At 46.7% G+C, this 72,089-nt stretch overlaps 1 pseudogene; it reads right to left on the bottom strand.

Moving 5' to 3' along the window:
• Positions 1 to 27,581: 27,581 nt before the first annotated feature.
• LOC115329806 lies at positions 27,582 to 66,423 on the bottom strand (annotated as a pseudogene).
• Between the last annotated feature and the right edge of the window lie 5,666 nt (positions 66,424 to 72,089).

Below are 72,089 nucleotides of genomic sequence, written 5' to 3'. Positions count from 1 at the left end.
GTTAATGCCATCTAGACGATTTCAAATGATTGCTCCTTCAAAAAAAGTGGAGCAGTTCGGTATCTGAAAAAAAAACTTAAATCGTCTTCAATATGGACTCCAGAATAAAGGGCATCAAATATATATTACAGATAGATGCGCCAAGTAGCCACAACAGCACCTTAAAAACAAAAAAAAACGCTTAAGCCTTTCTTTCCCTGTGCGTTTGGTGGTAGGAGTGATTCGTAACGTAATATGCAAAGATCTGAGACCAGATACATAAAAAACCGTCTTACCTACTACAACTTAGCTACAAAGTTTGTAAGATTACGATCACCTTAAGAATGAGGCGAGAACGGTGTTCACAAACGCGTTCTTAAGTGAGAGGAGGAAAGTTACGACCTCTTACGGGAGAAACGACGACTTCTGGGGTGACGGTGTCTTCAGCAACACAAACAACCAATTGGAGAGCTCGGCATAGTTCGGAGCACGTGGATTTTTAATAACAAACACAGGCTAACTACTCGTTGATAGTCAGCTCTGTGTGTGGTCCTGTCCTGTCTGTGTGTAAATGTTGAGTGTTCATGCTGTTTCTCATAAACGCAGGCGGCCTTTCCACCACCGCTTGTCTGCGATTTGTGTCCGTGCAGTGATATATCGACACTAACACGACAAACACTACGTTGACTGCTACGAACTCGATCGCTACGAAGTCAACACAATTGTCATCGTTGGTAAATGCCCCGTGCCAGATGTTTGCAAAGCGGCATAGAATAATCAAACCGCCGCGGTGTTTTTCGCGGCCTCGGAAATGCAGGAGCGAGGCGACGTAAAAACGATACGTTTGAACTACGAGATTGTCAGCAAGAGTCACGCAAATACCTGTTCACACTCGGAGCGGACGCGCGCATTTAATCGAAGTGCTGGATTCGCTTTCTTAGACCGCGTCTTGGTAAGCACTTTGGGACCGATCTTTTACGATTGCAACTCGATACTGACCTGGCACTCGGCAGAGAAATCTTGGACCGTCATCGCGTAGCTTCCACGAACTGTTATAACTCGACAGTGACGTAGCTTCGTGTTAAAATGAAAATGACATACTTATAACAAACTGTACATACCGTGTTGCAAAGGTAATCAGTACGGCGTTTATTTGACCTCTATTTCACACGGAACACAGAGATAGAATCAATGAGTGTCCCTTTTCAACAACGGCGTTCGTCACCGCTGCCTCGAAAAACAAGGGGATCGAGATGACAAGGGGAATAGATTGACCTCTGTAATTTAGTTCAGCGATCAAACTATTTAAACGGGAAGGGTCTGCAAGGGTCGCGCGGGCCTGTTCCACTCAGAAAGCCAGCCGGTCGTAGGCAGACGGTTTTGGACAAGGATCGTCAAAGCTATGCTGCGCCGGAACTGTTCCGGCGTTCCGACGACGGAGGACGAGGACCGATGGATTGTGGACGCTGTAGCCGATGACCCGACACTGACCGCCCAAGAAATAAAAAAAAAAACTAGCTCAACCTCAACTTGACACTGCGCGAACGCTTTTCCGCGAAGCTAGTTTGCGTAGCCGTGTCCCAACAAGAAAGCCACCGCTTTCAACAGTCAAGAAGAAAAAAAAAACGCAGTAGAAAAATCCAGAGACGAGGAGCTAAAAAGGATAAAAACAACACCGTCACAAGACCAGCACAACAATGATTTAATTTGAGATAGACTTCCCCCTTATCTCCACATAGCATGAGCACAACCACTGGTCATTCGCAGGCACCACATTAGAAGGTCTCGAACAAAAAGTGCACGCACGGCTGCAGTCTTAAGCGTCCGGTGAATACACAAACACTAGATCTACAAAAATGGCGGTGCCTCATCGTCCCAAACAAACCTTAGCTCCCAAACAACGGTTTGGAACAATTTAGTGATAAATCAAAACAAAGAAGAAAATTATAAGAAATTATTCCTCTGGACAAAGAAAAAGAATAGACTAGAAAAACAAAAACTTATAGTGTTTACTCTCATTACTTTAAGAAAAAACGGTTTTTCATTGCTCAATAATGATGAATCTACGTTCACTACTAGCTTCGATCAACTTCAGCGAATCTGGAGAGCCGACAACACCAGGTAAGAGCTCTGGATAGCCATGTGAGAGCTTTATAATTTTCGTGCGACTGCAGGGCCAGAGATCATTCGACTTACGCTCTGTATTAGTTCACTAGCAGAGAAGTCAGAACGTAATTTCAGGTCCTTGAATAGCACGCGCGAACTGGCACAGTGTCAGTTTTCCCACAAGTGTTTACACTCGTTGAGCTACTTCACGATATCCTCGTGAGATGAGGCATTCAACTCCGACAAAAGCTGACACGAGAATTTATTAATTTTTCTTAGTTTTAAGTCATGCAATCTTCAGCGCATTGCCAGCAGCGGCCGTTGAGCTGTAAGCGCATGGGGCGCGCTCTCAAAGGACGGACGGGGTCCTCTGCTTTTCATTGAGGGTCGCTTCAACTCCGCGGCGTACGTAGAGCTTGTGGAGTTGGTGATCTCGCCGTACTCTTTGGATGGCCCCGTCAGAGACGGTTACATTGATCTACAGCAAGACCGCAGCTCAATCCCCCCAGCACGGACCGTGACCAAACTGTTGCAAGACAGAGGGATCATGACTCTCGACATAAGGCCCTCTTCCACCGAACTTTGCAGAGAAGATCGGCGGACGCCTTATGGTCGGTGGTCGAGGCTGAGAGCGAGCGACTGCGAGCTTCAGATCTGGTACCCCCCCCTGATGGAAAGTATACCTTGTCGTATGGCTGCCGTTGGAGACGTTGAAGGCGACTTCACAAAGTAGTAATTGGCTCCACATCAAAATCAGCTGAGTGGAATAAAACACCGAAAGCCAGCCTGACCAGACAGCCACTGCCACGGCTTTGCCAGAGGCGTCACCCTTTGCCGATTGCAGTGTTCTTCAGCGAAACCGCCGCCATCTCGTGCCTTTCGGTGGAGAGGCACAACCACAAGATCAGCCCGAATCAGGGCAACACGTCTTGGTTCCTAAACAACCACGACCTGCAAGCCCGGCAGGGCCGCCCCTGCCACTGAGCCGGTCCCGGTCCCAACTGACAGCGACGGTGTTGTGCGAACTCGTAGTGGCCGACGTGTTGTTCGGCCGGCTCGTTTAAATTTGTGAAGTTTTATGTAGTGGGCTTCCTCCATCTTTCATCATTCATAAACGGAGGAGATGTAGAGGTCACCACCTAATGACTTTGTAAATAGTCTGCCGCATTCCTGTGGCGACCCCTCTCGCTGTACTTACTTACTTGTCGCTTGATTAAATGCATTCCTCTGTTGTGTTCTAGAACGTGTCGGTCGCATCCTGGCTCGCTACTCTGTCCTCACGGTACAGGCCCTCGATCCATCAAACATCTTCCAACCCAGCTACTTTCTTTCCTTCCACGAATCCTCATATGCCCAGAAATCTAAGGACGACTACATCAATCAATGAACTTCCACAAAGAGACCTACAGTTACAACAAAGGAACAGGATACCAGACCACGGACACCCTTGTATCCCGAACATTTGTCACTTAAAAGATACACAAAATTAACCTTTATTTATTCTCCGTTTGCCGCTCCCCCCCCCCCCCCCCCCTTTCAAACTGAACAACGAATCCAGCCTTCAGAAAGAAGGACTTTTAGTCTTCAAAACTGACCTTCCAAAAGCCCTACCCTGTTCTTCGCTTGCTCGTATTTCGGACACCAACATCGACAAGCAACTGTTGTTAAGTTCGAACAAGGGCCTTTGATACATTGAACTATGTGAGGTTGTAAAGCTGTCGTGCAGTGTGGGGTAAGAGTACATTTGACTCGTCTGAATCGCTCACCACGAACATGAATATGGTTAAACGTTGAGATTTTTAAAGGTGAATATATCGACAAACGAAACCCTGCTTCCTCTGTTTTTCTTCTCCTGGTGCCCTTCCATCATGGCATTCAAATTCGTAAGCTCCCATTTGATAAGATAGATAAAAAGAAAAACTTTCCTCAATCTAATTTAATCAGCAAAACACAAATGTAACGTATATGTAACGATACGTTTCATTCTTTCCACTGTAAAGGGAACGAGTTCCTTTTTCACGTATGGAACTTGTAGCGGGAACGTGTTTCAGAAATCAGAAGGAACGAGGAATTAACTTTCGTTCATATTCTTGGGGAACGTGTACAACACTTTGCAGGAGCCATGCGCTTCACGAGGACGTCTGCGTGGTTCTCCAAACCTGAGGTCAACCAGGCTCCACAGGTCTTCCGTGCGCAAACAAACTACTTTAACTTGTGCCAAGACTTCTGACACACGGGGGGATCATTTAATGTGTGCGCTGAACGAGATTCTAGCTGCCTACTAAATGGCAATGATAAAGTTACTAAATTTCGTAAAAATGTTTGGCGAATACGGGAGCTGGCGGACCTACATTTTGGCAATCTGAGCGCAACACACGAGACACAAGAACTAGGGGGGAGACTGGGCGAGCGCTAGGAGCTGATACATAAAAGTTTGGCGAGAGAGAGAGAGAGAGAGAGACGTGTTTTTATTTGATGAGGGGTTCACCCGTTACGGAGTTGTGCTCCTAAGACGGGAGAGGAAGAGTTATGAGGGGTGAGGGTGAGGGGGGTGAGGGGGATTTCATGATGATGGTAGTGACGTCTTAGATGAGGCTGTGTACACTCGACTTCGTGATATACTGTATCAAGGAGTCGAGGATGGCTTTCCTGTGCTGAGGAGTGCCCGTTGGATTGGTCCACTCCTCAAGCGTCGTAGGCTTGTCTACGCCCTGGATCTTGTCCAGAGCATCGTTTCTATGATGGTCGAGGCCCATACTGGCCCAGAGCAGGTGCTGAAATTTTGCCTCGGCTCCTTCCGAGCAGCTCGTGCAGGTTGGGTCCATATCTTCTTTCAGGCCAAGGAATACTAGTTTGGATGGCGTAAGTGCAGTATTCGTCCTTTGAATTGAATTGAATTGAATTTGAATTTATTTATCTCTCAACATTACACTGTGAGATGGAACGCAAGGGAAAAAGCTGCGTGGTGCAGCTTGAGGGCCCCCTACGCCCCTACCACGACAGCAGTGGGCAGGAACAGAAGAACATTTCCAATAAAAGTACACTGACACATTCAACGTAATGGGGCACTTTGCATATTTCAGTGAAAGGAACAGTTACACAATTCTTACACAAAATGTAGACCTAACACATGAAGGACATCGATAAATTTTTTCTTGGGGGTTGTTTCCATAGAAATATTATTATGCAAAAGAATGTCGAGGTCAAGCGGTAAGTTATAACATAATGATTGGGCGCGATAAGATGTGCGGCAAAATGGCAATGACCAAGCAATGTTGTGATTATGTTATATGCGGGTGTGTGGCGATTGAGTTTAAACATACTTAACAGGACATCATTGTTAGTCGCGACAGCACTCTTTTTACATACACAACAATTTTAAAGCATAAAGAGAGGTTGACTTAATAATACTGAACTTGAAAAAATATTGTTCGGTATGCGTGCACCACGAGACATTCGCAATCAGCCTTACTGCCATTTTTTGCGCAAGAAGTAATTTGAGTTTGTTTTGTTTTGTGGTTGTTCCCCAGATGATATGACAGTAAGTAATAATAGGTAGTAAAAAGGCATTAGAAATGAGGATTTTAACACTTGTCGGAAGCAAATATCTATGGCGACACAGTACACCAATTATTTTGTTCATTTTCATGCGTGTATGTTGAATCTGTGCATCCCAGTAAAGCGTCTCGGAAAACACAACGCCTTAGCATTTCATCGTTGGCACGATATTGATCCTGCTTTGTCCTAGTAGATGTTGAATATCTTCAGATATTACTTCATTCTTCGTTCGAAATATTATAGCTTTAGTTTTGTTAGTATTAACCTTCGAGTGATTTTTTTCGGACCATTGGTGCAAGTATGAAAGGAACTGATTGCCACATGCAGACAACTCGGCAACCGTTTTTCTTGTTACAAGCATTCTATGATCATCAGCATGGGCAATAATATTTACTGAAAGGGGAGCATAAAAAATATCATTAACATATATCAAAAATAACAGAGGGCCTTAAATACTACCTTGCGGTACACCAGAGGACAGTTTCTTTAGCTCTGATGAGAAGTAATTATGTGATACCATCTGATTACGGTGCATTAGGTAGGAGTGAAGAAGTGGTAAACTTACGCCCCTGATCCCATAATGATTAAGCTTATATATTAGCACGTTATGGTTGAGTAAGTCAAATGCTTTAGAGAAATCTACATATATTCCAAGCACTAAATGTTTTTGTTCAAATGCGTTGATTCTTATTTCTTATTTGCTGACCGATTGCCATTTCCGCGGGAGCGATTTCGTCGGAAACCAAACGGGTTGTCTGACAAGACAGCATGTTTGGTTAAAAAAGAGTTAATTCTATGATATATGATTTTTCCTAATCCTTTTGACAACACTGGAAGAATGCAAATTGGCCTATAATTTGACAAATCAGTAGGACCGCCTTTATGTATAACGACAACGTTTGCGACTTGCATTTGTTCTGGTAATACGCCAGTGGAAAATGAAAGGTTGTATATATGAGTTAACACTGGGGCCAATAGATCGATGACGTCTATGAATGGCTTGATTTGAAACCCATCTTTATCTTTTGCTTTGTTGTACCTGAGACTTGTAAATGCGGCAATTACTTCGTTTTTTGACGTTGGGAATAGATATAGGGACTCTCGGACACCTGGTGCCTGGCATGTGTAGTCGCCAGGTGAGTCAGGTGGGCTACATAGGTTCTTCGTGACGACAATAAAAAACTGATTGAACTCATTACATAGCTCTTTTCCGGTAATTTCATAACCATCCTTTACTATTGACGTAACCGGTACCCTGGAGCTTAAGTTCAAGACTTGGTTTAATTGGCTCCACTCATCACATGCACTTTTACCTGAGGTAAAAGAAAATAGATAGCAAAAGTATTCACGTTTTGCATTCTTCAGCTCTCAATTCAGCCGATTGCGGTATTATTTATATGTACATAATTTCGCACAACCTCGAAATTTGATAAATTTCGCATATAGTTTATCCTTTGCTTTTATTTTTCTGACGAGCTCGGGGCGTGATCCACGGTTTTTTATTTTTGCGTTTACGATAGCATATGATGGGAAAGCATTTTGCATAAGCTGATTCCACTTCTAGCATTACAGCATCATATGCGCTGTCAGCGTCTTGTAGAGAGGGCACGTCATCCCAACTGATGGGACGTATCGCGGTTCGAAAGTGCTCGAGGTTATTAATATTACCACTCTGATAAAACGTGGGACCTAATTCAGAACTATGATAAAATGGCGATACGGTGATGAAGGAAAACACGGGGAGGTGATCACTTACGTCGGATAGAACCGTGCCTGCGTTTCAGCCATCTTTCGTCGCGTTAGTTATGACAAGATCTAGAGTTGTCGCTGTTGAAGGCGTGATACGAGTTGGTACTTCGATAAGAATCCAGCAAAGTCATGAATTTTATTTGCACTGCACTCACGCATTGCATGTCGATGTTCATGTCTCCGGACAAGTATAGGATTTGTTGATTGATTGACACATGATCCAAGAGAGCCTCAAGGGCGCCAAAAAAACTGTCAAAGTTTCCATCTGGAGGCCTGTACAATACAGTGAAGAAATCGTTGATACCCTCTACAGTCAACATTTCATAATCTGAAGAGATACAAGTAAGACTGTCATTAACCGTGACAGTGCGTGAATTAAGGATTTGAATTGAAACACCTCCCCCTCTTCGGTTGGTTCTGTTAATGTAAAAATGTGAGTAGTCATTGAAAACCAAATAGTTCGATTCATCATTCTACCAGGTTTCACTGAACATGATAAATTCAAAGCGAGTTTCGAAAGAATAAAAGAGTAATTGTGTTTCGTCCACCTTGTTGTTTACCGAACGACAGTTTATGTGCAAAATGCTAAGGGCATTTTTATTAGCGAAGTCGCTAACGGCCGTTGGGGACAGAAGTTCGTGACAGTTTATAGTAATAAAAAAATAAAAAAATAAATGAATGTTATGCCTTCAGGTCATTTTAGATAGGTCAGCGGCACTTGACATCTTCAATACTGCATTGTTTTCAGATTTTTTAGCGGAAATTTGTCCACCGCGAACCCACACAAATCTCCAGTTAACCTCGCGCTTTTTGCTGATGGTCTGTGCGAGAAGACGTTTCGTTTCTGGGCAGAGGTGTTCATTGACATAAATAGGCGCCGATGTCGTGAAACCGAGTTCATCACGCGACAATCTTTTTTTCCTAGATTTTGCAAGCACGGCGTCTCGTTTATGGCGATGAACAAACTGCACAATATTGTTTTTGATCGTTGGACTACCTGGGACAGGTGTTCTGTGACACATCAGAGGCTGAAATAGGTTCACCAACACAGTCCCCAAGCTCTTCCATGATCCCCAGCAAGTTCTCCCCAGCGTTCACAGGAATCCCTTTGATCTCCAGGTTGACATTCCGTGAATAGTGTTCACAATCTACAAGTCGTGACTCATGCCCTTTCACCTGAGTGGACAAGGTATTGCACATTTCAGTCAAGTTCGCATTTTCTGTTCGAAGATGCTTATTTTCGTATTGCACAGCCTTCAGATCAACCTTCATTTCGTCATACTTCTTGTTAGTGAAGGCGAGACTAGACTGAATCTCTCCAAGTTCGCTTCGAATGTCACGTTCAAACGACTCGCTGAAACCTTTTAGTTCCGATTTAATTTCGTTTTTTAGCTCATCAAGAGCAACGGCCAACTCTTTGCCTATTTTCGCCATTGAAGAGTGAAGCACTGAACAAACAAAGTCCACCTATGACAACATGTATGGCAGCAGTGGCGAGGCAGACTTTCAAATGATTGCAAATAAGTGACAAAAAAAAACAATCGAGCACCAACCTGCACAAAAGAAGTGAACTGGTCAGTTGATGATCCAAAAGTGCTGCTCACGCCACTGCCGCCGTATGAACAGAGTCGGCCGCAGTCTTGCTGTATTTGTAGCCAAGGCAGAAGTGAAGTAAATGACGCTCAGCGAACCACAGGGCAGTAGATGGCGTGGGACCACGATGAGAACAGCGCAGTCGCACCCTGTCGGCGGTCTTGTCTGCACGTGGCTGATTGTAGCAGGATGACGGTGCGAAGATCTGACGCAAAGCCTGCACCAAAGAAGTGAACTGGTCAGTTGACGATCCAAAAGTGCTGCTCACGCCACTGCCGTCGTATCTTCTTCGAATCCTTCTTCTTCGAATCCTGATGGTTTCCCTCCGACTTTATCCTGCCAGTATGTTGTTGTCTGTCGGCGGAAGCTGGCCGCGGAGGTAGGCATTTCTCTGCAGCTTGGCGAGCTCGGCCCGTTTCCCCGGGTCCATTGCTTCCGCCTTCGTCTTCTACCGAGACGCGTAGTAAGTCCTACAGGCTGTCTCCGCTGCGGCTCGTTACTTTAACGTTTACAATTACTAAGTGAGTGAGTGAGTGGGTGAGTGAATGAGTGGGTGAGTGAGTGGGTGGGTGAGTGAGTGAGTGGGTGGGTGAGTGGGTTGTTGGGTGAGTGAGTGAGTGAGTGAGTGAGTGAGTGAGTGAGTGCGTGGAGTGGGTGAGTGAGTGAGTGGGTGGAGTGAGTGAGTGGAGTGAGTGAGTGAGTGGAGTGAGTGAGTGAGTGGGTGGAGTGAGTGGGTGGAGTGAGTGAGTGGAGTGAGTGAAGTGAAGAGGCCTCAGAAGCCGTCCTAGGAGCCCTCTTTTTGTTTGTTCTCAAATTTCGCTCAGTTTTTTCTATGCAGTTCACAACAAAATGACAACGCGCGTTAAGAGAAAAAAAAGGTGCCAAAGGTAGGAGGGAGCATGATGCTGCGGTAATGATTTACGGACGCTGCGCGCAAGCTGCCTGCTCCAGTAGCGAGGGACGAGCTTCCTTACATGGCTCATGCCGAGCCAGCGAAACTGGCTGTGACGGAACATCCAGCGCCCCACCGGCGCAGCTTCGAAGCTTGGGTTGTGCTGCACGAGGGTCAAACACATCGGAGTAGTGGACACACCTTCGCAGCGCCCTACTCTCCGACCCACGATTTTATCAGTTTCAGGAGGCCTCTAGGAGGCGCAATGTGCCAACGGCCACGCGCTCCGCTGTTCGCATTTCACGTGAAGCCGATAGTACATCAATCTTGCACATCTTGTGCGTCTGCTCTCCCGCAGTGCACTAGGAAGAGCCAATCGCAGCAATCCGGAGGTGACTTGGCGAATGACGGGACTGGTATAATTTGCCTAAACATAGAAAAGTAACCGTCCGTGGGTTCCTTTGTCTTTTCTGAGGGAGTACATGACATTTAGTACAAGTTGTAAGTGCGCAGCAAAGGCGAAGTCGAAGGGAGGACGGGAAGCAAACGCGGCGCAACTTCAAACTGATTTTTATTGAAACGTGTTCCGTTATTTGCAGTCAAACTTCGTCACAAAACAAAACAAAACAACCATCACAGAGCATGCTCAGGGTACAGCCTTATCTTGCTCTCAGAAAAGCAGAGTTCCTTTTCAGATAGCGCTATCGAAGGCATAGCGATACACGTATCGCCCTAGTAACCCTAGTAATCAATGCGTTCAACTTCTACGATTTCGCGAGTTATCGCAGCCTTGCTTATCTTAAAATTCTAACGCATCTGTAAAATGGGGGAACACAACCGTATGCCCTGCAGTGTTTGTCAAGAAAGCTACCGTTGTGTTTTTTTACGTGGCTACAGTGTTCGCGAAGCCGATCATTTAGGCATCGCCCCGTCTGCCCGACGTACTCCCCGGCACAGAACGGTGGAATGCTATACATGACAAAATCTGCGCAGTCGACAAATTTTGTTCTCTGCTTCTTTTTGCATCCGCGTTTGGTAGGCACGTCAGGCTTTGTTAGTTCGCACAAGTTCATGAGCTTATTGGGCGCGGAAAACACTGCCTTTACGCTTGACCGTGTGATTTTCTTCAAATTGTGCGATACTCGGGGAAAATACGGTATCGCTACAACTTTTTCTTTCTGTATCGCCTGCTGGCTCCCACTGTTTCCTTCGAGAAAGTAATTTCCTAGACGGCCTTTAACAGCCGCAACGGGAATGTGCTTGAGGTACCGAGCTGCGGCCAACCGTATTGCCTACTGCTCAAAACCAGCAGATGTCAAATGCTCAGTGGAATTTTTAATGCACTGTTAAGACAGAGGTTAAAAATACATCTTTTGATCAGCTTGGAGTGGACTGAATGAAAAGGAAGCAGCGGCTTATTCACACGTGGCTCGTAACACCAACAGATGTGATCGTCGAGAGAAAAAAAAAAAAAAACATGTCAAGAAAACGGATAGTGTTGTCTACGGGCATCTCATGCGTGACATCCAGCGTGAAAAGGCATTCTTTAAAAGTGGTCAGGGTTTTCGCAGTCTTTGCTTGAAAAGCGTTAGTATCGGAAGGGATAAGAACTAAAAAATCGTCTACGTATCGGAAAACGTACTTTACTTTTGATCCTTGAATCCGGCTGTTAAAAGTGCTATCAAGTTGTGCTAAAAATAAATCTCTGAGAACCGGCGCAATGTATTAGCCGATTCATATGCCCTGTTTTTGCAAGTAAGGCTTGTCATCCCACTGAATAAAAGTTTCTGAAGATAAAACTGAGGAATTCTAAAAAAAAACTTATAGAAATCCCAGACCTTTTTTGAAAGAACCTTTTAAAATAGGTCATAGATTTCTAAAGTGGTTTTTAAGAGTTACTGGATTATATTGTATTATTAAGTTTTACGACTCCTTATTCCCGTAAGTAACCGAAAACTGATGACCCGGACGTTATTTGAACTGCGTAAAAGTTAAGCTAGTATTTTATGCTCCATGCAGCTCTCTAGTTTATGTGAAAAAGTCAATTCATCCTCCGATAGAACCATAGGTTGTACCAAAAAGCACCGCTCCCGTTTTGTTCCATGCATTGAAGGGGTGCTTTATGCAATTCACTTCCCATGCGGAAAACAGTATGTCGGGAAGACCGGGAGGTGTCTCAATGACCGGTTACGAAAGCATCATTATAATATAAACAGAGTAATATCACTGAATCTAGGTATCCATTGCGGGGATTGCGGGTGCTCAGCGGACCTGAGTAACTGCACTTCATTGCCACAAGTGGTAATCAGCTGACACAAGAGATCATCGAAGCTGAAAAAATAGCCAGGTTGGACAAACCATGTGTTGGTGTATCATCCTTAGCTTTATCAAAGAAAGAATGGGATTATCTAGAGACGTCATTAAAGCACCAATAGTGATGAGAAATTTTTCGTTTAATTTTTATTAAATTTTTAAAATTTAATTAAATTTTAAATTTTAAATACTATTTCTTTAGTTGTCTTTTATTTATTATTTTATTAGTTATTTACTAATGTTTATTGTCTATTTGGTTTTTAGTGTGTAAAAATTTAAAATGTTCGCATTAACGGCGAATGCGAAGAAGTTGAAGATTTGAGGAAGAAGAAATTTAAGACTGAGTTGTAAGTCAGCGCTGCGAGTCTGTTTCCTTCTTGTGCGCCTGTGAGTGCGACTGTTCATCGGCGCTCTTCCATCAAGCATGAATTACCAACTGGCCCAAGCATCCACATTATCAAGCTGCACTTCGCGGCGTTTTTCATCAACCTGACACTCGCTCCAGCTGTGCCCATCTGGACATCGTGATTTAATTACAATCATCGCAGGGTTTCCAGTGCAAACTGACATGCGTAAACCGGTTTACGAGATTGCCTGAAGCGATTCCCATTGCCCAGATGACAGATGAACAGGTCGCCCATGCATTCATCACCACGTGGGTTAGCCGTTTTGGTAAATCATCTACCATCACTACTGACCGCGGTCGACAATTCGAATCGTCTCTTTTCCGTTATCTTTCACAACTCCTGGGGGTCAATGACACTCGCACCAGGGCACACCATCCGCTAGCCAACGGGTGGTGGAAAAGTTCCATCCCCAGCTTAAGGCAGCCCTGATAGCACAATCCACGAATTCATCATGCTGAACAGATATAATACCATTGGTGTTGCTCGGCATACGCTCTGCCTTTAAGACAGTCCTGCGCTGCACCACTGCTGACCTGGTATACGTGGCACTACCTTGCGTCTCCCAAGTGAATTTATTGAACCATCGACGGTGTCTGCCATCTTCGATATACAGGATTTCTCCAGCCCTCTGCGTCTACGCATGGCACGGTTACGACCCTGTCCCTCAAGAGCCACACAACCGTCTTCAATATTCGTAAGTCCAGCTTTGACGGAGTCTACCCACGCCTTCGACCAAAAGGATGAGGTAAAGAAGTTCTTTCAACCTCCCCACACCGTACCCTTCAAAGTACTACACAAAGAAGCCAAGCGCATTATTCATCTCATCAACGGTCGCACAAACACGGTATCCATAAATCGACTCAAGCAGGCCTTTCATGAGTGCCCACAACCCTCCTCATACACAAATCTCGTAACTGTACCTTCAAATAAAAGTTCACTTCCAAGACCACACACAACTTTTCATCGCACGTCACCCGACCTCCTCGCTAGGAGGGCAATTTCTGTAGGGATTGAGCTGAAGAAGAAGCACTTCCTATTCAGTCATAAGAAGCGCGAGAGACACAGCACGACACATAGTCAAGGTCCGAACCGGTCAACCGCCCAAGGAACATCCTCCAGCATTAACTTCTGTAAATATCTAAATAGATTGTATCATTCAGTTTTCCGACCCCTTACTCCCGCAAGCATCCCGCAAGGTCATGAAACGATATCGGGTTATATTGTTCATGGCTTTGCAAAGGCGTAGTGGTCGTAGTCTCTCCCAAGTATACTCGCACGTATACCGCCACTTGTTCAGAAGCTTCTTGGTCGCAATGAAATTGCAAGGATAAAAGGGGTCTTTTTTCAGTCGTCCTTCGCCAAGCTCGATGACGTAATTTTGGGATCAGAACTACCCTCCTGATGATAGTCGAGCGCGGCTCATGGATTGGACACGAGAACTGAGTCAGCACTCGACTTCGTATCGTAACAATGACTGCCTCGGCGGACATTCGGGTTGCGGCTCGTGTCCAACCACTGCGGGGATGAGAAATGCCGAACTCTAACAATGCCTGGAGGTCTGCACGCGTTTTCTACTTCACCAACCGCAGCCCGTGGGTATGATTAACGTTGGCGTCATAGGATCGGCAGCAGGCCACGTGGTCACTTGTTCTGGGTCCGTGTTGAGGGGTTGAACTATCCTCATATTTTCGGATATTTTTGACTGCTGCCTTCGCCCAGAAAGAAAAACTAAGGCAGGTTTATCCAGTTTTTAACGCTAAAGAGTCATTCTAAGTGGAATTTAGCGAAAGTAGAAAAATCGCTCCATGGCTCTTTTAGGTGCAACTAGGTATCACTTCATAATTTAGGAAAAATCAGCTTTTCTTATGAAACACCAAACAATATTTTTTTTTAAATCTGCACGGCTTTCGATTTGCACTTTGGTTGGGCTTGTGCAGTTTGGTTTAATTTAACTATATTTTTTAAACACATTTTTTTTATATTTTAACATTTTTGCTGTTTTTTTATTAAAAAAATATCTAATTCCTCCGGGGTCTTAGTCGAACATTTTACCGGCAGCCCTGCAGGTATATATTATATATAAAAAATGTTTAAACCGCTCAAATAAATATCTCGCAGTAAAAAAAAATATTGAAGTTGCCAGAAATGCGTTTTGACGCATTTTTGGCAACTTCCCACACTCCTCACCGCACAGCATGCCACCGGCGACGATAGCTGACACGATTAAGTCCATAGAAAGAACGGAGTTTACTGCCACTGCTTCCCCTTGTCCGTCTTCTCAGCTGCAAGAGAAAAAACGGCGGACATCGGTGTTGATAATCAGAGGTGCCGCCAGAGCGTAGCCCCGGTGTGCCTTTCAATCCGAAGACGGCTCCTCACACTCCGAAACGCGATGCCTAATCGCAGGGCGGCATCAGCTGACGGGGACTTCTCCGTCACGCATACTGCGATTAAAAGCGCAACTATTCAGCGACGCAAGAATTTGCCGTTTCAAAGTCGATTTAAACACAAACGAGGCGTGAGCCTCCAACAGCGCGCATTCGTTAACACCACATCGCCTCGTCGTTTGAGATTGCCTGTTCAATGGGCTTTTGTGTTGCTGTTTAAATAGTGTCCTGGCGTTTACAATAGAGAGTGATTGCGATGCGTACGTAAGGAACAGCACGCTTACTGGTGGATGCTCTGACCCGGCAGCGCAAAGCATCTGCTGATATCAAGACGGTGGAAGACCACAGGAGGACACCGCCACGCAAAACACTCGAAATAGGAAAAACCATCAAGCAACAAGAGTGTTAAAAAGCTTCTTCCCACCAAGATGTACCCGACAACTCGAAGACCTACTGTGTACCTGCGTGCGTAAACCGTGACACCGTCGCACTCTTCGCCACGCTCGACGGTGGCGTGCTGTGCAGAGAAGAGGCGCAAGAAACGACGCCAGGCTTCGGCGCGAGAGCTTAACTTCAAAATGTATTTTTTCCTCTTTAGAACAAAATTATTTTATTTAAACTTTCAAGAACAAAATGAAATAAACTCTTCGTTAAAGGTCACCATGTATTGTATTTTTCTTTGGGCCACCTCAAAGCAGAATCGACGGCTCTTGAAATGAAAAAACGCAATATCGCACAAATTTACTTGTTTTTCTACATAATATTAAGTTGTACGGCCTGAAACTTTTTTTCTTCTTTTATGCAGTATACCTACAAGGCTGTCAATAAGAAGTTTTACAGTCACCTGCAGCACTAAGATAGTTCGTAACAAAACTATACAAAATGCTACAATTCTTGCATATTCCTCTTTTTTTTAATTGCTTCAAGCCAATATTTATGATGATTATTATATAGCAATCCAAATACCGCGTCGTTTTTAGGCAAAAACGTTCCACCTTTCATTAAATCAATCTTACTTCTCATGGAGATCTAAGATACATTTATGGAGAAGTCCACGTCGCCTCGAAGAAGGCCACGTCCTCAGCTGATGCCGCCCGTCGATTAGGCATCCCGTTTCGGAGTGTGAGGAGCCGCCCTGGGATGCAAAGGGCACAACGGGTCTGCTATGGCTACGCACTGGCGGCACCTCTGATTACCAACACGATGTCCGCCGTTTCTTCCCTTGCAGCTGAAAGGACGGGCAAGGGCAGCGGCAGTAAACTCCGTTCTTTCTTTGGACCGGTGGCGTGCTGTGCGGCGAAGAGGTGTTAAGAATCGACGCCGGGTTGTGGTACGAGAGTTCAACTTCAAAAATAGTTTTCTCGCTTTGAACAAAAATTACTTTGAATAAACATTCAGAATCAAAAGACAACCAATTGTTCTTCCAAACACATTATATTTTGTATTTTTACTTGCGCCACCTCAGGGTGAAATAAACGGCTCCTTACACGTGAAAACGTACTTTTTGGCAACTTCGGGATTTTTTTTTACTGCGAGATATATTTTTGAGCGGTTTAAACATTTTTTTTTTTAGATTACATATACCTGCAGGGGCAGCCGGTAAAAAGTTCTATTAAGTCTCCGGAGCAATTAGATATTGTTTTAATAAAATAACAAACATGTAAAAATTTTCACACAAAAAAATGTGTTCTTAAAAAAATATATTTAAATGAAACAAAACTGCACAAGCCCAACCACATTGCAAGTCAAAAGCCGTGCAGATTTAGGAAAAATATTGTTGGCTGTTTCATAAAAAAAGTACATTCTTCATAAATTATAGAGTGATACCTAGTTTCACGCTATTTTTAGAATTTAAACCGCGCTCAGGCCATTAAGCGTTTTTTTCGTCAAAAGTATTTTAGGGCATGGCTGCGTACATTGCGGCAAAAGGCCATGAATTAATTTTTTTAGAAATCGAAGGTGGTCAAGCGCAACGTCTGGGTCCTTTGACATGGAATGACCCATTATCGCTCACTCGGCGCTGAGGCTCATATTCGCAAAAGTCAGAGCACTGTACAAAGTTCAAGCTTGGAAGTCACTACACAAATACACACGCGCACACCAAAAGCGCAACATTGCATGCACTCTGCGCTTGATTGGCAAAAGAGTCGACGAACACAATTCGTACTTTTTTTTGTTTGCAGCGCTGCTTGACTGCTCCTATCAGCTTTTAGACAAAAGATGCAATACAAATGCCTTCCTTTTGCACGAAAAGGCTGTCATGATATGTGACATTTTCTTAGCCTAATGCATCTTAGCCATCTGCGACCAACTGGATGAGGAACCGATATGCAAAATCTTTGGATATGTAGACGACCACTTGGTTGTTATAAGAAGGTCTGAGTGGGTTTGGGAGCTAATAACTGCTATGGCAGTCTTTGATGTTTTCCTATGGTGCTCGGAAGGGCTCATATTTACGCACGAACTTCGGGATGGTTGCTTTTTACAATATCAAAATCTCAGGTTAGAATTCACAGGCAGTCATGTCTGCTGGTAGTAAAACCCAAGATCGAAGAAGGTTCTGCTTCCTTTCGACTCTTCGCATTCTAAACTCGTAACATCATCTTGCCTACATGCGGTTTTGGAGAGATCATACCACCATGTAATGCATGCCAGTTTCGGCCAGCAGCTAGAGCATCTGGTTGCGGCTGGATTCCCCACATCGTTGTTTGTACCTGTTCCAGAGTCGCTACTTAAAAAAGTGAGTGGAGGGCTACAGTGCGAAAAAGATAGGTCTAATAAGAGAGCGATATTCATTCCTCACCTTCATCAAATATCCCACAATCTAAGAGTGGCCCGGAAATACGACACGCTTAAGGTGTTTTCTCCACCTAACAAACTCGCGCACTTGTGCCTAAGGGTTGCCAACAAAATTGTATTCAAGCGCATTTGGTCAGTCAAATATAGGAGCACAAATGTGGAATGTACGATGGGCGTCGTGTACAGGTAGGGTTCCGCTGACGTGCGGCGAGGTATTCCACGGTCAAACGGGCCGATTTATTAATGAAATATTGGGTAAGCATGCTTGGTCTCCACGGTCGACAGCTGGGGGTCATTTGGCTCTTCATTGCGCAAATCGTGGATGCCAGCCTTACTTCCGTCACGTCACGATTGCTGGGAGTGGGGAAGGGGGGGGGGATCAGGCGGCTAGCGAAAGTTTGGAGGCCTACACAATCAAGAACGGGTCTGGGCAGCGTGTAGGCCAAACATCGGTCCTTCTACATAGCGAAGAGATATGCTATCCGGACACGTGCTGAATTGGCCACGCTGGTGGTGATTTTCAATAAAAACTTCACTTGAGTATAAACGGTTGTCCTGTGCTCACCTTCTACTTTGTCTGCATTTTTTATGCTCTGTGTCGAATCTATTAAACTTGAACCAACTAGCACGCATCGCCACCCTAAATATTGGTCCAGTGCGTCCAGAAATAACAATTTACGGGATATAAAATCACCCACTTCTGCGAAGAAACTGCCAATCTTTTTCGAACTTGCTTATTTGCGCAACAACCACGACAGCGAACTGCGGCTATAGAAGTGAAGGGAAATGGGAAGGGATTTACCAAAGGCAACCCATAATTTTTGGAGATTAATAACTTGTAACTGGTTAATTAAATTGTTGAGTTTTGTATGATATCATCGTTCGCTGAAATTACGCGAAAACTTTAAACTTTTGGACACCTTGCGCTTCGCATGGCCAGTTTAAAAGCCGCTGGATCATTGTCTCAGGAACATCCTGAACCCCTCGCCGTCCCGGACAGGTTTCGGGACGGCCAGCAGATTAGCAGGAGCCAGAGGGCTACCATGTCGCAGGAAGTCAGGAACAGCATGACAGCAGCCGCCTTATTAGCGACCACCGAAATCAGCACTCCACATCACTCCGTCGTCGTCGTGGTCGACCATCATTTTTTATATAAATCAAATTTTTGGTATAAATGCCGTCGCTGCTTTCCGTGACATGATAGAAGATACGAGTTGGGATGACGTCTATAATAAAAACGACCCAAATTTGAGTTATAAAAGTTTTTTTGCAGAAGATAAAGCAGATTTACGATGAAGCATTTCCTCTACGACCGATAATAAGATACAAAAAACGTAGGAAACCGGGGGTTACATGAGAATTGTATAAAAGAATTGGGGAACGTAACAAACTATAGGAGAGGTTTATCCGTCTAAGGGACCACGCAATATTACTGGAATATAAACAAAAAAGAAACACATTAAGTAAGGACCTTAAGAAAGCAAGAGAAGAATACCATAAAAACAAGTTCACAGCTCTATCGAATGAACCTATGAAACTTTAGCGTACAGTCAGACGCCTATTTGGAAATCCAAAAAGTAACATATATTCTAATCTAACGTTTGATGGTATTCAGTACAGTTATGCCTTCTTGGCGGACAAATTTAATTCATATTTTATTAGTGCTGGTTAGTCCCTACGAGGACGTGGGTCAAAAGATAGCGGAGACAAGTATATTTTATCTGCAGTCAAAAGCTCTCTTTTCTTGGTCCTAACTGATGAACAAGAAATATACCTAATTCTTAAATCTTTAAATATAAATACAGCAGCTAGAGCAGATAATATTAAAGGCATACCAATCATAGCTGTCGCTCATTTTTTGTGTTCTCCTCTGCAGCCTATATGTAATATTGCATTATCAACTGGTACTTTTCCGGATGGCATCAAAATTTCAAGAGTTGCTGTTTTGCACAAAGAAGGTTCTTTTGACAACAATAATAACTATATGCCCATATCCGTACTTCCTTTGTTTTCAAAAGTATTAGAACACGTGATAAAAACGGTTCACTAAATTTTGATTGATGGAGATGTTTTTAGTGATGGAGCAATACGGTTTTCAAGAAAAAAAGTCAACAGAAATGGCGCTACTTAATATAAAAGAAAAACTAATCAATAATATTGAAAAAAACTATTTACCACTGGAATATTTCTAGACTTTAGAAAAGCGCTCGATTCCATTAAACATGATATTGCCACGCTCGTCGGCGAGCGACCGCGCGCGTGGCCGAGTGGTTACCGTGCTTGACTGTCGCGCAGAAAGTCTGGGTTCAATTCCAGTCAGTGGAATGCCCTTTTATTTGTTCTTTCATTGCGTTCTCGTGAGTTCGAGAACATTCTCGTCTGATCAAGTTCCAGTCACCGAACAATCTAGGCCGATTGTTCCTGAAACCAACACGCGTACATGAGGGACTCCGCGTGCTGATCTGCAGTCAGTTATCGCCCAGCGTTCGACTCTGCTGCTACGCCGACTTCGACGCCCGCGACGATCTGTTATTATCTTTGTATTTTTTTATTTTTGGCACAAGTTCGCCACATTAAACGTTTATTTATTCCCGTTTATTTCCTGTTTTTTTGGTCACCACCCGTGACATTTTGGTAGAGGTGCGGGGTACCGCATGCCCGTGCAGCGTTCCCCTCCCAGGACCCGCAATGCAAGCCCGACTCCAAGCTCGATGAGAAGACCACTCAGCGCGGAACCTGAAACTCGACCAGCCGCCGCACCAAGGGAGAGGATCCTGAGTACGGTTTGCTGCTGGACAAACCCAAGGCAAAGAAGACGACGATGGCCAACCAGTCGCAGACCCCCGCCGCTCCTGCCGTCGTCTACCTACCCGTCGCTCCTCGGACACCGGCTCCCTTCCACGGCGAAAGCCACGAAGACATCGACGACTGGGTCCAACAGTACAAACGAGTGGCCCGTCATAACGGGTGGACAACGGAACAGTGTCTTCAGAACGCGTACTTCGCCTTGGAAGCCACCACATGGAACTGGTACGAGAACCACCAAGCTTCGATCACTTCCTGGGAGCAACTCAAGGCTGAGTTGCGAAGAACGTTCACGAACCAACAACGAAGAGAAGGTGCGGAAGAGCTTCTTCAAGCGAGGATTCAAGACCCTAACCAGAGCGTCGTTAGCTTCGTGGAAGATGTCCTGCGACTGAGCAACCGCGCCGATCCCGAAGCATCCGAAACAAAGAAGCTCAGAGTCTTGATGCGCGGCGTCAAGGAAAACATTTTCGGTGGTCTTCTGCGGAGCCCGCCTACCACCGTCAAAGGCTTCATGACGGTGGCCACCAACATCGAACGTGTTCTTCAAGCACGAGCCGCCCACTATCACCCAGTTCCCGGCGTCGGTTCCTTTTCGCCTTCCGGCTGCAACACCACGGACATCCGCGAGATAATCCGGGACGTCGTCCGGGAGGAGATCAAGAAACTTCTACCTGCCGCCGCAAACCCAGCTTCGCCCTCAATTGCCGAGATTGTCAGGGAAGAAGTCTAGCAAGCGCTGCAGCCTGAGGTTCTCGTCAGCACCGCTCCGGAACCACCGACGTTGAGTTACGCCGCAGTGGCCCGACGGCCACCGCCTCCTCGTCGCACCTATGACATTCCGCCCCGACGTCAGTCTCCTGCGCCGCAGCACGACCGAAGCCACGACGACCAGGTCCAGTACGCCTGCCCGGAGCCTCGCGCACCCCGCAAGACCGACGTGTGGCGAACACCCGACCGACGCCCTCCGTGCTTCCATTGCGGGGAAGCGGACCACACCTACCGCCGATGCCCATACCGACGACTCGGGCTACGCGGGTTCCACCCGAACGACCCGCGTCCCCGTCATGGTGAACGCCCTATCGAGATCGACGAGTACCTGCGACGACCTCAGTCCCCCGAGCCTGCGTCCCGCCGAGAGTTCCGGTCGCAGTTTCGCCAATGCACCGACCACGACGTCAAAGCCTGTCCCGCCTCGCTCCTCGCCGGGGAAACTAGGCGCGGCAACCCCTGAAGGTGGAGTTGCCGAAGACGACCGACGCCAAGGTCCTCCACGAACGTCGAGGGGCCCCCAATCGAACGCAACCAGAGACCGAAACGACGCCGCTGCAGTGGTGTCCAATAACCTAAACGCCGTCATCGACGGCCACGACGCATCTGCACTCGTGGACACCGGAGCAGACTACTCAGTCTTGAGTGGGAGGCTCTCCCATCGCCTTCGAAAAGTCACGACGCCGTAGGATGGAGCTCAAATACGAACCGCCGGAGGGCACCTCATCACACCCATCGGGAGATGCACTGCTCGCGTCGAGATCCGCGGTGAGACGTGCCCTGTGAAGTTCATCGTTCTACAAGACTGTTCCAGAGACGTTATTCTCGGCATGAACTTTCTGTGTGAACACGGCGCCGTCACCGACCTTGGTGAGAACAGATTGACGCTGCGCAAGCCTGTTCCGTCTTCAGAGAAACCTCAAACAGCGTCAGCCGCCATCCGAGTCGCTGCCGACCACGTGAACCTGCCGCCGCGGTCAAGTGTTGTCGTACCCGTAGTGGCTGATGCAGCTACCTGCGGCAAAGTTGTTCTTGAAGGCAACCTTCAATTACTCCTAGAAAGAGAAATAGGCGTCGCAAGAGGAGTGGCTGAACTTCAGGATGGGCGCACCGTGGTCTTCGTGACAAACTTTCGACAAGAAGCGCACCACCTCACGAAAGGTGCCGCTGTAGGCCACGTCGAGGAAATTCGGAACTCCGCCGAAATCGCCGCGGTTGCTGAAGAATCATTCCCACCTCAGCAACACATTACGGCGCCAGCGCAGCTCGACATTGACCCCAAGCTTCCAGGCCCGAAACGACGGCAGCTGCTTAACCTTCTCGCCGAATACAGTGACTGCTTCGCGACGCCGTCCAGGGTGCGACAAACCGCCATTGCGAAACACCGCATAGTTACCGAGGACGACGCGCACCCTGTGCATCGATCGCCGTACAGAGTCTCCGTTAAAGAAAGGGAGGTGATCCAGGAGCAAGTGCAAGAGAAGCTGAATTACGACATAATCCAACCTTCAAGCAGTCCGTGGGCCTCTCCAGTTGTACTTTTTAAGAAGAAGGACGGAACGCTTAGGTTCTCCGTGGACTACCGGCAGCTGAACGCAGTGACGAAAAAAGACGTCTATCCACTCCCCCGCATCAACGACACGTTAGACCGGCTGCGCCACTCCCGATACTTTTCATCTATGGACCTGAAGACCGGCTACTGGCAGATCGAAGTCGACGAACGGGACCGAGAGAAGACAGCTTTCGTCACGCCAGGTGGGCTGTACGAGTTCAAGGTGATGCCCTTCGGACTGTGCACGGCTCCAGCAACTTTCCAGCGTGTCATGGACACCGTGCTGGCAGGACTGAAGTGGCAGAGCTGTCTCGTCTACCTCGATGACGTCGTAGTGTTTTCCAGTGACTTCGACGAGCACTTGCGAAGACTCCGAGCAGCTCTCCAAGCCATACGGACCGCCGGACTCACCCTGAAGCCGTCAAAGTGTCGGTTCGCCTATGACGAAATGAAGTTCCTAGGTCACGTGGTTAGTAACGAAGGCGTTTGCCCCGACCCAGAGAAGACTCGCGCCGTCGCAGCATTTCCAGTACCGACAGACACGAAGGCCGTGCGAAGGTTTCTTGGACTATGTGCCCACTATCGGCGCTTCATCCGGGATTTCGAAAGAATTTCCGCACCACTCACAAACCTCACAAAGGACGCCGAGAAGTTCGAATGGGCCGAGAAGCAGCAGCAGGCATTCGACGAGCTGAAGCGACGACTGCAGACTCCTCCTGTTCTAGGACATTTCGATCAAGATGCGGAAACCGAAATTCACACGGACGCAAGTAACGCTGGACTTGGCGCGGTACTGGTTCAAGTGCAAGACGGCACCGAGCGAGTTATCGCCTACGCAAGTCGGACACTGTCCAAGGCGGAGGAAAATTACTCCACGACTGAGAAAGAATGCCTTGCTGTCATCTGGGGAATCACGAAGTTTCGTCCGTATTTGTACGGAAGCGCGTTCCGTGTAGTCACGGACCACCACTCGCTCTGCTGGCTTGCGAACCTCAAGGACCCGTAAGGACGCCTCGCTCGATGGAGTCTACGACTACAAGAGTTCAACATGACTGTGTTCTACAAGTCAGGCCGCAAGCACAGCGACGCCGACTGCCTGTCCAGAGCCCCCATCGAAACACCTTCCGGCAACAGCAACGACGATGACGACGAGTACTTCCTAGGTGCAGTGAACACCGACGACATGGTACGTCGTCAAAGAGACAATCTTGAGTTGCGCGCGCTAATCGAGCACCTTGAAGGACGAGGGGGTACTGTCCCCCGTGTCTTCTCGAGAGCCCTGCCGACTTTCGTCCTCCGACAAGGTGTACTTTACAAGGAGAACTTCGAAGACAACAGCACACCATGGTTGCTGGTAATGCCCACCGACCTTAGAGCGGAGATCTTCCAAGCCTGTCACGACGACCCGACGTCCGGACACCTTGGTTACAGCCGTACGCTGGCCCGAATTCGTGAAAGGTATTACTGGCCCAAGTTGCCGAAGACCGTTCACTTCTACACACGGTCCTGCCACGAGTGCCAGCGACGCAAGAAACCGCCGACGAAGCCGGCAGGTCTCCTGCATCTGATCGCTCCCCCGACCGTACCGTTCCAGCAGATCGGAATGGATCTACTTGGTCCTTTCACACCATCGACGCAAGAAAACAGATGGATTATTGTCGCCACAGATTATCTCACACGGTACGCCGAAACGAAAGCCCTTCCTGTAGGGACTGCTGTGGAAGTCGGCAAATTCTTTATCGAGTCCATCGTCCTCCGGCACGGCGCTCCCGAAGTTTTGATCTCAGACCGTGGATCATCGTTCATGGCCCAGCTGACGCAAGAAATCCTTCGTCTCAGCCACACCAGCCATCGGCGCACAACGGCGTACCACCCGCAGACCAACGGGCTAACGGAGAGACTCAACAAGACCATCGCCGACACGATCTCCATGTACGTCGATGTGGAGCACAAGACATGGGACGAGGTGTTGCCGTACGTCAAATTTGCCTACAACACGGCCGTGCAAGAGACAACAGGGGTGACACCCTTCCAACTGGTTCATGGTCGTAAAGTAACGACAATGCTGGACGCGATGTTACCCCACGAACCGGCTGTCGACGGAAGCGACGACGCCCAGGTGGTTGCCCAACGGGCAGAAGAAGTCCGCCAGCTCGCGAGACACCGTATTCAAGCCCAACAACGTGTCGACACTGGCCGCTACAAGCTTCGTCGTCGGAACGTCCACTTCTAGCCCGGAGACAGGGTGTGGGTGTGGACACCGATCCGCCGCCGTGGTCTCAGTGAGAAACTCCTAGATCGCTACTTCGGACCCTACAAAGTACTTCGTCGACTCAGGGATCTGAACTACGAGGTGATGCCCGACGGAACACGGACTTCATCACGCCGCGCTCCACGACCGGAAGTCGTCCACGTCGTGCGCCTCAAGCAGTACTACGCGCGATAAGACTGCGAGCTGTGATCTTGTGCACCGCATGATAGGATTGTGTTTCGCGAGCCTCCGTATGTTCCCACCTTTTTGTTTGTTTCGCTCTTTTTTGTTGCCTTTTACGTGGCATCGAGACGATGCCTTTTTATAGGGGGGAGTAATGCCACGCTCGTCGGCGAGCGACCGCGCGTGTGGCCGAGTGGTTACCGTGCTTGACTGTCGCGCAGAAAGTCTGGGTTCGATTCCAGTCAGTGGAATGCTCTTTTATTTGTTCTTTCATTGCGTTCTCGTGAGTTCGAGAACATTCTCGTCTGATCGAGTTCCGAATGTTCCTGTCGCCGAACAATCTAGGCCGATTGTTCCAGAACCCAACACGCGTACATGAGGGACTCCGCGTGCTGATCTGCAGTCAGTTTTCGCCCAGCGTTCGACTCTGCTGCTACGCCGACTTCGACGCCCGCGACGCTCTGTTATTAGATTTGTACTCTTTTATTTTTGGCACAAGTTCGCCACATTAAACGTTTATTTATTCCTGTTTATTTCCTGTTTCTTTGGTTACCACCGGTCACAATATATTGTTTTATAAACTACCGTGTAATGGAATTCGAGGTGTTGCTTTAGATTTGGTTCGTAGTTACTTATCTTGTCGGTCCCAATACACGTGTTTTAACGGATACCGGTCCAAGTCAGAACAAATTGCGCATGGGGTTCCACAAGGCCTTTTTTAGGTCCTCTGTTTTTTTTATTATTTTTATTAATGATATTGGTGCCTATACCGAACACCTCTGAAATACTTTTGTAGGCCGGCGATACAAGCTAATTTTTTTCTGGTCCATTTTTAGGTGATCTAGAAGTCACTACTAAAACGTCGCTCAGCGAGTTATCGGATTGGCATGACTTTAATCAACTTCAGTTAAATGTTACTAAAACAAAATATGTAATTCGTAAGCCACGAAGTAAACCTGAAGATTGTGAAATTCTTTTAAAATTCCAAGACTCTGAAATCGCGCGTGTCAATGTTTATAAATTTTTGGGAGTTCTTTTTGAAGAAAATCTAAGCTGGACACCTCATATAAATAAAATACACGCAAGCATCTCAAGATCTATTGGTATTTTATATAAAATTAGATCGCTGATTTCATGCTGGTTAAAACGTTAGTTGCACTATACTTTAGTTTACTATCCTCTCCATTACTGTTTCTAGGTTTAGGGTTCAAAAGCAAAAAAAAAAAAAGAAAAAATTGATAGGTTGTTTCTTTTGCAAAAAAAAAGCGATACGTTGTTTAGAAAGCCTTTAGCGTACTGACCACACAGCCCATATATTCTTTCAATAGGTTTTCTTACCATTAGTCAGCTATTCCTTCTTAAGCTTTCAAAGTATATCTATAACAAAATAAGCAGTGACCCCACCCGTTTTTTTTTTTTTTTGACGCACCTCTTCCTAGTAACGCACGATACAATCTTCGTCACGGCTCCTATAGAATACCTTAATCTAGGAAACGTTTTGAACATCACCATTTTGCATACTGAATACCTTATTTCTTAAGTAAACATCCCACTCTTAGGAAAATATTTTCAGATCGTGTATCAAAACACAGCTTTAAAATTAGTATAAAGCGGTACCTTCTGTCATGTCACGTTGAGTAAATACTTTTAGATCATATTTTCATTGCGTATGAGTTGTATTACCCGTTTCATTTATTTCCAAAGTGTTAGGTGCACTAGCGATTGATTGTATGAGCTCTGTACAAAATATGCTGTGTTGATTGATTTTCATGTTCTATTGTATTTTCTTCTACGCCTTTAATGTTTATTGCTTTTGTTTTCGCCTGCTGGGCATTGTAAATGGGTGACAGGGCCATGTCAGGCAGAGTTAATTTGCCTTTTGTCCTGTTACTCTTGACCTAGTGTCTAAATAAAACCGATTCAATTCAGTCACTGTCAGCGTTGCGGCACGTCCGGCATTAGCTAGCTTTGCCGCTTTGAACCTCATGCAGAAGAAGCATGTTTCTGCTGCCGCCATTATGGTGAATTTGGTATATTTAGTGTCTTCTTAATATGTGGTCTTAACGCGGACACACTCGGTAACTAGATGCAAAAAAGCAGATACGTTTTTTTTTTCTCTAAAACTCTAAACATCTATGCAGCACAAGTGATTTCGCCCGAAGGTTGCACAGATGATCTCAGTATTTGTTTTAATAACATAGAGATATGAAAGGTCTTTAGATTTTCCTAAAACACACTAATTATAAATGCCGAGGTTTGTATCGAATGCTGGCTTGCATGTGCAATTACTAGGATCTTGAACGCACGGAAGGATGAAGTTGTCCATGAAGGGCTTAATTCTAACGAAGTACATCGGGTGATGGGTGGCATTGCATGGCAACACGGTAGAGGTTATTAGTCCCATCAAGGTCTAGCGGTCATCCTTTGTCTTGTACACCAGTGGGCCTCCACTGTCGCCCTGTTTAAGAATCAAAAAGCCGAATTAGAAGAAATTAAAGGGCTTAAATAGCGGGAACCCACGCGGAAGCAAATTTACATTCGTTCACCTCTAATTAGGATATAGCGCATTGTGGGGCAGCCATCGCGCTAGTTTGACGCCTTCCATTTTCGTGTCAAAGAAACCCGTGGCTTGTATTTACTAATAAGCGTACTCTCATTGAAAGGTACTTGGAAAGAAACGTGTCTGCACGGCCACGCAATTTCAATTTGTTTTTGTAACTCAAAACAGGAGCCACTAGACATTAGCAGATATTTGAGTGATGGAACGGGTTTAGTTTACGATTCTGGATGTTACTGAAAGCAGTATAGGCGAAACTATGTAAACACTAAACTGCCGACTAAAATGCTTATTGGTGTCTGTCCTGGTTGACCAACACTTTTCTGTCCGCTACTCTGGAAGCTTTAGAAGTTACAACAATCAATTCTAAAATGGCCAATCAAACTTCCGTGATCACCACAGAGAGCACTGCATCGAAGAGCTCTACTGGGGGTCCCAGAGAAACGGTGAATACACCTGGGCTCCCATTTCTCGGAGCTTATTTTTATACCGACTCCATTCATACACTGACAGTGCGGCGAAATCAACGTGCTTCTTGGACCAGTTCTATGTCTATATGTTTCCACACATTCTCGCTCCCGCCCATACTACCACCACGAAAGCGGAGTCAGTTGATGAGAGGGAGGCGGTTGATTGACCCGGCGAGCGCGTAGCTTCCATCGCACTGCCAGCTTAATGGTGAACGAAGTATAGGCAGAATGCTGAACATATGGAGATTGTTCGTATTCCTAGATAATAGTCGTGGAGGCAGTCTATCATAAAAAAAAAACACAGAGAAGTCACGTGACTTTCGGTCCAAAAAAGAAATATATTGAGGAAAGTGGTGGTTGTAGGGATGAAGGTGCAGAATGATTGCGGGGAGGAGCTTCAGTTGTTCCGCCCACAGCGCGAGCTTCCGACATTAGACGACGCTTTGAAGTCTCGTGCACCTCAAGGGCGCGTGCGCTTCCAAAGCACTGTTGAAGGCGCTGAGAGTTTGCTGGCAAACGGGCGTTCTGAAGACACTCCCTATCATTCTCATTCTGTCATTGAGCACAATCGACAGCGTTCTTGATTGCTGACGCTAAAAAAATGTTGTAATCTGAGTTTTGTCACTATTAATATTACGGGGACTGGCTGCACCCCGTCTTCCTTGGGCTGCCAGCTGTTTTTAGGGACGTTGAGCACATGTGAGCACCTACGTACGATACTTATATTGACTACAGATGTTTTAAAATGCCTTCGAAAAGAAAATGGCCATTTTCAGTATTTAAGACTTGCAGTCTTATAACTTAATGGTGCATATGGTCAAAAATAAAATAAATGTTTGTCCTCACCGAGCATATTGATCCGAAGTCGTGCATAGCGCAAACGATGTTCCCATGAAGTGACGAGTCGTTATACAGCTTATCGCATTGTTCATTTGGGATTAACCGAACCCTGGCTTCTTGCAGCATATCAGGAAATTTATTTTTGAACGGGTACCCTGGTGTCACACCAGTGTCATAGTCGAAATGCTCGGTTGTGTCTGAAATATAAAATCAGATGGAGACCGACGGATTAAGCTGACCATGAAACATTTTCTCGTAATTCGAACTGAGTTTGGAAACCGTTAATGTTTTTTTCTAATTGAGTTCTATCTTGCGAGATTGTTCTTCACGAGTTGTGGAAGATTTAAAAAAAACAAAAAAAAACGCAAGAACATTTGTTATTGCGAGATAGACTTTAGTATATCTGTATCTTCTCCAGGTAAAATTGCTTAACGTTTGTGGTATGAAGGAATCTTAAAGTTATTAATTCCCTGGAGAAGGGAAGCAAGTAGTACAAAATACAAGCAAAAATTTCCACTGGAAATAGAGTCGTCCCTGGTTTGATATCAGGACCAGAAGGATTTTTGAAGTAGCGCAAGAGTCACCTAGCTGTTTTTGGAGATTTGTGTTTTTCCTAGGTTCCCCTTCGCAGGGATTATTCATGTCCAGCTCGCTTGCACCTTTGTACTAATCACATTATCATCAAAAGGAATCTTGTTGGTTATGAATAAGAATATACTTGTAAAACGTCGCTAATTGTAGGGTATCTGGATTTAAACCGCCGGAAATTAAATGATGAGACCATGAGAGTTGTAATGCTGGAACATCTTTCGCAACACGTTCGAGGCGAGTTTCACCATTAAAACCCTGTTTCTGAGTTTTCAAATTAAGCTTGTTCTACTGAGATATACTTTCAGTATTCTATTGCTTCAGGTAGTGAATCCCTCTATCTACAGTTATTTTTTTTAGCATGGAGGGTATCATGAAATCAGGCTCTTAATGACACTAGAATGCCAGTATGGGAAGGAGAATACCTAGTGAAAGGTAAAATTATTTTTGTACTAGATATTTGGAGCAGTTGTGCCCCAGAAGCATTGAACCATATGGATACGTGCACCTAAGCTGTTAGACGCTTTAATAGCAAGCCAATACCGCAGCAACATTCTTAAAGGGGCACTAACACCCCAAAGGTCGTTTTTTTTGTGGTTGAAAACGACGCAAGTTATCCGTTTCTAGACAGAAACAGAAAAAAATACGACAACGCAAAAAATCAAGAAAGAAAAACATTTCCTACAAGCGAGCTTTTTGGCGCCATTCTCTTCCTCGTCTCACCTCCTCCTATATTTTTATTTGTGGCACCAACAATATGAATTTTAGAAGTTTTGTAAGCGAAATTTCCTAAATATTTACTAAGGACATTCGTAAAACATGTGTTTTAACGCAATTGTGAACGCGCTACGGCCCTTGTTTTGGAAATACCGAAAATCGGAGTCTGAAGTAACGTCGCCTACTGGCTTTGTATCATCCCTCAATAAGCATGGCGCTGCCGGCGGCGCACGGCATAAAGGGCAGTGAGGATGATCGGTGAGTGGGGCAAGCGGACGAAGTTCTCTTTCTTAAATGCCCCATGACCTCTCAGACTTCAAACAAGAAATCGTCAAACGGTCACAACAACTGCGTTCGGTATCTGTTTTACCGTAGTTTCGGTGGTAACTCTGCCGGGGCAGCCTTTCACGCAGAACCGGCGCGACATGGCCCCTGACGTCGGTGACAAAGTCCACTGCGCGTCCTCTTCGACCTCGCACCGTATCAAAGAAATTGAGATCGCTGAAAGGGACCTAAAATAACTGCAAACTCGAAAGTGAAGCGTCGTCTCCTCACAGCAGCAGGCGGTGGGCACGGAGAAGAGAGTTATATCGCGGAACGCGGGCGAACACGACACTTGGGGTGGGATGGTTTGGAGGTGTGAAAAAAACTTGGGTTGCAGGACAATTCCATATTTGACGTCACTGCACTAGTGCGGATGGCGTGGGAAGCTCAAATTCGGATTTGGGAAATTGTTTTTTTTTTTACTTCACAAATACTGAGTTTCCAAGTTTCGAAGTTGGAGGATACTGTCCAGGCATCGTTTTCAATCGTTTCGGATTACAAAGAAAATCTTATTTTGACCTGTTAGCGCCCCTTTAAGCACATCTGTGTGCCATCGGTATACCCCACCTTCAATTACGTCTTGGGATTTTTTCTCGGAGCCGGAGTTTACTGTCATCAAATCTTCTTTGGCATGAGACCCGTCCACATCTTCAGACAAAAACTGGTTCTTCCACACGATCGCTGTAAAAAGGAGCAAAAAAAAAAAAGATATTGATTAATGTAGCTGGATTATGTAGGTGCTAGCATTTAAGAGTGCATCAACATCGTTAAATGATTACAACAAATTGTTGCGAGTGGAGTCCCAGGTAATATGCATGTATAATTATAAACTAAATTGTTAATAATATTCATTGCCGTGGATGTATGTAGAGCGAAGGCGATTTTATCTTTGCTTGGCACCATACATCACACTTGCTATCTTGAGGTTTTATACACACGGTGAGGACTTTAGAATACATATTATAATCACAATGTATTTAGACGTTCTGTAAAGCAATGTGGACAATTTTTAGAACAGTTTTTGCAGATTTAGGCCTTGCATCGAGGCGTTGGCCAGTATTGAGTTATACGAAGAAAAGTCAGTGAGACCAGCAGGCGAGAGCTCAGTTTTTTTACTAATTTAATGCGTTCGCATCACCACTGCGCTTCATAATGCCATGCCGATTTTACCAGTTAGCAAAGAACACTTAAATTACGTTTTGTTTGCTTTTTTATTTTATTTTTATAAAAGGGGATGAATTCTACGCGATTTACGCGTATGCCGAAATCACTATCTCAAAAGAACTGCCTTGGGCTTTCTGAAGGACTACAGTATTTTTATTTAACTGCTTATATGAATAAGTGAACCATAACTTACTTTGACAGGAATTTTGCACCTCAACTTTCACTTGCTGCCAAAACCTTTGTGTTTGTTTTGTGACGCTATAATCACTGTAGCTAACGCGGACGCGTTCATTTTACTATATAAATATCTCGTATCTGGTATAATTCGTAAAAAAAAGTGCTTTCTTGAGGTAGTTTCTTACGAACATTGCCGTTCCGAGCCGTCACTCTCATACAGCACAGCAAGTAAGCTTACGTGATGACAAGGAAACATGCTTAAAAAGAGCATATTGTAAGAAAAAAAGGAAAATAAAGTGTTAATGGTTTCTGTAACATTTCAAACATTTTCTTAAGAGCGAGTATTAAATTTTGCATTTTTTTTTTCGATGAACCTCTGATTTTAAAACCGTAGGAAAGATAATATAGGTGCTGCTCAACCGCACATTGAATTTCTAATGTTTAAAAGAGTTTCTTCAAAGCAATATTAAAGTTTAAATGCAGATTTTATGTATTCTATAAAATTATAATTTGATAGGCCCTTTGGTGGACGCGTAACAGTGTACTGGAAAAGTGCTTTTAATAATACCTGAAAAGTTTATTCTGCCGTTGTACCACAAATAAAAAGCAGTGTCGTAATTTCGTGTAATAAACGAACTCTAACTGTTAGTTAGGTATAACCTAATTTGTTTTTACAGGGGTATACTGCAGCACCCAAAGGGATTATCCCCGGAAATTTAACAAATTATTCCAAATCATTGACGTTATGTAACTGTGTGTCTGATTTCATTCTCGAACTATTGTTGGACAAAAGGATTATATGAAGCAGCAATTACGTACAACGTTTACATTGTTAACTTCGCTATCTTGATCGGACATTTGCGAATTAATGTAAGACTATACTCCGTCTCATCGTACGATGGACTAAAGCCCAGTGCAAACAGGCCGCTGGGTCCAATAAGGAACCCGATAAAGCCACGTGACTTGTTTGCTGATTGCGTACGCTTTCTGCTACTGAAGACTACTGAAGGGACTAAATGGTATCTGTATGCGATGTGACGAAGAGAATCCGGGATAAGAACCAGTATCGATTAAGAAATGAAGATGAGTCAGTTCGAGTGTTCGACAAGGGAGCGTATGTACGGACTGCGTGTGGTCGGGGGATACGGGTCCAGGTGCGTTCACAAAGATTGGATTGGATTGGCTAAACGACTTGCGCCCTCCAGCTTCTCCAAACACTTGACATGTTTACAAAATATGGCATGAATGTTCGTGAGACTGAATACCCTGTACGTTTCCTTCACCATTATAAACTAGTGCCCTTTTGAAAACAGAGAAACATTTCCGAAAAATGAATGCTCTTCGTACTCTGCGTATCGAAAGTTCTCTCGCGCACTCTTTTGAAATTCGGATGCGCGCTTTCCTGAGGTCGTGCTCCCCCCCTTGGCTTTCGCCTAGTTCCTCGCAGGGTGAGACGGAGTATAGTACCAAACCTACTCTCTTCGATTTTTGTTTTGTTTGAGTGTATGTGATACATCAGTATTAACCAAGGGCAGGTTGGACATAAATACCCTGGTCTAATTGAAATGTACTCATGCTCTTGTAGTAGCAGTATGTTAAAAAAAAAGTCGTGGAGGTTTTTTGAGCACTTTGTAAATCCTAGGTATGTTCCTCCAGAACTATTTTCAGTGGAATATACGCCAAAGGACTACACTTGTTCACCTAACGCTACAAGTTAAATATTTACGGATTAAGGGCAAAGGAATGGAAAGTTATACTGTAAACGGCACATTGTAGCACGTCCAAACGCTCACCGGCATTTTCCTGTTATTACTCCAGCTAAGAATACGATTAAGGTCACGTTGTGTAATGGTGTATTCCGAATAAATGTCAATATTTTGGCAAACCATACAGTCATCAGTATACAGCCGTAAGATGGAAAATACATCATTTGGGAGTTCAATAATAAGAATGAAAAACTAGAGAGGTCCCAAAAAGAAAGGTTTTGCTTGTTTGAAGAGGAAAACGGCAACGCTGGGAAATACCAGAGGTGGCATCAACTCTTTGTGGTTCCAAACTGCCGTAAAGTTCCAAGAGAACGCACGCCCCCGAGTGGGCATGCCGTTTTTCTGGCTAAATATTTGTGACATAAAGATTCCGAAACATCGCCCACCTCCTGATTCCTGTCGGACGTCACGCGATATCCGAGAGGAATCGCACCAAACGCGGAATTTGCTGTACCGGCAGGTCTGACAAATGTGACAGGCAAAGTTGTAGAGGGTTACCGCGTGTTTATGGCGCCATAAAAATGGCACCTGCTGCGTCCGCCCTTCGCGGTATCAGTTTCCACGAGTTATGGGTTCTTCGCACCGCGAAACGCGAATTTGTCGTATCCGCGATCCGCGGTATCAGTTCCCGCGTCACATGGCTTGTAGCCGGTGCCAGGGTGTTTAACATTAATTCTTTATAAAGTTTTGCTGTGGCATCCCCAAAGATAGCTCCCCCCCCCCCCTGTTTTTCACCATTTAATTCTTCCTTTTGAGTGGGCGTTCTTTCGGAACGTTACGGAACACGCAAGCAGCTTTACACGATGTGGACAGACAGAAACCTCTAAAATATTCGTTTTTTTTAGATATTATTAGCCTTAGGTGTTTTGAATGACAACCTTATTAGTTGCTCTTACGTTCAGTGTATCCCCATCCAGCAACATACATGGGAACCTCACAATCTGGATTGTCATCGATGTCGGGCAGACAAACTGGTTTAATGGTTTGTGAACATTCCACAGGTCTTTTCAGTGTTACGATGGCAATGTCAGTCTAAAAAAAGAAGGGTAGAAGTGGTTTGCTATAAATCTAAGTTGAATGAGAACAATATTACATATTTTCAGATTAGTATATTGCGATACATAAAAATTAAATTTAATTATTAGCCCTGGGCATGAACAAATCGGCGACAATCAGTGTAATAAAAGTTTGAATTCGGCTATTCTGGAGGAGGATGAAACTTCAATATTTTGAATGTTTTCCAGAATTCATTTATAACCCTAGGGACGAAACAACTGTATGCGGTTTATTAAAGAAGCATAATTTTATTTATTATTTTTGCTGTATTGATTCAAATTCCGCGAGATGATTGCAGAAGTAGAGGATAAAACAAAAACAAAACACGTTCGTACTTTTTAGTGCCATCAATTTGACAGCTGCCAAGCACTATTTGGGCAATTGAGAAGTGTGAAGTAGGAAACAAAGTTTTACAGCAAATAATAAGATAATCATCGCACATTGTACTTAGCATTTCTGTACGTACACACATGATATTAATTTCAGCTGTACTTTAGATTGCCTCTCACTTTGCAAGCTGCGAAAACAAAATAAATTATTTACGTTCGGCAACAAGCCGTGGTGCGCTAAACACCATTCCTTCCGGACGACACGAATTCTCGCTAGTAAAGAAGTTGTTGATGTTGAGTTTGGCAACCCTAGAGAATTGTTGCCAAACCCTTTTGCAAACCCCTTTTGACAGAATAATTGCTTGATCGTTATTGTTGATTAGTGAATGAATGGATTAATGGATAGGTTATTCCAACAAGTTCTCAACTCACGTAATTAAATAAGCTTCAATTGTTTTTTTTTGTCACGCATTTCATTATACTATAGTCCTCATGAAAGTGTTTTCATAATATTTACACAACGAATTAGATAGTAATATTAGCTTTTTATTAGCCCGGAAGGCTGCTGGCTTTCATTGGAAGGCGCGATATATTCAAAGGGTGACGGACGCAGTAAAACTTTGGGGGTAAAGGCATGGTAGTTTACGCAAGGCCGGTTCACACCCTTGCGCTTTTTTCCAACCAAGGGCTTTGGGCAGCCTTGCACTCTCTTGTGACAAGATAACACGCTGCCTGGTACTCAGGCGCCATCTATGAGATAGCATTGAAAGTGCATTTAACTAGTGTTAAGGTTTTGCAATATTTGCGATATTAATTGTATGCTCTATATAGAAGGAATAGTCCTTCACAACATTGTTCGGAAGTTCGAAAACCAGCCTTTAAAATCTGCGCAGCGTTACCTGAATTTAGTAATATCTTCAATGGGCCATACGAATCTCAAAACATAGCCCTAAAGCTGCCGTGAAACCAACGGAAATTCCTCTCAATGCTTCCAGAAGATCTTCCAGAAAACCTAGATTTGAGAGAGGGAGGAACTTGAAGCATGCAGAGCGCTTGCAGTTTAGTGGCGGCCGATTCTTGTGCGGGTTGACTGCACGTCGGCGTTTTCGCGTCAAGAGCAAGATCGCGGGCTCAAAGGCGTAACTGCTTGCAGTCGACAAACGCTCTCGTTAACTCCTGGCACATTAATTGTACCGTTAAACTTAACCCATAATACAAATCACGTTATACCGAGTCACCAGCTTCAAGCGGTCTCAAATCCAGGTACACGAAAAGCTTCATGATACCGGTGTCGCCGTGGGGCGGTTGCTTCCCTACCACCAGAAGAAAGTAAAAATATTGGCGGGAGGTGGTACTTGGAATAAAGACTTACAGCGCCACCTGGTTAATGCAGGTCTCTCATAAAACTGGCAACGTCGCCCGTTGCAGCACAGATATGAGAGGTTTTATTATCTGACACACCGAACTCGCTTATGCATTGCTTCTCGAAATGAAGCATCCGAATGTCCATGCACGTTTCAATTTTTCAGTTCTAGCCTTTTGAACATTTTTTGAGCTGTTGGATAACTGGCATTTTAGAGCGCAGCTCTCAGGCGCCCGAATGCGGCTTGAGCGGCGTCGGCGTCACCGTCGGCGTCGCCGTCGCCGTCGGCGTAACCGCGCGGTGCATGATGATAAATTTCCCCGCTAAACTTAGCGGAAAACTTTCCCAACTTAATTTAGCGGAAAAATTTCCCCGCTAAATCTAGCGGAAAATTTTTCCCGCTAGATTTAGCGGAAAAATGTTGTTGCTAAATCTAACGGAAAATTTTCCCCACTAAATTTAGCAAACAAATTTCTCCTCTATACTTAGGAGAGAAATTTCCCCGCGAAATCCAGCGGAAAATTTTTCGGGCTAAATCTAGCGGAAAATTTTCACCGCCTAACTTAGTGGGGTATTTTTCCAATAAGTTTAGGGGAAAATTTTCCCCTAAATGGGGGATGGGCAAAAGAGGAGGAGGGGCAGTCCCCTCTAGGTACCTTCCTCTCCTCCTCCTCAAGAGCTACGCTCTAATTCGGTGTTACAGGGAGTTGTAAACGGCTTTCACTTTTTTAGAGAGCAGCCCTTAGGCGCCCGTTTCCAGACTGATTGGCGTCGCCGTCGGCGTAACCGCGAGGTCACGTGACGCCCCCCCCAGGTCACGTGACCCCCCCAGGTCGCGCGACCCCCCCCCCCCCCCCCCCAGGTCCGGAGGTGACGTGTCCACCCAACACTTCCTAGAAGACAAGGCCTTAGTGCTCTTCTCGTGACGTCGCAAAGGAAGGCCATCGGGGGCGCGCGTCGAAGCGAATGCAACGCGCGTAGATCGACCGTCGTAACGCGTTTTTAGTCACATACGCGTGTCATATTAGCTAAAATGAAAGCTGCAGATAGCAACGGGTCTAGAAAACATTTTATTACACGAGCAAAATATTACAACGCTAAATAATCGGTACGAAATGGCACGAGGTATGCGTACAAGACGTCTATCTAAAAATGTGATTGTTTCAAGTCGAAAACATTGAGTCATGCAATTATTGTTGTAGGAATGCATATTTTATACAGAAATACTTTGACAAAATGGCGAGACACGCAGTGATTTTGAAACAGCAAAACAGAACAGTTAAAAATCAGGTAGACATAGTCAACGCGGACAAGGCAAGCGTTTCTCACGATCATGTAAGCGACGTTATCGCGTGCAGTCACTGAATTCTTGCATCATACCCCGGCCACATGGCAAAATTAATGTAATTTCGATCGAATGACATTATAGGGTCGACAAATCCGCTTGCGGCGCTCGTATAATCACTCAAGACCGCGAGCTGATTAAATCCTATATCACTGAATGAAAATATATTAACGTTTCCCTGTGGCAGGGGTACTAAACTTACTACTTAGTCTACTAATTTACTTCTCCCTATGGGCTCGAGCTGCCTTAGAACAAAACATAACTTATTTTGTATATAATAATACTATCACCTTAATACAGTTAAGATTCTAGTATAAACGCGGAAAAGGCAATAAAATAACTTTAGTATAAATAGACACAGAACCACAAACAACTCACTTTCAATAATCACACAAACTTGATTTTCATCTTCCAGTGAAAACTAGATTAGCGCGCAAATTTACAATGTCGACGCAACTGCATACGAATAATGACAAGGAACAAAATTGCAATTTATCATGAGATTAAAAAAAAAACGATTGCAGCATCTTACTTGCGTCCTACATGAACAAGAAAGCCCGTAAATAAGTTGTTTCTCACCTGTCGATCGTCTTCATACGTCCCACAATATCCGTGACGAACACATTTGAACACGAACTCCAAGAAGCCTCTCTTTGTCGAGAGAGGTCTATCGATTAGTCGACCAGAGCCTTCGTTGGCTAGTAGTCACACGTCACTCCGTAGCAGGACTTGTTTCACGAATGCACGTAAATGCCGTAGTATCAAGCGAACACAAAAAAAAAACTACCCGAGACTACGGTGATGACAGAAATACGACGGGAAACAAGTCTCAAAAGTACCACACACGAGAGCAGCGGCGACGAAAGGCTTAACGTTGTCGACCCATCTCTTGCTGGTGTGCGCTCCCTGCGACAACGACTGTATTTCTTTTCGGTTTGCTTCCCTTCTGAGATGTCTCAGCGTTCCTTTTCAGACAGTGAGCAGCTCACACACAACGTAAATTTATCAGAATCGGAGCCATGTGGCATCAGCAGCATCGCAGCCGGTCCTTTCGAAAAGTGTGGGGTGCCGCGGAACTGCACGTAGTCCCGCGGTTACGGGAATACTCATAAATATAATTTTGGTACTCTCAACCTTGGTAGCGCGTTATATAATACGTTTATATTATATATATAATAAATTGTACAAGACAGCGCCTTTAAAACGTATATTAATGTCGGATAAACGCGCATGAACGAACACCACCGCGCCGCTTGTCAAGGGACATTAGGGAGTTTTCGTAGACCGCGCTGCCTCCTCCGCTAAGCGTTCCGCAGCGAAGAAGTTGATACTGCGCCGGCGCGCCAATAGCCTTGACTGTGGAGTTCCCGCTATCGTAGCGGGTTGCGGAGGGCCCTTGCGGGACGGCAAAAACGATCTACGAAAACTCCCTATTGTTTTCACGTCGATAGCGTATTCTCACGTAGTTGCGACATGGACTTCCTTCGTCCGCCATTGTGACGTAACCTCTCAGAGCGCTCTGGCCTTCTTCTCTAGGAGGTGTTGGTCCACCCCCTCCCCCCCGAGATCACGTGACCCCCGTGAGGGGAGGAGGAGAAAGGAGGGGAGCGGGTTGATTGAGCAGGGGGGACGAATCCAAAATTTCATTACTCCGAAAAAATTATTTTAAAAGACTTTTATCTCTTGTCCCTCGGCCGGCTTCGAACCGGAGCCCTTTCGTTCCGGAGTAGCAGGAAGGATCACGAGGGAGGAGGAGGGAGGAGGAATATGCCCTCCCTCAGTACCCTCCCCTCCTCCTCCTCAAGAGCTGCGCTTTAAATCGGGGTTACAGGAAGTTGTAAACGGCTTTCATTTTAGAGCGCAGCTCTTAGGGGCCCGTTTCCGGCTTGAGCGGCGTCGGCGTCGCCGTCGCCGTCGCCGTCGGCGTAACCGCGCGGTGCATCATGGGAAATGTCCCATAATGCACCGTCCTATTTTTTTTTTTTTTTTTTTATTTTTGCCTTGTTCAACTATGTTATTTTTATCTGTCGACCGCCCACTCCCCTCTGTAATGCCTTCGGGCCCTGAGGGAATAATAAATAAATAAATAAATAAATGCACCGCGCGAGCCCCCCACCGGGGTCACGTGACCTCGTGGGGGGGCATGTGACCCCCCCCGAGGTCACGTGACCCCGGTGCATCATGGGAAATGTCCCATAATGCACCGCGCGAGCCCCCCACCGGGGTCACATGACCTCGTGGGGGGCACGTGACCCCCCCGAGGTCACGTGACCCCCCGAAGTCACGTGACTCCCCTGAGGTCACGTGACCCCCTCCTCGAGGTCACGTGACACCCCGAGGTCACGTGACCCCCGCCGACGTCGCGTGACCCCCGATGACGTCATCGTCATCATCACTGATGACGTCACCGGCATCCACATCGTCATCGTCATCATCACTGATGACGTCACCGGCATCCACATCGTCATCGTCATCATCACTGATGACGTCACCGGCATCCACATCGTCATCGTCATCATCACTGATGACGTCACCGGCATCCGCATCGTCATCGTCATCATCACTGATGACGTCACCGGCATCCACATCGTCATCGTCATCACTGATGACGTCACCGGCATTCACATCGTCATCGTCACTGATGACGTCACCGGCATCCACATCGTCATCGTCATCATCACTGATGACGTCACCGGCATCCACATCGTCATCGTCATCATCACTGATGACGTCATCGGTACCAGCATCGTCATCGTCACTCATGACGTCATCAGTGACGTCAGTGATGACATCATCGGCATTGGGGGTCCCGTGACCCCTAAGGTCACGTGACCCCCCTGGTTAGTTTAACCCCCCCCCCCCCCCCCAGTGCCCTTCCCTCCTCCTCCTCAAGAGCTGCGCTCTAATTCGGCGTTACAGGGAGTTGTAAGCGGCTTTCATTTTTTTAGTCTTCCCTTTAGCGGTAACATTACAAAAGCATTTTATAATAATATATACTATCAGCGCATTGACTTTACCGAAAGTACATCATGTGTCTAGCGTCAACGAGAAATAAATGAGATTTAGACAAATATATAGTATATGCTGCAAGAGCAGGCCATATCGATAGTTATTTTTCTTAATTTTGTTTTGTTTTTATAACAATTAGTAATTGAGTAGTTTAGTTAATTTAATTAAGTTTGATTGCTATTACATTGTATTCACAACATCTTGGTGAGGTAACAATTTTTATGAGAGCATTCATGCAATCACTTGCCTCGAATATGTTCTCTACAAATTGAGAGTACATGCAGATGGAATCAATTTCTTCCTCCAGTCCTTTCTCTGCTTGCTGCCTGGAATAGCTCCCGAGCAAAACTCTAATGGATTTCTTGAATGTTTGGCTGTAATTTGATAACACATAGCATTATTATTTCTGTGCTTACTCTCTACTTTAAAGGAACGTCATATGAACACCACCTGAGACCTAGTGCGTCCTCCTGATTGAATTTATTAACTAAAGAAAGCTGATCAGTTCAAAAGTTTGGAAAATACTACATTGCACTCCGCCGAAGACTTACGCGTTTCACGTGACGTCAGCGTCTCGGGCGCACATGTGTTGCTCGTCTCAGCCACTGGGAGCAGGACCGCGGGTGCAAAGATGCGCTCCGATGACGCGTTCAAATTGAGCGGTTTTTCAGAGCGCCGTAAAATGCTCTCCCTGCAGCTGCCTTATGTATTTCTAAAAAAGAGTTGTTTCAGCGGTTTCGGATGATGCTTGGCAAGTTTCTCAGTTTAACCACATGTTTGTTTTCACTAACTAAAACATTAATGAATACATTTTAGCTAATTATCTTGCTAATTATTACGTTTTTGCAACTCTTGACGTCCACTAAGGCCGGCAGTTTTTGTCCTTCAAAGAGTTCTTTTTTTCTAAATTTCGAACAGCCTATACTTAGGTTTTTTTTATATGTGATGAAGAGCGGTCCCCGCTCGAAACGTCGTAATGAACATCGTATTAAAGACTTCGGCAGTACGCATCTTTGACTTATTAACTTTTCCCGGTCCATTGTTTCATATTTACCTTACTTCACTTATATATATATATACAGGTTGATACAAGGACACGGCAGGCTCTTTAAATCCACCGGAAAATTCGGTTTCTTAGCCTATCACGCTACGACTTTGTGCAGCGTTGCCCACAGATTGTGCATTTTTTTGTAAAATTTGCAAAGAGCGAACTTACCCGAGGAAAAATTAAAAAAAGAAAAAGGCTTAGCTCCTATTGAAACGCAGCGACGCCACCGGTCTTCAAACGCGCGACGCCAACTGCCGCCAACGAACGAGCAGACAACGCCGAGAGCCGGCGTATTTAGCAGACAAGGAACTCCAGTTCCTTGTTGTTACCGCGCCTGTTTTTGTTTCTGCGACTGTCGCCGCCTGCGGAACGCGCGCCGCTTTTCAGTCGAGAACTTTGTCTGCTAAAGACGCTGGCTCTCGGAGCCGTATGCTCGTTCCAACGTTACCAAAACACTCACTTGAAAACTCCCACAGCGACAGTTTTGAAAAAGTGGCCCCGATCTGTCTCCGAGCACAGAGCTAATGACGAACACAACGTGCAGTTCCTCCAGTGGCAGCAGCCACTCGAGGAACTGCACGTGACTTCTATTTTGGCTTTAAGAACAGATACAGCGGTAGAGGTTACAAGGGTGCCACAACCGTCTCCCCGGCGGACGCGCCGCGCCTAACTACCGAAGTTGAAATGCACCTAGGGCGGGACGCGCTACCTGAAAGGCCCGCTGAGGCATGGTTGTATAAAAACAATATTACTTGTGCCGCAAAACGCTGCAAACTAAATATTTTAAAAAACGTAACGCGCCCCTCTTTTTGTACTAAACTCCAATAAATTTCATACAAAAAGAGTCCTTTTCGTTTGTTTTTACGCAAAAACGGGCTTTCAAAAAGCTCAAGGTGACCACAGTACAGACAAATGATAAAGAGTGGCGCTGTTGTCGCTTTTAGCTCGGTCTCGGTGGACGCCAGCAGCCCAGGTTTCGACGGCGAGTTTCCCAACTGAGTGTTTTAGTAACGTTGGCTCGTTCGTTGGCGGCATTCGTTGCGCCATCTCTTGTGTCCCGTGCGAAACGGCGTCGAGTTGTTTGAAGATCGGTGGCGTCGCTGCGTTTCCATAGGAGCTAAGCCTTTTTCGTTCTTTACTTTTTCCTCAGGTAAGTTCGCTCTTTGCAAAGTTTACAAAAACAAATGCACCATCTGTGGGCAACGCTGCACAAAGTCGTAGTGTGATAGGTTAAGAAACCGAATTTTGCGGTCGATTTAAAGAGCCTGCCGTCTCCTTGTATCACCCTGTTTAACGGGCATGGTGGCGGGAGGCCGAAGGCGTGGGTATATAATATGGAAGAAAAAAAACCTTTGGTGGAAACAGCAACAGCGGGCGATTTATTCTTCGACGTTTCGGCCGGAGTCCGGCCTTCGTCAGGGAGAGACGGAGTCCGGCCGAAACGTCGAAGAATAAATCGTCCATTGTTGCTGTTTTCACAAAAGTTTTTTTTTCTTACCAGTTATATATATATATAGAGAGAGAGAGAGAGTGAGAGAAAGAGAGAGGAGGGGGGAGATAGATAGATAGATAGATATAGGTACACCGGGTGTTTTTTTTAAATTAACAGATTTGATTAAAAAAATACATTAAAGTTACTCACGCGGTTTGTGCAGGTGAGTTATGCGGCCAGGGGGACATAGTAAAGGGGGTTAATTGTAACGATAAGTTGATTAAGTAATTAAAATTTCTTAATAACTTTTAATTAATAAAAGTCGACATATATATTGTTCATATTAAAAACTTGCTGAGCATCGTCGAAAACCACTAAATCAACTTTTTTTAGAAGGATACAACGCTGGGGGAGCATTTTACGGCGTTCTGCAAAAACGCTCCATTTGGACGCGTTTCTAGGTTTCGCTTTCTTAAGGAGCGCATCTTCGCACCCGCGGTCCTGCACCCCGGAGGTCGTGGCGCGAAGCCACCCTCTCGCCTCCCTCGTAGCATGGAGCGAAGTTGGGCGCACGTGTTGCGCGCCTCAGCCACTGGGGAGCAGCCGTGGGCGGCGAGATGCGCTCCGATAAGAAATCGAAACCTGGAAAAGCATCCAAATTGAGCGTTTTTACGGAATGCCCTAATATATTTCCCTTGCGTTATATCCTTGTAAAAGGGGTTGATTTAGTAATTTTCGATGACGCTGTACAATTTATAGTTGGAAGAATAAGTCCTATATTTATATTATTAAATAGTTAATTCGCGATTTTTAATTTATTAGCCGGCTGATTATTACGATTAGCAAGCTAGACTATGTAAGTCTGGCGGTATAACTCACTTGCACCAACCGCATTACTCTAACTTTCACGGCCTTTTTTTAAACAAATCTGTTCAGTTAAAAAAAAAAAAACAAAAAAAACATATATATACATATGGGGACACAGAGCACGACGAACACTGCGATGCGATCGACCAGATAATGTTCTGCTGGCGCGCGCCCGAGTAATTTCAGGCAACAGCGGTTCCGCCGTACATACGGCGCGACTAAGGAAGAAACAAAGGGAGACAATTTGTCTCGTTCCTATGGCACCTGGGCGCGAGCTCTTCCCGCTCAGACATAGCCTCCTCGATACACCTTTCCGAAAAACGCTCCTAGGCCGCCGCCATGTTGCTGATGCTGATGCGGCTGGTGCGACTCCTGCGCCCTCTATCAGCTAGAAATGTTCTGTCGCTTCTTGGACTGTGAAAACACGCTCAGCGCGATTCTCTACATATGTTTTACGGTATTCCATTCGACGTTTTCTCGCCCCTCTTGAAAGTTTCCACTTACTTTTTCAATGCGTACTGCGTACCCTTTTTGTGTTATCTTCCACTGTGACAAATAGGGCAAAAAACAATTTACTTGCTTTTATGTTTATACTACCTTGATGATACACGCCTCAGCGGGTGATCTGTCTCTTAGCTGTCGATGAGAAATTTAGCCAGTGCAGTGCAACCGCTAACCTGGGGGATCTAACGTGCATCACGCAGTAGTGATTCCACGAGCGCGTTCCGGTACGAAATTTATCCAGATCGAGACGAGCGGGGGCGGCGGGGATCGAACCCAGGAGGTTCCCAGCGCAAGCTTTCGCTCCACGCGCCGAGCTGAGAGGCGTTAGCCCTCGAGGCCACTTAAAGCTTTAGCCCAGTCGACCACTAATTGAAACTACCATTAGCTTTAAATAGCCGCACATCGAACAGCCATCTGGTGGTGCCGCACGCAACCAAGACGAGGAGAGGGTCTTCTCTCGCAGCTGCGGCACGCGTGGTATCCATGTTTAATATATATGTTACACGCGGACTACGCATACCCGTGACAGGAAATATCAGAAAAACCGGTTTGGTTAACACGACTACAGAAGGAAAAGGATGTACAGAAACGGGGAGAATGAGTCAAATACATACTCATTCGCTACTTGCAGAAATCGCACCCACACATCTTCGGCCGCCTCCCTATGCTCTACCTCCGGGTCAATGAATCGACTTCCGACGTGTATCGACTGAGGAGCGTGCCCCACGTCTCCTACCCCAATAGCCTCTTTTCAAAAGTTTTGCCAACAACATTGGCGGTCGCCATTGCTGGGACCCGAACCGCGTGATTGGATCCGAGTGCTCGCCGAACGATGACGCAGTCTTCGTGTCCAATACACGCTCAGAGTATGTGAGCGAGCAATGGCGGACAGGCGATGGCGCGGACTTTGGAAAAGGGTCTATTACGATATGCTTACGTTCTCCGTAGTGTGTGGTGGTGTTGTAGGGGAACATGGGGAAATTAATAAACACTGTTTTTCTTCATCCCGAAAGCAACTTGTTAATGTCTTTTGAAACAAATTTAAACGATCGCGTTTTAAACAACGCTATCCAGGTCCGATACCGTGCTCTCCTAACTAGTCTGTGGAATATATACATTCAATACTTTAACGTTTATGGGGGTCGGACTATTCCCAGGTGCGTAAAGTACAAGGACTGATTTTTGTTTTTTGTAGATCGTTCATTATGACTAGACATGACGGATTTCGTGAATGACGGAGTTGGTTAGTGATGATTTATGTATGATACAAGCTTCTTTTTGAACTAACAAAGCGGGCATTTTTTAAGGCGTGCTGTTAGGAGAGCTGTTTGTTTTTACGTATACTAGGCAATATACACAAAAGCGCAAAGACCAAGGACAAGCAAACGACGTAGAGGACTAGGGCTGTACTCACAATTGAAGCTTACCTCAAAACTGACCTTTAACTCATAACCGACGTTTAGGGCTGTATCGCATGTAAGCGATTTAGCGATTGACGAGACTAGCTACGGCGATAGCGACGAGATTCAGCGACGAGCGACGAAGATTTCTCACTGTCTTTCGTCGCGTCACTCGGTTTCTGGATTGCTGGAAAAAGTCGCTCATATCCTTGGTCACTTGCTCCCGCTGCTTCCTTGCGGTTTGGCTCGTCGCTCGACTGACCGAGTGGCAGCGAAGCGGGTCGCCGTCGCTTGCCTCGGCGCTCAAAAAATCGCTTACATGCGGTTTATAGTTTATACTCGCAACTGACGTCGCCTTCTGGGCACGAAGTACGACCTATGAGCCGTGTGCACACCACAGTCGGGAAAATACGGCAGTACTTTCCAGGTTAAGTGTCACTGCATTTTGTGTTTCTTGAGTTTCGTAAAACTGTTGATTATTGTTGATATAAAGAAACTATTTTAGACTGCATTGGGATTGATTCAATAGCAACCTTACAGAATAGTAGATATAAATTGCTTACGTCAGACAGTGAGCACTTGTCAACACATGTTGGGAGCTGATCGGGGCTCCACCGCAGCGGTGTCCGAATGCATCTAAAATTTCAACCATCCATGGCCAAGCTCCAAGAGTTGCGTTTGTGCCGTTCAAAATCCGTTCGCTTATCAGAGAGTCTGGCGTTGTTGTAACAAGTCCACAATTCTCTGAACGAAACGGATTTGAAACGTTTTATTGCTAATGGTTACTTGGAATTAGTAGGAGGCAATACTTTATAGAAAGAAAATAGCCGGCCGATTAATTTGATTGAGATCCGCGATATAAAACAGAGAGCTAGCAGAGTGGTGTTTAGATGAAAGTGTTTGACTCTTCATGCTTAACTATAATTAGTAGCACGAACTACTTGGAATTGTAGCGCCAGAACATAGACGAGATGCTGTCAGTACGCTGTGACAACAATGATTAGCCAAAACCAGAATAACATAACCAGAATAGAACGCAAGTGAAGTGTTCACATTTTTAACCAGAGGAGGGAAACAGGACGGGACAACGCTCTTCCCACTCCCCTGTTTTAAAATGACAGATTTTAAACATCTCGCCTGCACTCTTGTTTTAACTATATTAAGTGAAGTCTAGAACTAGAATGACTTTGCAAACCAATTTGAATGACGAGACAAACGTTTGATAGCAATTGTTCACCCCAAGTTCACCCCATTAAACGTTAATAAATTCCTGTGGATTTATTGTTCTTTTGGTCACCACCGTATTATTCTGGTGGAGGTGCGGGGTACCGGATAGTCCCTGCGGGCTCTCGGAGGGGGGCCCTGCGGGCCCCCCTCCGAGGGCCTGCAGGGCAAATCCGGCAGCAATCCCATGACGACCCGACGAAGATACTACCAAGACCCGATTAAGTCGCCGCACCCAAGGCCAACACCCGGAATGGAGAAGTTTATTAGCCAGCACCTCCACCAAAATGCCACGGGTGGTGACAAAAAAAAAAAAAAAAAAAATGAACAGGAAGAAATAAACGTTTCATGGGGCGAACTTTTGCCCAAAACTAAACGGGAGTACAAGATAACAGAGGAGCGTCGCGGGCGTCGAAGTCAGCGTAAGAGCAGGATCAAACGCTGGGGCGAGACTGACCACGGCTCGCCACGCAGAGAACCTTTTGGTTCGGCGTGGGTTTCTGGAGCATTCGGCCTGGAACGTTCGGCGCGTAGAACATTTGTAACACGATGATACGAGAAAGTTCTCGAACGTGCGAGAACGACAAGCAGAAAGAATAAATAAAAGAACATTCCGCTACCTGGAATGAAACCCAGATCTTACACGCGACAGTTAACCGCGGTAACCATTCGGCCACGGACGTTCTCGCTCAACTACTCGCGTGGCATTGTCTAATGTCTTGCCTGTGCAAATGGAATGTTTGTAAACACACACCAATTGCAACGGCCGTTTCGACGGAATTCAGTGAACCAAGAATAATGTGAGCATATGCAGCAAGCCGCAGGAGGAGATGATTCTGCTAACATGTAGTAATCAATAAATTTTGTTGCAGCGGCTAGTTACCTCAGACTATGCGTTGCAAAGTCAGTCTATGAGTGACTGAATGGAAAGCGCCGAATAAACAACGTTAAATAAGGGAACAGGGACGAAGCGCACTCTCAACTGAAGTTTTATTTAAACAAACTTTGACTGTTAATACCGTCTATCTGGGTGTCTTTATCTGTTAAGTGCAGTGACGGCGCACTAATACACGGACTGTCCCCTTGCTTTCTTATACAGAATGCCTCATGTATTTCTCGAGCTGTTTTATTAGCGTATCTGCCCAGAAGTGTTGCTTTTTTCCAATTCCGGGCCACATGGAACCTATCACAATGCACTGCAAGATTGCCCGACGGGGACTGTTTAACTGACCAGGCATGTTCCCTGGCCCTCTCATTTCTGCAACGCCCCGTTTGGCCCACGTTCGATTTCCCGGAACTCATTGCTATGTTATATACCACTGACGTTGCGCACTCCACGTATTGCTTAGCTTATTTTTTTAGACAATTTATCCTCTTTCTTTTCGTTCTTTATTTTTGAACATAGATCAGAAAGCTTGTATGGCGCTGAAGCAACCACTGGTGCTTCAAAACGAGCCGTCACTTTTTTAGATTGTGAGATAGATAGTGAATGTAAGGAATCACCGCCGGTCTTGTTACTTGTCTGGAAGGAATTTTTATCGTCACCTTTTTCTTCATCTTAGAAACAAGGTTATCCGCTACTTAGCCCAAAAAAGCGATCGGGGTTCCATCCGCGTTTTAGACGATTCACCTGGGTGAGGAAGCTTTCATCCGCAACATGGCGGCATGATTTTGCCAGCGAGGCTCTCATTAGGCACGATGCGGTTCCCCTTTTTAACGAGTTTGGATTGGGCAGAATTGAAGGCCAGAACCACTTTCTTAGTTTGTGGATGATATTTACAACAGACATCGTCACCTTCAAAATTAAAGCTCAAATCAAAAGGAAAAAAAATGCAGCCTTACTTTTGTCGTTGTTACAAGGGTGAATGTCAATCCATGTGAATTCGAGTTAAAACAATCCAACACATTGTTGATTAAGTCTATACTAAGAATAACAGACTTTGGCGCAAGCACCAAGAAATCAACCACATACAGACAGATTCTGAATTACCCCAATCTTTCGATATCCTTACGCATTCCCTTATCACAGTCAGCCAAACATATATCGCAGAGCACTGGCGCAACACGCGAGCCAATACATATGCCTCGCTTTTGAACGTAAACACCATCCCCAAAGGACACCAAGGTTGAGTTAAGGTAGCATTCTAGTAACTCTAAAAAAGACACCACACTTACTCCGCTTGAATTTCTAAAGCTTATTTCATCGTTTTCTTTAATGCACTTTTTTACTGCTGGGAAAAGCTTGTCATGCGGGATGGAATAAAAAGGGTCCTCCACGTCAATAGAAAAGCCTCCGCCGTAGGACTGGTCGCCCTAAGGCAAAAATTCTATGACAGCCTCCGAGTTCCGCACCAGGATCGGCTCACTCAATTCAAGGGCGGCCAACTTCCTACTGAGGAAGCTTCCCCTCTTCTTTTTGCCACGATTCCCTTTCTTTACGATCGCTCTAAACGGAGAGTTTACATTGAGGCTCTTGACACTAAAGAATACTGGGGTTCTGTCCTTCAATTCTACGCAATCCATACTCGCTAAAAGGGGAACCGCATCGTGCCTAATGTGAGCCTGGCTGGCAAAATCATGCCAACATGTCGCGGATGAAGGCTTCCTCACGCAGGTGAATCGTCTAAAACACGGAGGGTACCCCGATCACTCCTTGGGAGAAGTAACGGATAACCTTGTTTCCAAGATGAAGAAAAAAGATGTCGGTCACATTCCTTCCAGACAACTAACAAGACCGGCGGTGGTTTCTAACATTCACAATCTACCTCACTATCTAAAAAAGTAGCGGCTCATTTTAAGTACAAGGGGTGGTTTCAAAGCCATACAAGCTGTCTGATCTATGTTCAAAAATAAACAACGAAAAGGGAGAGGGTAAAGTGTGTCAAAAGAAGCACGCTAAGAAAATACATGGAGTGTGCAACGTCAGTGGTATGTCACATACAAAAGAGTTCCGGGAAATCGTATGTGGGCCAAAGGGGCCGTTGTGGAAATGAGAGGGCCAGGGAACATGCCTGGTCAGTTAAGCAGTCCCCGTCGGGCAATCTTGCGGTGCATTGTGATTGGTGCCCATGTGGCCCGGAATTGCAAAAAAAAAAACAGTTCTGGGCAGATACGCTAAAAAACAGCTCAAGAAATACATCAGGCATTCCGTATAAGAAAGCAAGGGGAGAGTTTGTGTATTAGTGCGCCGTCACTGCACTTAACACATAAAGAGGTTTTTTTCTTTCTTTTTGAGCCAACACCCAGATAACAGTCAATATTTGTTTCAATAAATCTACAGTTGAGAGTGCGCCTCGTATCTGTCCCCTTCTTCGTCCTTGTTTATTCGGCACATTCCATTCAGTAATGTACCAACTATAGCCCATTTATCTATTCTACTGGTCTATGAGTAGGGTTCCGCGTTTTTCGGTTTCTTTTATATCCAAATTCGCCATACTTTTTCGGTGTTTATTTTAAAATTCAAGTATCGGTTTTTTTTGGTGTATATGTATGCCCAAAAAAGTTGATCGGCTTCTTTTGGTGAATTAAAGTAAACACTAACGGACACCGGATCAGACGATCCTTGTAGCTTTGATATTTATGATCACAATAACTGCACAGATACATTGAAAAATAAATCAACACTTCATTTGGCAAAGGTGTGCAACTGTAAAAGAAACAAGAAAAAGACGGAAGTACAAACAAGTCAGATATGGTTCATATCTGACTTGTTTGTACTTCCGTCTTTTTCTTGTTTCTTTTACAGTTGCACACCTTTGCCAAATGAAGTGTCGATTTATTTTGCCCAAGAAAGATTGCCCAAGAAAGATTGAACTTTACCTTCTGTACATCGGGATTACGTGATCTTATTATAGTACACACATGTAGTTTCTCAGGTTTTCTTCGTTGATCCGCACATTTTCCTTTTTGTTAATGTGACCCTGAGCTTCGAGAATGCCCTCTCAACGCTAACACTGGACACTGGCGGGCTGAGGAGATGAAGCGCTGGCTGAGCGAAAATCGGCCAATCAACCAGTTGTGACCGCCAAAAGAGACACGGTGGGACGTTTTGAAGCACAACACAACATGCAGAGCTCGCATCCAGTCTTCCTTACGACGAGTTTGAAAACAGGCTCATACATGGCGAAGTCATGGGGCATTTCGGACTTTACGTTCTGATCGATGATGCACACATTAAACCATAAGGTCATGATGGCATCCGTGTATCCCATACATTCGGACACGTTTCCGTCGGCACTGTCGTTCCACTTTTTCGCCACGGCTCTGCGGCACGACTGGAAGGTCAGTGACCTTTTCCGGTTAAAACTGAATTTTAGCAAATGAATTCGACGTACTGTTATCGGCTTTTATTGGTTTAAGTCGAAAATGGCGAACCTACAAACTGACCTTTTTCGGTTAAAACCGAATTTCCGAAAATGGATTCGGCGTACTTTTATCGGTTTTTATTGGTTTAAACCGAAAACTCCAAACCCTATCTATGAGCTATTTCTAAAGTAGAGCGCTTTTTTCCTGCTTTCAGAAACTGAGCTTCGGAAACTCTTTGGGATGTGTAGCAAGCATAATTCTTAGTCACTGATATTCTGCATAGATCACTAAAAAAGTGTAGCTGACGATAAACTTGTTTTGTAAAAAAAGAAAAGACGCGAGGAACATAATTAAATATTAATCCTCCGCATTACCTTGTGACGTTTCTGGCGGAGGGGCGAGTACCGAAACCCATGAAGGACGCCTCTCCGAGGTCTCGCTGCGCAAGCCGAGTCCCGGACTCAATAAGACCCTCCGTGCAGACTACCGAGTCCTAAGCAAGCAGCCACACCAAAGGTGACCCCGCCCAGAATTTAGACTTCTAACGGATTCGTGAACTTATTACAGAAGAATAAGTCGACGAAAGCATCAATGAGCCCACTGGGCTTGCAAAAAAAGACTCCCGCTGTTGCCTACCGTGTCGTTTACCTGCCTGCCCCCCCTCGTACGCGTACGATCCCCCCGCCCCCCTTCGCCGACGCCCTTACACTTCAACCTCTACGAAGACATGAAGGACTGGATCAAGCAGTACGAGCAAACGGCCCGGCATAATGGGTGGACACCGGAGCAATGCCTGCAGAACGACTAGTTTACCATATAGGGCACGGCGCAACACTGCTTTGAGAATCATGAAACCTCAATTACGTCAAGGGACCAGGTGAAAGGAGAGCTCCGACGGACGTTCGTCAATCAGCAGCGATGGGAGAGTGCCGAGGACCTCCTTCAAACGAAAACACATGGCCCCAACGAAAGCGTCACCAGCTTCGTTCGAGATGGCGTGCGACTGAGCGCACGTGCCGACCGAAAAGCCACAGACAACAAGAATCTGCTTGTCCTTATGTGCGGGGTCAGGTACGACATATTTGCAGGCCTCGTCCGCAAACCCGCAGGCGACAGTCGTAGCTTTTGTCAGAGAGGCAATGAACACAGAGCGCGTCCTCCAAGCACGCGCCTCCTACTACTCAACGACATTAAGGCGTCATTGCCTCCACGCTGCTTAGCGACGACATCGGTGCGAGTACCCGGAAAATCCGTGAGGTTATCCGCGACGTCGTCCGGGAGGAGCTTCGAAAGTTGCTGCCTGCGGCTAGTCCTCCGGCATCCCTCTCCATCGCTGAGGCTTTTCGCGAGGAAATGGACCGGTCGCTCCGACCAGAGATTCCCGTAACCATGGGGGCGCTAGGGGAGCCGACGCTGACCTACGCCGCCGTGACCCCACGACCGACGCCTGCTCCCCGTTAAAGCCAGGCGCCATCTCGACGGGACAATCCAACGCCGCAGTAACCTCGACGCCAAAAAGAAGTCCAGCACGTCCGCCGAAACATCCCTCGCCGAGAAAAACCAACGTGTGCCGAACGGCCGACCGACGCCCGCTTTGTTCAATTGCTTCGAAGCCGACGATGTTACGGAAGATGCCCCTACTGTCAGCTGGGTCTTTGAGGGTTTGCGCAAAGTGACCTTCGACCACGCTATGGGGAGAGACCTCAAGACATTGAACACTACCTACGCCACTTGACATCTTTTGAGCTGTCTCCTCGCCGAATATATCGCTCGCCTTCACCACGAAGCCCTGCATCGCCTTTTCCTAGGTCCCGCTGGGAAAGCCTGTCAACTATGCCTCGCCGGGAAGCTAATCGCGGCAACCCTTTGAGATGGAGTTGCCAAAGACGTCCTGCGGTAAGATCATCAATGAACGTCGGAGGGCCCTTACTCTAGGGACGACAAGCATCTAAACGACGATTCTGCAACGGTGCCCAACAACCTCACCGTTGCTATCGACGGCAACAACGCGTCGGCACTCGTGGACATTGGAGCAGATTATACAGTTTTCAGTCGGAAGCTGTCTCGTCGCCTTCGGAAAGTCACGATACCGTGGGTCGGCAGGCAAATACGCACTGCCGGAGGACACTTCATCACTCCTGTTGGGGAGAGGTGCACTGCAAGCGTCGAAATTTATAAAAACCTGTCCAGTCAAGATCATAGTCTTTCAGGATTGTGCGAGAGACGTATGTCTGGGCGGGGATTTCTTGTGTGGGTACGGTGTCGTGATTGACCTTGCAGCAAACAAGTTTAAGCTGCGAAAGCCCGTCCTACAATCGGGGGGATCCGAAACGACGCCGGCCGCCGTCTGAGTCATTGCGGACAACGTGAACGGAGTGCCACGGTCGAGTGTTCTTGTGCCCGTCGTGACCGATGCTGTCGACTGCGGAAAACTTCTTCTGGAAGGAGACGTCCAACTGCTTCTGTGGAGAGGAATAGGCGTTGCAAGGGGCGGTAACAGAGCTGCAGGATGAACGCACTCTAGTCCTCGTGACGTACCTCCGACAGGAGGCACAGCACCTCACGAAATGTGCCGCTGTAGGACACGTCGACAATATCCGGAACGTCGCCCAATTTGCCGCGACCTCCAATGAGCCCTCGCCATCTCACCCGTGCAGTATACCACTGCCGCAGCTCGACATTAATCTCAAGCTGAGTTGCACGGAACGGCGAGAGCTCAGAGACCTCCTTGCCAAATTCCGCGACTGCTCTGCTATTCAGTTGAAAGAGCACCAAAGTATTGCGAAACATAGCGTAGTTACAAACGACGATGCGCTCCTTGTGCATCGGCCACTGCACCGGGACTCCCGAAAGGAAAGAAAGGCCATTCATGAACAAGTACAAGAGATGCTCAACGAAGACATCACGCAGCTTTCAAGCAGCCCGTGGGCCTCACCAGTCGTTCTTGTGAAAAAGAAGGACGGAAGGCTTAGATTCTGCGTAGAATACAGGCGGCTCAATGCGGTGACAAAAGACGTGTATTCGCTCCGGCACATCGACGACACAGTTGACCGGCTGTGCCACTTCTGATACTTATCGTCGATGGACTTGAAGAGTGGCTACTGGCAGATCGAAGTTCGACGAACGGGACCGAGAGAAGACTGCCTTCATCACGCCCGATGGACTCTGCGAGTTCGAGGTGATGCCCTTCGGATTGTGCACGGCGCCAGCAACCTTTCAACGTGTCATGGAGACCGCACTGGCAGACCTCAAAGGCGAGAGTTCTCTCATTTACCTCGTCGACGCCGTGGTATTCTCGGTTAACTTTCACGAGCACTTTCGGCGCTTTCGAGCCGTTCTTCAAGAAATAAGGACCGCCAGGCTCACCCTCAACCCGAAAAAGTGCCGGTTTTCCTACGGCGAACTGAAGTTTCTAGGTCAGATTATGAGCAACGAAGGTGTTTTTCCTTACACTGAGAAGACTCGCGCCGTAGTAGCATCTCCACTTGCCACCAACGAAAAGGCCGTTCAAAGATTCCTGGGACTTTGCGCGTTCTACCGGGGCGTCGTTGGGGATTTCGCCAAGCTTTCTGCACCAATCACGCACCTCACAAAAGACGGCGTGAGCTTCGAACGGGGACAAGAGCAACACTGGGGATCTGACGAGCTAAAGAAACGACTGCAGTCGCCACCGATTCTCGGCCACTTCGTCCAATCGGTCAAAACAAAAGTCCACACGGACGCCAGCAATGCAGGACTTGGCGCAGTACTGGTTCAACGACAAGAGGGTACCGATAGTGTGATCGTTATCACTGGACGGGCGTTGTCGAACGCGGAACGAAATTACTCGACGACCGAGAAGGAATGCCTAGCCAATGTCTGGGCCGTAATAAAATTCCTCCCCTACACTTCGCTCGATGAAGCCTACGACTGCAAGAGTACGACGTGACCGTGGTCTACAAGTAAGGGCGAACATACAGCGGCGCCGACTGCCTTCCAGAGCCCCCGTCGAGTCAGCTACAGTCTGCGCCAAAGATGACGATGACGAGGATCGCTTTCTTGACGTAGTGAGTGTTAAAGACATGGCAGCGCTGCAACAGGACAATCCTGTACCTCGCGAACTGATCGATCACTTGAAGAAACCAGGCGAACGATTGTCCGAGCCTTTTCACGTGCCCTGCCAACATTTTTCGACTGGAAAGGTATTCTCTACAAAGAGGACTTCGAAGAGAGTAACTCGACGTAACCCTTACAAGTCTTCGAGCAGAAATCTTCCAAGCCTGCCACAATGACCCGACATCTGGTCACCTTGGCTACAGCAGGACACTCGCAAGTATCCGAGAGAGGTACTTTTGGCCAAAGCGTCCAATGACTGCCCGCCTCTACACACGGTTGTGCCACGAGTACCAGTGACGGAAGAAACCGCCGTCAAAGCCGGCAAGCCTCCTGCAGCCGATCGCGCCCCCGACTACACCGTTCTAGCAGATTGGAAGGGATATACTTGGACCTTTTCCACCGTCGCGGCAGCGATTCTGTTGGATAATTGTGGCAACTGAGTATCTCATCCGGCACGACGAGGGGAATGCACTCCTGTCGGGAACCGCTTTGAAAGAAGCCATGTTCTTCGTTGTGTGTATGGTCGTCCGACACGGCGCTACCCAATTCATGATTACAGACCGAGGCTCGTCCTTCATGGCGCAATTGACACAAGGGATACGCCGCCTGAGCCACATCGACCACCGCCGAATCACGGCATACCAGCCGCAGATCAACGGGCTGACGCAGCGACTAATCAATACCATTGCCGACATGATCTCGATATATACGTGTACGTAGAACACAAGACATGGGATAAGGTGTTGCCACCTTTTCACCTGGTGCGCGGGAGGAAGGTGACGACAATGCTCGACGCCATGCTGCCCTAGGACCCGACGGGCGACGGTACCGACGACGCCCAGCTGGTCACCGAACGGGCAGAAGGGGTACACCAGCTTGCCTGCTATTGGATAAAGGACCAACAACGTGTGGACGCTGGCTGATACAACCTTCGTTGCCGCGATGTGGAGTTCCAGCCCGGAGACAGGCTGTGAGTGTGGATGGCCATTCGCCACCGCGCCCTCTCCGAGAAAATTAAAACGCTACTTCAATCTCTAAAAACCTCATTTGCCGCATTGGCGACTTGAACTACGAGGTGCTTTCCGACGGAACCCGACCTTCAGGACGCCACCAGCCACGACCCAGAGTGGTCCAGGTTGTCCAACTCAAGCCGTTCTACGCGCGTTAGGCCTGTGACGCTGCATGTTTATTTCATCTCGCCGTAGATGAAAGCGACGACGTGTCCAGCGTGTGTGATTGTGGCTCACGTCGGATCCGTGTAAAGTTGCTTTGTCTGGTGGCAATTGTGCTGATTTGTGGAAATGATGTTTACGACCTCCTGTCGGAAGTCACAAGAATCATCTGGAAAACTATTTTACTACTGTAAGTGGACTTTTGAAGATTTTACAGTCATATTTGTGTTGCCCGAGTGTCCCGCCTAGGTAAGCCTAACGCTAGCGGTAAACGAACGCGGCGGCTCGTCGACGGCCGAAGCCCTCGGTGCTCGCTTCGGAACCCCGCAGTGAAGGCACAATGACCATGCAGGAGACTGTAGACGGTACCGAAATTACCCGCGAAGAATTGAGAAGCGCGGATTCGATCACGAAAGTGGGAAAACATGTGAGAGAGCTGCAGGACCTTGCGAGAGGCGAACGGCGAGGAAGCCCAAATGGCGACGCGAGGGTTGATCGCGGAGCCGATTTCAGGGAGGACAAGAAGATGGCAGGGGAGGCGAATGCCGCGTGTAAGAAGCTGGGCAGAAGATGGCGGAGCGTTCAATGGCGTGGCATCTCCCGCGATTACCGGCGAACGACTACAAGATAATTATTTGGCCGAAGAACGGGCTGGCGCTCGCAAAAGTTCCGATTGACAGGCTGAGTGCGGCGGTGCGCAATGCAGCGCAAATTCCGTTGGTTAAGGGCAAGGAGAGGACGTGCTGACTGCTAGCGATAAGAAAGGCACCCTGATTTTCAGCTCCCCGGACATAGGGTGCTGGAAGAGTAAGTCTATCAAGATCGACGACGACGTCTACGAAATCACGGCGTACCTCGCGCTGCACGATATAACGAGATTGGTGGGGTCCCCGCCATCGACCCGAGATTGACAATAGAGGCACTGACGGAGGCCCTTTGGACACCCGAAGAACCCACCAATACTTGGCATGTGGAATCTGGGCAACTCCAGTTTGGCAATCGTAACCTTGAAACACGAGACAGTGTCGATGTGGATGTACTGCTATGGTGTACCTCTGAAGCGCGTGCTCTGCAGTAAACGCTACGAGATGTGCAACCAATGTGGCGAGTTACGACACAGTTCAGGCGTATGTGCAGGTAAGTAAGTAAGATTAAGGTTTTAATGGCGCAGCAGCAACGGAGGCCATAATGCGCCAAGCAAAATGTTTATTAAAACTCAGCAAAACAGATGCTAGACTACAGAAGATTTTTATAACTCGTGTAGATAACCAGTTTTGTTAAGAAAATTAAAAACTCGTCTAAGTGGAACTAAAGCACTGTCACCATGTAAAAACATAGGATGAAAGGGTACATAGTCTCTAAAAAGTTCAGGAAAACATGATACGCGCAGTTGATGATAAAACCTACACTCCCATTGAATGTGTAAAATTGTAAGTAATTCCCCACAATGGGCACAAAGTGCAAATTCTTCGCCACAGAGGAGGTACATATGTGTCAGACGTGAGTGGCCGATTCTCAAGCGACAAAGCATAACCTCGAGACGACGGTTTCTGTGAAATGAACTTTCCCAGATGCCTATCATTGGTTTAATCACGTGGAGTTTGTTGTTGGTTTCAGTGTCCCATTCTAGCTGCCAAGTCTTTAAAAGAGATTTCTTTAAAAGTGGTTTAAAATCCTGATAGGGCAGGCCAAAAGATGCTATTAAATCTGTGGCAGATGCAGCCAAGCGATCCGCACTCTCATTCCCTGCAATTCCCACGTGACTTGGTACCCAGCAAAATGTGATATTACTTCCAAGGCGCAGAGCTCTGTGTACTTTAAAACGAACATGTTGTGTAAGTACATTCTTTGTGGAAACTCTGGAAGAGATAGCGGCTAAGAAGCTTTGTGAATCGACAAATATTACTGCGTTCAATACACTGTTATCCAGAATATGCTCAATGGCTAATAAAATACCATAGAGCTCTGCAGTGAAGATGCTTGCCATTGAGTCAAGCTGCACGGCTCTTCCAAAGCCACTAGAATAAACTGCGCAACCAACGGAACATAAAGATTTCGATCCGTCGGTGTAGTATTCGGCGCAACCGCTAGATATCCTTTCTTGCAAAGATAGAAACTCTTGCTGAAGAAACTCTGGAGCCACGGTCTTCTTACTGTATTTGGTAAAAGACCAGTCACAACATACGGGTAGCTCGTTCCAAGGGGCAATACTCTCCATAGATTTTAGCAAGTTAACACCACTTGTGGAAGGGACAGGGAGGTTGAGAGAGCTACAGATACTTTGAACTCGAAGACCTAGGGGGCGCACAATCGTTGGCTTGTTTTCAAACAAATTACAGAACTGAGGAATTTGTAAAATACTATAAGCAGGATTTTTCGGATCCGAAAGCACTTTGTAATAATAACACAGGCTCAAGTACTGTCGGCGTTTTTCCAGAGACATTTGATGCGTGTCCACATACAAGCTTAATACGGGTGACGTGCGAAATGCCCCAGTGGCTAGCCGGAGTCCGAGGTGATGAATTGGATCCAACATCTTTAGAGTGGAAGGTCGTGCCGAACCATAAACAATCGCTCCATAATCCAGACATGACCGAACTAAAGCATTGTACAAACGTAGGAGGCATCGTCTGTCAGACCCCCAAGATATATGTGACAGAACCTTAAGGATGTTTGAGGATCGCCAGTACTTTTGCTTTACTTCCTTTAAATGAGACTTGAATGTAAGCTTTTTATCGAAGACCACGCCTAAAAATTAATGTTCCTGCTTCACAGATATTTCTATGTTATTCAATTGAAAGATTGGGTCCAAAGTCAAACCTCGTCGCAGGGAAAGCGGCACACACACAGTTTTCTCCGGGGAAAACTTAAAACCATTTTCATTTGCCCACTTGGTCATTCTGTTTATTGTGAGCTGCAGTTGCTGTTCACAACTGGAGAGGTTGCAGGACGAAAACGTTATTTGCACATCATCCACGTAGAGCGAGTATGAAACAGATGACGGTATAACTTGAGTCAGACTGTCTATCTTAACTGCAAATAAGGTGGCACTTAAGACTCCGCCTTGGGGGACACCATTTTTTTGCAGGAAGACATTGGATAAAGTCGAGCCTAATCGGACTTGAAATGTACGCTCACTTAAAAAATTCTGCAAGCAACGAAGCATACGGCCACGCACTCCACAGTTGTATAGATCTCGAAGGATACCATACCTCCACGTAGTGTCATATGCCTTCTCTAGATAAAAAAATACCAACACGCAATGCTGCCGGTGTACAAAGGCCTCACATATGACGGTCTCAAGTCGGACCAGATGGTCCATGGTGGACCGTCCAGCACGAAAGCCACACTGCTTAGTGTCAAAAACGTTTTCCTCTTCCAAAAGGAACATAAGGCGGCGATTTATAAGCCTTTCATAAGTTTTCCCCAGGCAGCTTGTAAGTGCTATGGGGCGGTAGCTGGTAGCCAGAGAGGGATCTTTTCCAGGTTTCAGCAAAGGTATAACATGGGCACTTCTCCAAGAATCTGGGAAAGCAGCAGCTTCACATAGGTAGTTGAAAAAGGACAACAGGTGGGACAAAGATTCATGAGTCAGGTGCTTAAGCATCTCGTAGTGAATTTTGTCTGGCCCAGGTCCAGATTGCTTTTTTAGGCTGAGAGCAACTTCCAGTTCACACATTGTGAACGGTCTATTGTATGCAGCAGAGTTGAAGCCTGACATAGCGATTTTCTGCTTCCAGCGGTAGACCGGTACTTTAAAAACTCCGTACTGTAATTGGAAGAGCTGCAGACATGCTGAAAATGTTCTGCGAGGAAGTTTGCTTGTCCTGTTAGAGATGCTGAGATTGAAGGAAAAAGTGGAATCCTGAAAGCGTGGTACTGTCAGCGAACTTTTTTGAGACGATCCCATACTTCGTTAGCAGTAACAAAACTATCTAAGGATGAAACATACTTTGTCCATGAAGCCCACTTGGCCCGTCTTCGCGTCCACCGAGCTTGTGCTTTTTTTTTCCTAAACTCTATCAAATTACGGAAAGTTGGATAGCGACGAAAAGTTCCCCACGCCTTGTTCTGGCTTTTCCGAGTGGAAGTACATTCCTCATTCCACCAGGGCTTGCACCTCCGGGGAAGATTTCCTGAGGTCTGTGGAATTGCAGCAGAAGCAGCATTTATAATGCATTCTGTAACGTAAGGCGTTGCATCCTCAGGAGTCATATGAAGAAACAAGGAGGGATCAAGTGTAGCTTCTAGACCAAAAATAGACCAGTCGGCCCTTTCCAACTTCCATCGTGGAAGGCGGGTTGGTATCGATGAAACTGGTAAAACGCTCTCTAAAATTGTGGGTAGATGGTCGCTTCCAAAAGGATTGTTTAAAACGTTCCATGAAAAGCATGAAAGTAAAGATGGTGATGATTGTGATAGGTCAATTGATGTAAAAGTGTTGTGGGCAGCACTAAAAAATGTTGGTTCTTTCTTATTGAGGAGGCAGATTCCAGTTGATAATAAAAGCCTTTCACTGCTCCTCATCCACCACGAGGTGTCAGCCAACTCGCCGAAGTGCAACCCAATAGTCATAATGGCCGTCGACTTCAAGGGAACTTTCGACCTGTCAATTATGCTTCGAAAAGGAGCACTAGCACTGGGATTTTGCTCTCCACTGTGCTAACACAAGGTATTGTTATTCCCAGGGTGGCCTCAGTCATGTGAATGGCCACCGACGTCCAGTTTATGCTTCGAAACAGATCATTGGCAGTTAGAGTTGGCTGCCCACAGTGCTGATGAACATTACTGCTATACTCAGAGTGGCCTTGGTCATGTGAATCGCCACCGGCGTCCAGTTTATGTTTCGAAACAGATCATTGGCAGTTAGAGCTAGCTGCCCGCAGTGCTGACGCACGTTATTGTTATTCTCAGATTTGCCTCGGTCATGTGAATGACCACCGACGTCCAGTTTATGCTTCGAAGCAGATCATTGGCAGTTAAAGTTGGCTGCCCACAGTGCTGACCACATTACTGTTATTCTCAGAGTGGCCTTGGTCACGTGAATGGCCACCGGCGTCCAGTTTATGCTTCGAAACAGATCATTGGCAGTTAGAGCTAGCTGCCCGCAGTCCTGACGCACGTTATTGTTATTCTCAGAGTGGCCTCGGTCGTGTGAATGGGGACCGACGTCCAGTTTATGCTTCGAAACATATCATTGGCAGTTAGAGTTGGCTGCCCACAGTGCTGACGCACATTACTGTTGTACTCAGAGTGGCCTCGGTCGTGTGAACGGCCACCAACGTCCAGTGTATACTTCGGAACAGATCACTGGCAGTAAGGGTTAGCTGCCCACACTGCTGACACACATTATCGTTGTTTTCAGAGGGGCCTCGGTCATGTGAATAACCATAGGCGTTCCCTTTAGACTTCGAAACAGAGCACTGGTACTGCGATTTCGCTCTCCGCTGTGCTAACACATGATTTTGTTTTTTCCAGAGGCCTCAGTCATGTAAACGGCCACGGACGTTCCATTCATGCTTTAAAACAGAGCACTGGCAGTGATCTGTTGTGTCGTTTTTCTTAGACAAACAAAAATATCTTATTTGCAATAAAAATTATATTTGTTGCGTAGCAAAGATGTTTAGACAGCGGAAAGGGTCAATATGGCATCTGATGTCTTTGCCGTAGATGGGCTGCAAACTTTTGTTTTTGTGAAGTTGAAATCTATACTGGTGATTTATGGCACAGTGCAATGTATAGACCAGCTTAGACATTATCGCAACAAAAATAAAAAAAGTTTTCTGGTGGCTGCATATCGAAATGCTATACGGCAACGAGCAGATAAGCATGACAACATGAGACACGGGAGGTTAGTGGTGGTCAAGAACAACAATCCGATTTTAAAGCATATAAGTGGTCCTTAAAAGGACTGTTTTGTGTTCCGAGATGTTCCACCCTTTCTCCATAATGGTGGCCTTAAGCTTCGTCAAGGGGCTCGACACCAGACAGGTCATTCTCAAATGGGGTGTCCTTTCCATCCAGCTAGATGACGATGGGCTGGATGAGGGCAATTGTGGAACCGCCTCGTCGGAACGTTGCTTCAATGTCAATAACGTGCCTGACAGCATTAATCCAGTTTTCAGTGGTTACCTTGTCAACTTCTTCGTTGAGAAGTCTCCCCACGTCGACAATCTTGAACGTCGTGTTTGGGCCAGCAACGCCGTTCTTTATCTGCGCCCATATCAGTTCAATGGGGTTGAACTCGCAGTGATACGGTGGGAGCCTGACCACAGTGCAGCCAGCCGTCTTGGCAGCAGTGTCCACACGATACTTTAGGTGCCGTGGCTTCAACAAGGCCACAATGTCAAGCAGCTGCTTCTTCACCGTCTTGGGGTCCCATGAAATTTTTTTAGGCGTCAGCCACTGTCGGATGTCGTCCTTCCGGGAACTCGTCGTCGGCACTGCTTCCAACCGCCGTGAATGGTAAGAAGGGTTGTCCATGACGAAAATGCTTCCTGTCGGTAGTTTGTCGAGGACACCGTCGAACCACTTCTCGAAGCGGGCGTCATACATTTCCTCGTGGTATTTACCGGTCTCTTGTTCACGGAACACGACCAGGCAGCCGTCGACGAAGCCTTCATCGCTGCCGATGTGGGTGACAATAAGAGGCTGGCCCTTCCCCAATGGCTGCCTGAGGCTAGTCGAGAGACCACGGATGAAGGCTTCGTGAGACGAGGCCACGGTTGTGTCTAACCACACCCTTGAGACAGTGTGCCCTGCCGTCACCCACGTCTCTTTCAAGTAGAAGATCTTCCGACCATCTTGTCAGTGACGTGCGATCTCATGCAGGTACTTCTGCTGCCAGGCGACTATGTCTTCTCGTTCAATCAACCGCGAGTTTGGTTTCCTCTTGTCATGCTTGAATCCGATGTCGTGGAGAAGGGGACGCACAGTCCAAGCCTTCAACGAGTGAAGTTCAGTGCTCGCGAAGAATTCGGCCGTTATCTTCTTGACCATGGGGACCTCGTTTCGTCGAAAGAAACGGTACACGCACGATCTCAGCGCGCACAACGTGAAATCGCCGTACCTGACTTTACGCCGCCTCTTGCCTGCACTTGCTGGGCGCTTCCGAGAAGGTGTCACAACTTGTCCCTCGGTTTCTTTCGCCTGCTTCCTAATCTCGAGTTGCCAATGCCAATGCCAAGCAGTTTTCTGACTTTGATGCAGGACTCCTCTACAGTGAGGCCAGGCTTGGCGGGCGGTTCGTGTCGCACCAAAACGTACGCGTTCATTATCAGCTGCCGTGCAACTCGGTTGAGGACATCGCCGCTCTTATGCTTCTTGTAGAAGCGCCTTGGCGTCGGCGGCGAGACTCCACCAGACTCTCTTGACGAAGAAGAATCGAAGGAATCGCATTCCGCTGTCTCCACGTTGGGATTCATAACGGAAAAGGAAAGGCGACTTGGGATTTCTCAAAACGCGAATCGCAGGAACTTTCAAAACCCGAAATGCATTTTTTTAGCAAACGCAGCAAATATACGGAATGTACCTAATTTGAGTAGGAAGGTTATCACGCTAAAAACAACAACCATAAATGCATTAATTATAAAAGTTAAGATTTTCGTTGCACTGAAGCCGTCTTTTTACGTCAACCTTCCGGAACGAGTAATTTGCCCCGGCTAGGTGGGGCAAGCTGCCGCCCGCTACAAGGTCTGTCTGTAGTCAATATCCCTCCATTGAAGCGGAAGGGGCGTTTTCAGCGAACTATTTTCTCGACTGCGAAGGCGTCTGAAGCGGGCGCATCACGCTTAGGGGAGGTGCTTCTACTACCCTCTTAACTTGTAACCGACTATAGACCATTCCATTTAGCGCTCTCTGGGCGGCACCATCTTGTTCGACCGCAGCGCCCTCTCCACACATCCGAGAAGTTCAGTGGGTTCAGCGGGGTAAAACGAGAGAGAGAGCACGCGCCCGACTCCGCTAGCAGGCGACAAACTGGGAGGTTGCCGTTCTCCATCTTTGGGCTGTATTGGCGGGCTCTACCGAACATCGAACTCTCGCTCGTGGCTGCCGTTGTGAAGTGGTTTGCGTTCTTAGAATAGTTGTGGCTACTCCAAAATCAGCCTATAGCTATCTATTGTTCTATTTTGCTAAATGATCAACTAGCATATCTTTTTTCCGTTACTTAAATAGCAGTTGAGTCAGCCGGCAGTACTACCCTAAACTACTGCGTGTATTGCGCAGGAGAGCACGTTTTATTTATTATTTCAGACTTCCACTTATGGTCCCTGGAGGCCTACACTAGTACAAACTTTGTATAGTCAAAAAGGTACAGCAACCGGATTTACTTTTCGCCAAAGAGACCGGCCAATCTGACACAGTTTTCCCTATTTGTTTTTATTTGCACTCAGGTAACAGCGCAATTGAACCCTGTGAGTCTCTTTATCTAGTATATTATTACTCGACGACTGGCATACCAAAATCTGCGCATCTGCGCTTGAAATATTCAAAATGACGCGATTTTAAACAGGGTTTGCACGCCAGCCGGACGCTAGCTACAGCCCACTCGGCGGAGCCGACGACATTCGGGGTGTGAGGGGGAGTGCATTTTTTTTTCTTTTACCCTCTCTGCTATGACCCTAATGGAGCGGTCTGTAGTCATTTTTGTTTTCCTTTCGCGTTGAATTGGGACGATGCGCTTTTAAAAGGAGGAATAATGAAACGCGAAGGGCCGAAAAGCAACGCTTGGTCAGGGACTTCTAGAAGATCCGCTTTCTCTCGCTTACAATTACGCGGACAAATCACCGCCCGCTTTTCTTCTGTCTCGGCGGTGGCGTTTTATTTTGTTTAGCAAGAGTTCGCCGATAAAACCTTTCGTTTCAGTTAATTATTTCTTATTTATTCGCCTTGCATCGTGACAATATGTTACAATAGATTTATGTGCGAAGCTAGAAAATGTACAAAATTCCAGTGTTAATGTTTGATGGTGCCGGCCTCTTATACCGTAAGTCAAGAACATTTTCCTAATTAGGGAAAATAATTTTGACTTCAGCTCGCTTGCGAGATACTTATAGGAAATTACCATATCGACTTGGCCTATTGGGGGTCTTCATTCTAGATCACAAAACTATCCAGCTGAAATACGTTGAGTATAGCATATTAAGCACAATGTAGCAGTATAATCTTGAACTTTACAATGATTTGCATAACTCTAGTGGTGAAAACGCGCTACATCTCAATTACATTTCATTAACACACGCTAGATACATACCGGTTAAACGAGGAGAAGATGCGGAGTTGTGTTTTAAGTAGAAAATAATCAGGATCAATACGTTGGCTTTCATTTTACGACTTCTCTCGAAAGGCGCGGGGCTTTAAGGACGCTTTTCCCTTTTATTTATGCAAACAGCTCTACATGAAACTGTTTGTCTGTTTTGTCATTGTTAAATGTCGTGACCTGAGGCACTTGTCTTTCAAATAACTTTGGTTTACTCAAGGCGAGCGCAAAGAAATAAAAATAAAAGACTGAGGTGAACAACTGACATTTAGGAAAGGCCACAATGAATATTAGAAGGAAATAAACAGGGAGTTGCAGCTGACAGAGTACGCAACCTACCACGTGAAGAAGCTTCCAGCGTACGCCCATCTACCAAGTTGCGAAATTTTAACAACGCAAGAAACCAACTCAACTGCCTCTTGCTAATTAACCATGGAATTGTCATGGCTCAGCAACGAAATAGAAAAAAAATACAATGCGCCTTTGCCGTATTCTCTGAATGGAAACTTAATTATTTTGACTGTTTTTCAATTCATATATGTAATGTTTATAAAATGAACGCTTTGGTTTCTAACCGATATACAAAAAATAAAGAAAAAAAATCGATAACATTTTTTAATGAACGTTTCATCAACAATTATCGCATCACAAATTGTATAATTTGTTTTGCTTGCTTTTGGGCCATGGAGCGATTACTGCAGCAATTTCAGTCTAAGATGATGGTGCATAAATACCAGGCGGCGCACGCTGCCGGATAATTAAAGAAGCTGAGCATTAAGCTTACGTGTGTCTAATGTGTTAAAGAAGAAACTGAAACAGCTGGCGCCATGGGTTCGATAACAATCGTAATGATCGTTCCACCCAGCTACCTGGATCCGGGTTCAGTGTCCAAGGCCAGCGAATTTCTGATATACACGCGCGCGAATCGATAACTTAGGTCGGCGGAGGAATGCAGAAGCAGGGAGCGTTCGAAAAATAATAAAATAGTGGTAGCTTCGGTGGAGGTGCAACGCCTTTGGGTGGTGTCCACAAAAGCTTCGTCAGATTGATCGCCAACGTGTACGAGAGTACAAGAACGCGTATCCCGGAGAAGTCGGTCGTGAAGTCCTGGAGACGGTCAGTAACAACACCGGAGAGTGCGCCAGTACTGTCGCGAAGTACAAGGCGCAGTGTCAATCTGGCAAGGTGGCGTCCTGAAGCGAAGACCTCGCCATGTAGAAGTTTCGAGCACGGGGACTGTCAAGCATGCCGAATTCACGCACAATGCCATCCGCCTGAAGGTGCATCGCAAGTACCCCGAGAGGGGGATTCCTACCCTTGACAGCTATTTCAAAATAAACTGTTCAGGCCACAACTATTGTCGATTACCGTCCTATTATAAATTTTGGGGCGAGGTATTTTGGGTTGGAATGAGGAATCAGTGAGATTCCTCATTCCACGCAGCACGAAAGCAAAATATAACTCGGTGCAGGAGGCAAATAACACTTGCAAAGCGGCAGAGCAGATGGTAGAAATGTGGCCTCTCGGCGACTTATAAATAAAAAGCAAGAAGAAAGGAGGGCTTCAAATATACAGTGCGGCAATGCGCACAATCTTGCAAAAAAGTATGTCTAAAAAAGCAGAAAAAAAAAAAAAAACTCGGCGGCAGTGGGGTTTGAACCATTGCCGCCGAGACGTCGGTACCGCCAGAGCAGCGCCTCGTACCACTCGTCCACAAAACGCGCGGAAGAACCTTTTTTTTTTCCTGCATTTACATGCGCACCACTTCCGTACCTTTGACAGTTTTGCACGCTAGGTACAGTCGGAAGCAAAACTTTGCGGGGCACGGGAGCGCGTGCCAAAATGCATCGCCGCGACGTGCAACGGCGCGCCACCGCATTAAAAAGCCGCGCTTTGCGCATGCGCGCCCTTCGTGCTGCGCGCCCTTCGTCTCTTTCGCTCGTTTCTGTCCGACTCACTCCTGATAACCGGAGCCGGCGCAAGGGGCGCAAGTTGCCGATTGGCTGGCTGTCATACTTCGCGTCCTCTTCAGCTTCCTCAGCAGCCGTGCTGGGTGACAAAGCGCCTAGTTACCCCCCCCCCCCCCCCCCCTCCCGCCCACCCAACGAGCTCCGCCACAAAGCGTGGCGGCTGAAGCAGACGCGCAGCATGACAGCCAGCGAAGTGCGTCGGAAAGAAACGAGCGAAAGAGACATGATAGCGAGTACGAAAAGCGCGCATGCGGAAAGCGCGGCTCCCTAATACGGCGGCGCGCCGTCGGACGGCGCGGCGATGCATTTTGGCAAGCGCTCCCGTGCCCCGCAAACTTTTGCTCCCGACCACTGATCTCAATGACAATTGCTGGATCGCGCTTCGCCGCTTGTTTGTTGCAGCGCGAGTGAAGCCACCGGACTTCACTCGCTTGGGATGCGATTTTGCTAGCCTTTTGCTGCGGTTTTCCTGCGTGCTGTAGACACGTTTTCTACTCGTTCGTCGTCATTCGCCGAAGAAGTTTTTTAAGACTCTGTGTACTGTTGAGACTCGCCGTTGTGAACACGTGGAAAATTTTACGAAAGGGCAGTGTCGCAGGAAAAAGGCACAACTCGTCGAAAGCAAGGGTCTGGCGGCGTGTTCAAAGCTTCCTTGGCACGCCGAAGTGCCGTGTCTGTGTGCCTTTGCGCGTTTGGATACCGACCAAGAACCGACGCCGTGTGAATGTATTTAGCGAGTGCAATGTGCGTGAAGCTGTATGTGCCTCTGGATCAGCGTCTTACATTACTCGGCCCTCGCGGTTTAGAAACGAGCTTAATCCAGCGTCCACTAGCGACGGAATATGGTGGAAGGTACGTCTTATGCGATTTTCACAATACCGTGCACAACAGCTCCTCAGCACTGATCAGTGCTGGCTTATTATCAACCTACTTAATTGCACTTGACGTTTGACTGCGGCTAGCCTAATTGTAATTGGTCAACAGATTGCACACGACCATATCGGCCGCGCTTCAAAGATTTTCATTCTCGCCTTCTTGTACGTTTGCTTTCGAAAACCCTCCTTGCTCCACAGTGTTGCCCTATTCGTGCTCCCACATACTCCATTAGAGTAGATTTGGAACATAGCCATGCATGGTTAATAGCACATGAGAACACGTACATATCTACCCCCTTTTATTGATAGCAACTCACCTGAACAGCTGGACAATCCAGAACTCCGAGGCCGATATATTGTCACGGGTGGTGACCAAAAATAACAAATAAACAGGAAGAAATAAACGTTTAATGTGGCGAACTTGTGCCAAAAATAAAAGAGTACAAAAGATAATAATAGAGCGTCGCGGGCGTCGAAGTCGGCGTGGCAGCAAAGTCGAACGCTGAAGCGAAACTGACTCGACAAGGTAGCGGGCGGCCTCTTATCTAGAGTGTGTCACTATCTCAAAGATTCGGCGAAAGCGGCTCGAGCGTCGCGTGATCGGGGCGAGAATGAACACGCACTTTCTAGAAAACAAAAGCAGGAATAAATGATAGAAGTTACGTGCGGTACATAAATAGACGAGAACTTTCTGGGGGTCCGTGACCGAGCGTTGCTTTCTCAGCCCTGCGCGCGGCATTATCCCCCCCTTTAAAAGTGCATCGTCCCGATGCAGCACAAAAACGGAAAACAAAAAAAAAAAAAAAAAAAAAAAAAAAGGACACCAGAATTGCTAGCCGGAGTTCACAGTCCACAGTTCACTCGTCGACGAGAGTGGAGAGTCCTATCGTTCGTAATACGGCTTCAGCCGGACGACATGCACCACCTCGGGTCGCGGCTGACGTCTTGCAGATGGGCGCGTTCCGTCGGGTAGAACTTCGTAGTTCAGATCGCCGAGGCGTCGGATGATCTTGTAGGGCCCAAAGTAGCGCTTCAGCAATTTCTCACTGAGGCCGCGGCGACGGATGGGCGTCCATACCCACACCCTATCTCCGGGCTGGAAGTGGACATCCCTGCGACGAAGGTTGTAGCGGCCGGCGTCGACGCGTTGCTGGTCTTGAATCAGGAGTCGGGCGAGCTGGCGAACTTCTTCGGCGCGTTGAGCAACCGCCTGGGCGTCGTCGCTCTCGTTGTCAGATGGCTCATGGGGCAGCATGGCGTCCAGCATCGTCGTTACCTTCCGACCATGTACCAGCTGGAAAGGGGTGAATCCAGTGGTCTCTTGAACCGCCGTATTGTAGGCGAACGTGACGTAGGGCAGCACCTCGTCCCACGTCTTGTGCTCTACGTCGACGTACATAGAGATCATATCGGCGATTGTCTTGTTGAGTCGCTCCGTCAGCCCGTTGGTCTGCGGGTGGTACGCAGTTGTACGACGATGGCTGGTATGACTGAGTCGGAGGATTTCTTGGGTCAGTTGTGCCATGAACGATGATCCGCGATCTGTAATCAGAACTTCTGGAGCGCCGTGCCGGAGGACGATGGACTCAATGAAAAACTTGGCAACTTCCACAGCAGTCCCCGAAGGAAGAGCTTTCGTTTCGGCGTACCGTGTGAGATAATCTGTGGCGACGATGATCCAGCGGTTCCCCGACGTCGAAGGCGGAAAAGGACCAAGTAGATCCATTCCGATCTGCTAGAAGGGTGCAGTTGGAGGAGAAATAGGCTGCAGGAGTCCGGCCGGCCTCGTCGGAGGTTTCTTGCGTCGCTGGCACTCATGGCATGATCGTGTGTACAGGTGGACGGTCTTGGGGAGCTTGGGCCAGTAATACTTTTCACGAATACGGGCCAGTGTCCGGCTGTATCCAATGTGTCCGGATGTCGGGTCGTCGTGACATGCTTGAAAGATGTCCCCTCGAAGGTCGGTCGGGATTACCAGCAGCCACGGTGAGTTGTTGTCCCCGAAGTTCTCTTTGTAGAGTACACCTTGTCGAATGGCGAAGGTCGACACGGCTCGTGAGAAAACACGGGGTACGGTACCGCCGCGCCCTTCCAGGTGCTCGATTAAGGCTCGCAGCTCCGGATCGTCTCGTTGACGTCGTGCCATGTCATCGGTGTTCACTGCCCCTAGAAAGCACTCGTCATCATCGTCGTCGCTGCTGCCTGAAGGTGTTTCGATAGGGGCCCTGGACAGGCAGTCAGCGTCGCTGTGCTTGCGTCCTGACTTGTAAACCACAGTCATGTTGAACTCTTGTAGCCGGAGGCTCCATCGAGCGAGGCGTCCTGACGGGTCCTTGAGGTTCGCAAGCCAGCAGAGCGAGTGGTGGTCCGTGACTACGCGGAACGGGCTTCAGTACAAGTACGGACGAAACTTCGTGATTGCCCGGACGACCGCAAGGCATTCTTTCTCAGTCGTGGAGTAATTTCTGTCTTCCTTGGACAGTGTCCGACTTGCGTAGGCGATGACTCGTTCGGTGCCTTCTTGTACTTGAACTAGTACCGCGCCAAGTCCTGCGTTACTTGCGTCAGTGCGAATCTCGGTGTCCGCATCCTGATCGAAATGTCCAAGAACCGGAGGCGTCTGGAGTCGTCGCTTCAGCTCGTCGAATGCCTGCTGCTGTTCCTCGGCCCATTCGAACCTCTCGGCGTCCTTCGTGAGGTTTGTGAGCTTTGCGGAAATCCGTGCGAAATCCCGAACGAAGCGACGATAGTAGGCGCAAAGTCCAAGGAATCTTCGCACGGCCTTTTTGTCTGTCGGCGCTGGAAATGACGCGACGGCGCGAGTCTTCTCAGGGTCTGGGCGCACGCCTTCGTTGCTAACCACGTGACCTAGAAACTTCAGTTCGTCA

This window comes from Ixodes scapularis, unplaced genomic scaffold (assembly GCF_016920785.2).
Source record: "Ixodes scapularis isolate PalLabHiFi unplaced genomic scaffold, ASM1692078v2 PGA_scaffold1__304_contigs__length_218370807, whole genome shotgun sequence".
Lineage (NCBI taxonomy): Eukaryota > Metazoa > Arthropoda > Arachnida > Ixodida > Ixodidae > Ixodes > Ixodes scapularis.
This window is presented reverse-complemented; position numbering and strand designations above follow the sequence as displayed.